Raw genomic sequence first — 72,089 nt, 5'->3', positions numbered from 1 at the left:
GTATGAGACTACCCGTTTATGCTCTGATACATCACCTTCAGGTTACCACCACCTGAAGGTGAGAAAGTCTGATATGCATAAGACGACTTTCATGATGCGTTATGGGCAGTATGAGTTTATGGTGATGGAGTTCATGGGGGTTCGGTTTTCGATCAGATTCGTATCACAATTAGGCTTCAGCATGCCAGTCGAGAAACAAATGACCGCGAGCAACGTGGACGACGACCAATGCCGATTTTTGCTTAAAAAGTGTTTCGTTTAGAAATGTTATCCACCGATATATGTTGGATCGCCCGAGAGAGGATGAGGTCTAGGGGATCCCCATCACAGTTTACGACCCTGATGGAAGAACTTCAACATGGAATTTATGTTGGTCCTAGTGCGACATTTTGAGATATAAATATGAGAATAAAGAATAAAATTGAAGACCGACATTTACGTGAAAATCCTCTAAAAATTATTAGGGTAAAAACCACGAGAAAGATGAAAAGAATACACTATAGTATTTTACAGTATACAACCACTTACTGTTTTTCTAAATATAACACACATTCTCCTACTACTGGAGAACAAGCACCTCACAAATATTATAGAACTACACATTCAAAGAAGAAGAGATGCTCGAGAGAAGAGTTGAATGAGAACTTGGGATACAAAAACTGATGAAATGAGAACCCTATTTATATGAGTTCTCCTCGTGTAAAATCCAATGTCAAAAGTACAATGTTGATGCATCCATGACAATAATTAAATGTTTCATATTCCCACCTAATTTGCCTCATCAATCCATCTAATTGTCGACATTTCTCCCAATTGAAGATTTGATTGAGAATCAAACACATCTCCACACATAATTTATATCTTGTCATTCATTGTTGCTTAAATTTATTTTAGGCCACTTGGAATCTACACCACTAAAACTTATCAATATTCACACAACTTAGTCAAAACATGAGCTATGTTATCATTTGTATATATTTTATGCATATCCACACTTCTTTTCTCTACTACTTCTCGCGCAAATTGAAATTGAACTTTAATATGTTTAGTCCTGGAATGAAAAGCTGGATTCTGCGATGTGCAAGACACTCTGACTGTCTAAAACAAAGAAATCTTTTCTTGTTTGTGTTTGATCTCCTCCAATAACATTTTAATCCATATTACATTCTTACAAGCTTGATTAGCTGTCATATATTATGCATCCATTGTAGATAACGCTAGAACTGTTTACTATTTTGGAATAAATATTACTGTTATTCTTGCCATTGTAAACATATAACCAATAGTATATTTCTTCTTATCAATATCACCTGCATAATCTGAATCGACATAGCTTCTGAGTGTAAAATTCAATCCTCCATGACATTATGCAGCATTTGAGGTATCCTTAATGTATCTAAGGATCATCTTAACAATGTTCTAATGCTCTCGTCTAAGATTCGCCATGTACCGACTAACAACTCCCAGTACTTGAGCAATATCCGGTCTTGTATATATTATGGTGAACATCAAACTTCTCACTGCAGACACTATATGGCACTGAGATATCTCTATCATCTCTCCTTCACTTCTAGGACACATCTTCGAGGATAACTTGAAGCTAACAGGAAAAGGGGCCGAGGTTGACTTATTATCTTGTATGTTGAACTGTTACAAGACTTTTTTCAAATAATTTTTCTGGAAAAACTAAATCTTTCCGTTACTCTGTCTTGGTTAACTTACATCCCCAGAATCTTATCTGCTGGTCCCAAGTCCTTCATATCAAATTATCTAGCCAACTGTTTTTACATCTAGATGTTCTAGATAATGTCAAGGTTCTATTCATCTACTCTGTCACTCAATTCTGTTCAGTTGTGTAAGTCGTCGTGAACTCTCTTTGATGCCCTCATGTTGACAAAATATATCAAATTCGTTACTATTATATTCTCCTCAATTTTCAGTTCTCAAACACTTGATTTTTTTTCCAGAATCAAGTTCAATTCGCACTTTAAAATCATTGAAAACTTGGAAAACATCTGATTTTTTCTCAGTTGGATACACCTAACATCTTGTAGATAAATCATCAATGAACAAGGAAAAGTATCTCGCTCCTCCTAGGGATAAAAACGATGCTTGCCAAACATCATAAAGAATCAGCTTCAATATGCTTTTACTTTTGACAGTGAAGTGTCAAACTTTAATCTGTATTTCAAAAAATGAGAGAGTCACTTTTGTAAGCCCTGGGAATAGCTTTCGTTCTGAGAGAATTTTCAACCATCGTTCTGACATATACTCGAGCTTTCCAATGCATGATCATTGTCATGAATATAGATCCTCCTAAGATTGATTCATACTGATCGAACCATTATCTCCGAGACTTCATGCGTCATGTCGCTCCTGAATTCATAATCCACGTGTCACAAAATTTGTGTATGCCTTCTACAAATGTTGATGTTTCGCTGAATAATTTTTCACCACCCCTGAAATACTGGCCACATTTCCTTGAGAACTCTTCTCGATACCCGTACACTCTTTCTTGAAGTGTCATTTATCAGTCACATTTAAAACAATAAATATTTTTTTTCTTACTTCTCGATTTTGATCTACTGTCGCTTTGACTCCACTGGAGTCACGGTTCATAAATCTTCCTCTTATAATCGGTAAATCATCTGCCTGCTTCAAAGCTATCAACATATCTTCCTTATTCTTGCGTCGACTTTTTTCTTTGAGAACTGCAGTTAAGACATCGTCGCTGTTTAAAAAGTCTGTGAGGATGTTGTTGGTTAAATTGATGATAAGTTGATCATATGAATGTTGTAGACTTTGAAGTAAAAGCCCTACGTTCTTTTTCCTCTATTTTATTTCTCATAGAGATGAGTTATACAAATAGAGTATTTAGGGTGTTGATATGATCGTTCATTGATGAGGATTCCATCATCCGAAGAATATAAAACTTTCTCTTTAAGAAAGTTTTATTGTGTATTGACTTGACTCCATACATATTTGTCAGAGTATCTCAAATAAGTCATCTAATAATTACTTTACAGTACTTTGTCTGTTATGATCAAGTGTAAATTGACAACAACATTATCATTTATCTCATTTCACTTTTCATCATCTGTCATTTCCCTCGATCTATCTTCAATAGACGCTAAGCAATTCTTCTTTCTTAAAACTACTTGTAGCTTTATTTTCAATAGTATAAATTTGCTCACATTGAACTTTGCTATCTGCCCGCTATTATGCCTACAAAAAATTAATAGACTGGACAAAATAATCACGCTTTAATAAAAAAAAAATCAAAAAAATCTTTTCTGATGTGGGTTACAACCATAGACCATACTCAGAATTTTAAGAAATTTTAAATCAAGGCTCTGATACTACTTGTTGGCTCAGGTATGGTATCTTCATATGTAAATATGAAAATAAAGAATAAAATTGGATATCGAGATTTATGTTTAAAACCCCAAAATAATATTTTATGATGTACAACTATTCACTATATTTTTAAATAGATCACACACTCTCTTACTACAAGAGAACAAACACCTCACAAATATTGTAAAACTACACAATCAAAGAAGAAGAAATGATCGAGAGAAGAGCTGAATGGTAACTTGGGATGCAAAAACTGATGAAAAGAGATCCCTATTTATATTAGTTTCCCTAGTGTGAAATCCCATGTCAAAAGTCTAATATTGCAGCCTCCGTGACAATAATTAAATGTTACAAATTAAATGTACTTAATTAATGCATTCAATATTTCCATCTAATTTGTCTCATCAATCCACCTAATTGTCGACAATCTAAGCATTCAGGTGGGTCGTAAAATATATGAGCTCAACAGCGGAGTGGAAGACGTTTAAAAGGAGTGAACCTTTTGGATAACAATTTGGATGTTTTGCCACAACATGTCGAACCAGCTGTGTTTCGCTCTGACTCGGAAGATCATTCCCTGAACCACGAAATTGATATCAAGGGAACCAAGAGGATAAAAGCTGCATGAAGATATAATATCCCACTGAAATATTGGAAAAGATTGCATAACCATAGAAATATCAAAAACTTGTTGTGTCTTTCATGGTCTCAAAGATCATGAATTCATATAGGTACATTTTATAAAATTTGACTCAAATAATTAGGAAAAATCTATACTAGACGAACATGATTTGTTTAATATTAATTGTATTAATCATCGTAAGTCAATAATTTGAAAGCGTTTCGCATATTCAAGTTTATATTTCAAATTTAATATATATAGGTTTGTGTGTATACGGTCGAGATCCATATTGTTGTAGTTAACTCAAGATATTAATGCTATATCGGGTGGCAAGTGTAAACTCACAGTGTAAACTTCTTTGACATACCGATCTCGATAATTTTCTGTTACAAGACAATGAAGTTCAAAGTTCAACACATTATCATGAATCATCATGTGCTTTCACAGATGCAAAAGATTTGATATCAAATTCCAACCCATCCATGTCTTCTTGTCACTAAGGGGAACAAAGTTGAGCTCAAACATTTCCCTCAAAATGGGTTGGCCCGATTCGCAGAAACCAACAATCTTGGCCACTACTTCTGCACTTTCCTTCACATGTTGCATATCGAGAGGATCGGTCCACAGTTTATTAACAAGCTGCAGTCGCCTCCTCTGTTTGCCTTCCGGTGGAATATCCCATTTCATGTACAAGATCTCTCTTTCTTCCACGGTTAATTTTGAACTCACTCTCTTTGCTAGATATTCTCTTTCTTGTTTAAGAGCCTTGATGCTGCGACGAGAAATAATTTTAATATCACAAGCTAATATGCATACTACTAGAAACGTGAGAGATGATATGCACATAATACTAAAATATGGTTAAGTTTCATTTGTGAATGAATACACCGTGATTATTGTTGCATGATGTAGACAGAGTTTATTAAAAAGTTTTGGAAAGTACCTTGATGATACTGAGCCAGCAGGGTCATCGCCTAAGAGTGCGGGGCTGGCATTACCGAGGTCATCTAGATGTTGCTCCAACCATTTCAACCGTCTAAGTTCGACTTCCATATATATCTGATCAGAAGGATCTCCTCTAAATAACAAATAAAATTGTGTGCGGTGTATGATCGAAACATGACAGACATGCCACAACATTATAATCTCTTTCTTTTGATCCTCAAACACCACGTTCCATGGAATGGATGATTGTCCAACTAATGTTTCTGTGTCATCACTTGAAGCCTCGTTAGCCTCTTCTAACTCCAACACCTAAATTATTGATACGACTTTCAGTGAAACGGGTTACAAATAAATATATCAAAAGTGAAGGTCTTAAAGAAAATTAATGAGCTAAAGCTGCACTTGAAGCAACTTTCATCTCTTACTCGGTATGTAACAAATAAAAATACTTTACTAGATTAGCGTCGACCATATTCTGAACCATCAGTCAATAACTTTTGTTAAAAGTAACATCGCAAACTATACAACCATGCATCCCTGAAGGTAATCGACCCGTAGACCACGAATTTCTAGTGACTGTGATTCACATATTTTGCATCATAAAACTTTATCACAAACATTGAAGGTAAAATCAAGCTGAATATATCTTGGCGTAATAATCACCTGGCAAACAAGAAGCTGCTTCTGATACTGTAGCTTTGCTACCCGTTCTTTCAGCTCAGTAACATAAGATTTAATGCTTTGAATGTTATCCTCAGTTGCTTTTTTAAACATTCTCTGCATTTTCTTCACATTGATTGAGCTTGAATGCTTTTGTGCAGAACATTTCCCTCTTGATGAGATGCTGCAAGTTTCTTCACTAGTAGGGGTGATGCACTTTTGCCTGGGGATTGCATCATGGACACTATTCCTCTCAGGGGCTCTGTTTTCAGTTTCATGTTCCATTGATTTGCAAGTCGAAGATCTCGCTGAGCAAGGAGATCGTATTATATTAGGCATGTTGGCTGTATTACTCAAAGTAAAAGGGAGCCCTTTTCTCTTTTTTGCAGAAGTCTTTGAGTCTGGAGTCTCCTCACCATTTGGAAGATGTGTAACTAGTTCTTCTATAAATTTCTGAACTTTTTCAAGCTTCTTTTCTAAAACTGAAATGTCACTTTCTTCGGAGTTCAATCGAGCGATTTCTTCTCTCAATGTAACCTTATCTTTTGTCTGCACCTCTGATGTGCAACTTGCTGCATGCATAACCTTTATTTCTGATAGCATCTTTGCTATTGATTCAGTAGTATCCTGACCTCCAAGCTTTTGAGAAACAACCTCCTTGTGAAGTAGTTCAAGTGCACGATTTGCCTCTTCGCCAAGTTGTCTTTGCCTCGTCTCCAGATTTCTGATTTCGTTAACCAGAACTCCTGTAGAAGTCTGTATTTTTCTTGCTTTCTTCCTAATCTTGGCTTTTGAATTGCTTTTGCTGGAAAGCGAGTCATTGTCGTTATAAGAAAGACGTTTAACCACATGACAAGAAGGCCCTTGATGCTCTGATGCCTGAAATGAACAAAGATTACTCAAAGAAATGTGTTCCCTGTTAGAGACGAAAACAAAATAGAGATGGGCTGTGGATGTCTAGGCAAATGAGCGGAAACAGCCATGATGTCTGTAAACAAATTATACGTCACCTTGAGACAAAGTTAAACTATTTAATACACACTTGTCATCCATGCATATAACATCATGAAATGAAATTATTTTTGGTTAAAAAGATATAAGTTAAACTATTTAATACACACTTGCATCTATGTATATAACATCATGAAATGAAACATTATTTTGGAATAAAAAGATCTGATGTTAGAATGAGGGAAAGAAAGCATAGCAATACACATAAATATACCTTTCGCTCTTTGTGTGAACTTCTTTCTAACTCAAGCTGAGATTGAACCTGGTCTCTCAGACGCTTCAGCTCATGAATCTCTCTCTCCATCTGTATATGTAAAATTGTCATCCAAATATGTAGAAAGATAAAGTATCATCCACTATTGAAATACAGTGAACTCCCTCCGTTAATGTCTTCTCAATTTGCTTTCTCTCCAAATGAAAGGCCATTCGACCTCCCAAACAAACCAGCTAATATTTTTTAAATGGAAGGAATGCTGATGTCTGTACCAAAGACTAAAATGATTTGATGGAAGAAACAAAGACTAAAAGATCTGATGGCAGAATGCCAAGGAAGTAGAGTTGATGGTGTGGATGGACATTTTAGTTTTTTTGTGACCTTGAAACACAAAAACTTTCACATAAAACTAGGCACATTACCAGGGAAATTTAACTGGTGAAATAGTTCAGCTTATTTAAAGAAAGTTTCAGGGTACCCCACCTGCTGTATTTTCTTTTCCTTTTCCCTCAACAAAGACCTTAAGGATGAAGAATCAGACAATTCAGGGTTTAGAAACTCTGCTTCAAGTCTGGCAACTTCTTCTTGCAAATGCTTTACTAGTTGCTTCTTTTCAACAACCTAGATGAATAAAATAACTCTCAGCTCCAAAACTCAATACACGTAAGTGCACATTTCAGTTGTTATTGCTGTAGTACTGAAGACACCATCTGATAAGCAATATGTTAAGTTGGTGATAACACTAAACTTTCGAATAGGAAATCAGTAAACCTTATTTTCGTTAAAAATAAAAAAGATGATATTGTTAAATTGTACATGCAAATCAGTACTTCAATTTATGCATCCTCCAACTGTTTTTTGCAATGGTGACGCTATGCATATTTAATAAGTTTTAGATTCTCTTATATATAAGTTAAGGAACACTGCTGACAGTATGTTTTAAGTTATCACACAACATTCTAATGTAAAGATCTAATTCATCTTTTCACTTGAAAAAGGGTTCAAAAATTAAAGAGAGAGAGAGTTGATAAACATTGTTCTGCTTAACTATGGGTTCCAATATTAACCTCACCAGAAACAAAAAATTGAATGTGGAAAGATAATGAACTTCGCATGAGATACATAGAAAAAATATGTTTTATGAGATGAGAATTTCTTCTTACCATGTTTACTCGGGCAGTATTTGTTACTTCCTTTGCACTTGTAGCAAATAAAAGTGTGTTTCTTGATTGCTCTACATGGCTCAAAGCTGGGCTCATTGTGCAAATTATTGCTGTTCGGGCGTTTCCACCTAGTGAAGTCTGCAATATCCTCGTGAGTTTAGAATCTCGGTAAGGAATGTGGTTACTTTTCTTTCCACCACTGCAAATAAACATACAAAATAGGAATATCATCAGGTTAGTTTGTATTTTAATTGAACCTCTACAAATGAATTGTGAAGCTTTTTGAGCACAAAACTAATGAGAGTTAATAAGTAAGCAGCAGAGTGCCAAGAGCCTCTGTCTCATTCTTGAACGGATTCTCCCCTTAATGAAGACGTGACTAGTTTGAATTCCCCACTGCATTGTTGTGTATTTATAAAATATACATAGTGGAGTAACAAAATTGTTGTCCCATTGACGATCATAACTTCAGGTTTAACAATATAAGGTACTTAGTTGGCAAGTGTTTTTACTGAACATGTTTGAACTTCAGTATCAGACATCATATTTGCTGTTGTCATATAATATCCAAACCTTAGCTTTCTGATGACAGTTGTCAATGTCAACAGGCTTCTGTTGATATGACTTCCTTCTTTCAGCCTTGCACCATCTGTGTTTGTTTGAGCAGCACGCTCACTACCAGCTAGATCCACAAGATTCTGTAATTGTTATTGAATTTAATACTGAACGAGCAATTATCTATGGAACAAAGATCTCAAGTGGGATAAAACAACACTAACCAAACTGGCAGAAAAAGATTTCACACTCTCTGAGTCTTCTCTGAGACTACTCTCGATGGTCTGGAAAATGAAGGTGGAAAAAAAGGCATTCATGTGTCAAAATATGCTACAGATATTTGAAAGAGGTTCTTTGCTAAACTAAGTACATAAAAGTAGAAAAAAAAATTAAATAACAGAACTAGAGAAGCAATGTTTCGATACAGCAGTAGTTAATCATTAAAACAAAGATTTTGAAAGGACTTTACGCAGTGGATGTGCTAACGGTCAGATGAACATATGGGATGTATAAAGAGAAAACAAAAAGGACATTGGGAACTATAAGTGACTGAAAACATGGATGCACAATTATGGAAAGCACGTCCTGGGAGTTCAAAATGTGCAGTGGGTATGTGAGATGAAGATTAAGCATATTTCATTAAGGAAAGAATTACATGCCTATGGCTCAGAGTCATTTACTCAGAATCATGTGATTGAAGTAGCTGAAGCTTACCATCCTAATTATCTGATGTGACCTCGAGCTTTTATCATTTAGAGCAGTTTCACCAACCTGCCTTTGAGCTGCGAGAACAAGCGACTGTCAGATGATTTATCTTGGGTAAAACATTACAATTTCTCGAAGACGCAAAAAATTGTGGAATAAAATTGTTTGGGGTAACAAAATATGCACTTCGAAATTTAAATTCTCCTCTTTATGTATTACCTTCACAAATGCTTATTAGATACCTCAAATGTTGAGCATCTTTCACCACCTCCTCAATCAACTTATCAACAATGGTTCCTCTCTGCACATATAAGAAACATTTAAGACACAAAATAAGAAAGATCAAATGAATAACATAATATTGGTGTTTTCACCTCAGGATCATCCAACAGGCGAAGTGATCCAGACTCTCTGTTCAAAAGATCTACCACAGTTTCATTATATATTTCTAAAGCAGAAAACTTGAGCACAAAATCCCTCTCTGGAGTCTGTCAAAGGCAATAAAGGGTAATATACCACATAGATTGATTAAAACAAGATTCTCAAATTATATAAATAAATAATAAATTTTCAAACCAATACATCTTACAAATTTGATGTGTTCATAAATGTCTTTGACAGCATGTTCCATCACACCCCTCATGGTGAAAGTCTTTCCACTACAAGTCTGCCCGTATGCAAAGATTGTCGCTGCACAAACATTGTAAAATAACTAATGGAAAAGGCAACAAAATTTTCAGACATACAGTCACAATTCACCATTAGTCTTTTACCATTAATTCCACTAACAGCAGACAAAGCAACATCCTTAGCACCTTCTTCATAAACTTTCCAGGTAGGGCAAGCAGGATCAAAAACTTTATCTGCAAAATAGGAAGATTTACTTTCAGTTGTTAAGAAGTGATAAGAATTAGCAGTTCAGCCACAAGTTTATGATTAGAACAAATGTAGCAAGCGTTTCTTAAAAAATTATGTAAAAAATAGTTCATCTACCAAATGTGTAAGATCCAGCATGCCGCTCGTGGTATAGATTCTTTGAAGCAATGGTATTTTCATCAGTAATGTCCCATGCAATGAGGTCATAAGAGGCTTGTTCTTTTGAACTCAATGGCCGCATTCGAACTGTCACTAAAATATTCTCCACCCTCACTTTTGTACTGCCAGGGGTGCATAGTGGCATCCTCCTGATCTTTGATGACGGTGTCACTGATGATCCTAATGTCATCTTCATCAAACCGAAGCTCTCCTACCAAAATTAATCTCTAAAGAAAAATAAAAATGATTATAAAATAGCCAGGTACTTATCGCAAAATTCACTTGAAGCGTATATTTTCGTGGGCCAGGAAATTCGTCTTTTTACTGATAGACAACAAATACAAAATTAACCAATTGGTTAAGATTCACTACATAGCAGATACCTCATATCCGTGATCGTAAATAATAAATCCTGGGGCGCAAAGAGTTAAAATTCAAAGAAGTGCGCCAAAATGAGATTACAATTTTTTCAATAGAAGATAATCATCAGGAAAATAACAATAACCGAACTGTCTCTAAGCCAGAAGATCAAATTAACAGAAAAAAAAATATAACACTCACAACATACCAAATGGTTCTTCTGAAGCAGATAAATACACGAAGCAGAACAACAATCTCTAAACTTCAAAGAAATAAAATAGGTGAAATTTTTTGAATATACATGTAATTTTTCAGAAATTAATCATGCACTTACCTTAAAAAAAACCCGAACTTCTTGAAAATCACCTGCAAGATTGACCGCTGTTTGCCAAGATTCTGGAACAATGTTCGATAAAATCAGTTTCTGTGTACTTTACATTCCTTTCAAATTTTAAACAAGCACGAGAATTTGTTGATTTTCAGGAGAATTCCATCGAAAGAGCTCCTGAAATGAGAGGGGTTTCTGTATTTCTTTCCTTTTTCTTCTTTTTGAAATTTGGGAAGATGAATCGAAAACGGCTAGTTTTTAGTGGGATTAAATGTTGCCGTTTCACCTGAAGAGTAATTTGAAATGTGGACCTACTGGGCTTTATTGTAAACGTCAACCCAAATCTATTTTGGTTTAGCCCAATTAGTTTTTTAGGAAAGCCCACGGCCTTGTAGGCTGTTTGGTTATATACTAGTAAAAGATGCACATGCAATTATTATTATTTTTAATTTGATTAAATAATACTAAATGATTAACACGAAATTATTTTCGATTTAGAAAAATTGTTCGATTTAAAAAGGAAGTTTTGTTTTGATTTTTTATATTTAAAATATGGAGTGACTTGAAAAGGTTTTTAGTAGAGTAAGAAGGGTAATTATGGAATTAAGTATTTGTGTCCTCAAAGGTAGTTATTCTAAAGACCCTCACACTTAATATAATAGTATAGTATATATATATATATATATATATATATATATATATATATATATATATATATTTGTCACTTTCATTAGATGATTGTCACCTAAATGATGTATACAAAAGTAAATACAGTTGGTGGACAAAATATCAAAATTGTATATTCATTATATGAGTGTCATCTCAACGATGGACACATAAATGAGCAGAATATCAATATATATACATGTGTGTATATATAATATATATATATATATATACACATTTTCCCTTTTTTCTTATACAATGTCCATACCATTTATATTGGTCGAGCAATGGTAATAAAATGTGACTGATTTTTTTTTTTTAATATTGGAAAACGAATTGTTTGAATAGAAGGATATGATTTAATTGAGGTTTCAAAACAAATATTTGTTAAAATAGTTTTAAGAAGCGTCTTTTACAAAATAAACTTGGTAATCATTACTTTTCCTTTTGTCAATCACTGTCTTAAAAAAAAAGTGCAATAGAGGAAATCAGTACTATTTAGTAACAAATATATTGCATTTGTTATTTATTAAAATATTTTTTTATTATTGCATTCATTATTGGGTTATTTTTTGTTATATCTTATGTGAATCGACAGAGAAAAAGAATCAGATAATTTTTATCACATTACAAATTATCTTATTTCAATTTACGATATGCTAAGCTTTTATATTACATTAACACATGCATCGCGAGTCTACAAATTTTAATAAATTATATCTTTTGGACCAAATTCGATGCTAGTGTTAACCAAATCAAAGAAGCCCCTTTGCCTACCATACGGGGACAAGCAAATCCTTAGTCTGCAGTTAATTTATATGTCACCCACATGCCATCTGATTTTGGTACATGAACCTAGCTAATTTCTTTGTATTCATGTCAAATATATAATCTAATTAAAATTTAGTAACATTTTCACTAACTACAGTAAATTGACACATATCAACATAATATATATACACACACATATATATAGTTTTGATATCATGCACACCTACCGTACACACCTATGTGAGTACCGATGAGGTGTCATTCACTCCTTGGATGCGCAATTTTTTTATATTTCATCACATCCAATGGGTGAGTGACACCTCATCGGTGCTCACATAGTGTGCACGGTAGGTGTGTAATATATCAAAACTATATATATATATATATATATATATATATATATATATATATATATATATATATATATATATATGTAAATACTTTTATATCTTATTAACTCGTACACACCTATATATATATTGTACACACATATATAGTGTGCATATATATTGTTGCCCAGTATAATTCAAATATCTGCATAATGGTATGTTATTGTCCATTTTGAGTATAAGGCTTCATAATTTTGTTTTCAGACTTTACTCGAAAGACCTCATAATAATGTATAAGATACTTTTATATCTTATTAACTCGTGATATTCATAATATATTTGGTTTTATTCTCAACATATAAGATCGATCAAAATAATTTTAGACGTAAATAATCAGGAAGAAAAATATTAATTAAATATCCCAATTTTACAAATAAGCACTTAAAAATCAATTATAAACATTTTTTTAATATTAAATACGGAGTGATATGATTGAAAAAGGGTTGCATATAAACTTAGTTATTCATTGTATTATTCTCACATGGGAGCAAAATTATGCTATACAAATTTCAATATTTTATAGGGTATATACTTTAATAGTATAGGCTACAAATCTTATCTCATAAATCAGTCAGTCACCCCATGAAATATGTTGCCACACATGTCACTACTACTATAGGAATAACATGGAGCAATCATAGTCTTGGCTGCACAACCATATATTTTTTTATTTTTAATTAATTTTTTGGCAATAAAATACACCAAAATTTTAAAATATAATAATTTTGTTGATTGCTAAACAAAATTTTAAAAAAATTCATATAATAATTTAAATTTATTTAATGAAACCAACCAGTTTCTAGTACCATGTTATGTTTCCAACTTCTCCACTTTCACACAAACCATCAAATTCTAGAAAAGAGAATTGTTTTTTGTCCTCCATGTAAATCTGTACGATTTTGGTCTATTATGTTATAAAATTAAATTTTAATCGTGTATCTTTCATTTATTAATCACTTTGGTATCTTCTTTTTTTTTTGTAATTTAAGTCGTTTCTCATTGAGAGTGTTTACGTGTGGTATTGGACATGTTGGTGCAATGCAGAAAAATATTTAAAATTACCAAAATAAATGATAGTAGTTTAGTCTAACTAAATTTATAAAGAGACAAACATAAATAACGAAAAATATAATTTTTCCAACTCAAACTTCGAGTGTATATTAACCTATGTAGAATTTTAGTAGCAATAACTTTTTTTTTTTATTATTAATTAATATGTAGTTCGATTTTAATATGTCAACAATGCCTAACGCCACCCCCGCATTCCGTTGAAAGTCACACAAAATGTGCAAGGAAAAAACTTGTATTTTTTCGCATAGAAAACAAATTTTAACTAATCAAATGACCTAAACTATATTTAAGCCGATTTATAGAACGAGTTGGGTCTATACTGCACCAAGAGATCTACTCTCGATTTTTATTTGTATGAGATGATCGATCGATCATTACACCGAGAGTAAAATTAGATAGTTTTTTCCTCTCAAATGATGCTCATTTCTCGACATTTAGCGATGCAGTAAATCAAGTTGATCATTGGCGACTTAATATTATTTTATCGACGATTGACTTAGATATATTTAGAAAAATAAATTATAAAATTTATTTAAACATTTATTTATTTATTATTATTAGGAATAACTGGATCTGCTCCTGAATTTATATATAATATATATTTGATGGATCGTTTTTCTCAATATATAAGGGGATTCACATCGAACATGGAACAAGTATGAGTTCAATTTCGCATTAATTATCTTGGCATATATGAATGTTCGAAACATGCGTAGTCCGTATTTTTCTCTAATGTTCTAGAAATCGGCTTAGGAGGCTGCCAAGGCGTTAAGCCGCCAAAAATAAATGGACAAAAACTTGTGTGATAAGGTCTCACAGGTCGTATTTTGTGAGACGAATATCTTATTTGAGTCATCAATGAAAAAATATTACTTTTTATGTTAAGAGTATTACTTTTTATTGTGAATATCGGTAATGTTGACCTGTCTCACAGATAAAGATTTGTGAGACCGTTTCACAAGAGACCTACTCAAATAAATGCTAGTCTACCCATCTATGCGGGTAGAGCCTTTAAGTTTTTTTTTTTTGAGGTTTTTTATTTTGGTTATTTTTAAAAAAAAAAATCTTTTAATTTAAATTACAAGTCCAATTTAAAAAATTAAAGATACTTTTTATAAGTCCTAAACCAAATTCTAACAAGAAATATATTTTGTCGATTATATTTGTCATATTTGTGAGAACTTAAATTTCCAGCAGCTAAAAATGTTTCAGTAGCTACCAAAATTTCAGCAGCAACTCATATTTCAGAAGTTGGTATTTTTTCAGAAGCCATATATTTTTCCAGCAGACATGTATTTTCCAGCAGACAGAATCCAGCAGCAGAATAGCGAGAAAGCAGCAGCAGCAGCAGAAGAGCGAATTCCAGCAGCAGAAGAACGAGATTCCAGCAGACAGTTACTGATTATGCTTAGGACTTGTAACTGAAGCATTTATCATGGAATTAAGGCGGTAATGGCACATAATGGCCATTAAGTGGGAGGCTAATAGTCAGAATCTTGCCTATAAATAACACTCTCATATCTCTGAATTGGTGTTACACAAATCTGAGATTATCACTTGAATTTTTCGAGCTAAGGGAGGGTGCTTATTTTCGAGCAGTAGAAGCCAATAGCAAGAACGAGCATATTCCAGACTTCTACCGAAACCTTATTGCAAATTACGGTAAGTGGGCTTATATATAAATATCTTTAAATCCGTTTGATAATTCTGTTTTAAAGTTCAGTTTCTGTATGTTTGATTTCTGATTTTGAAGCACTGAAACTCTCTAGTGAACTAATGGTAGGAATATATATTCTAAACATTTCTGAATTCTGATTCTGATTCTGGCCTCACCCCTTAGAGGAGAGAACATATAGGGGACTGATATCAGCTTAGCCATTAAATTCACTAACGTGTTCTGTGCTTACTAATTCTGATTTATGTTCTGCAACTTCTGAATTCTGATTACTGTTCTGAAATTACGAGTTCTCTGTATATTATCGTATTACTGTTTCTGTTGAAAACGATTTCGAAAACTGGGAGTTATTCCCGCCCTCGCATACTGAGTGACAATCATATCACTCACCCACCAAACTCATCTCAGATAAGAACGAAGAGTTGATAGAAGAAGAGGAGCAACGTCAGTTTTGGGGCTGGTGATGAAGATCGTTGTTCTTAGTTCTGATTTATGTTTTATATTCCGCTGCATCTGTTCAGACGTTGTAATTTTATTGTTTTACATTTTTGCTGTAAAACATTTGTCATTGAGTTGTAACAGACAATGATTAGTATGAATAAAAGACTGGTTTATGAAATTCTGTACTTTTGAGGCTTGTTGTTTTCGAATGTAAATTTGAGAGCAACACCGGTGTCAACTAGGGCTGTAAACGAATCGAATCTAATCGAATTTTATGAAATTTTCAATATTCGAGTTCGAGCTCGAATTCGAATAAACATATTCGAAGCTCGATTCAAAACTCGAATTTTATTATTTTCGATTCGAACTCGATTCGAACTGAGGCTCGAGTTTGAATTCGATTCGAACTCGAATAATATTATATATATTATAAAATATTATATATATTATATATATATACGTAATATAATATTATATATAATATTCTATATATATATATATATATACGTAATAATATATATATATATAATAATATTTTATTTATTTTTTAAATATAATGCTAAAGTTCGCGAAAAGTTCGCGAATAATCGGACAATATAATTTTAGCTCGAATTCGATTCGAAAAAAATTCGAACATGTTCGAGTTCGGCTCGAATTCGATAATTTCGAATTCGAACCAAATATTATTCGAACCGGCTCGAAAAGTTCGTGAACGTGTTCGATTCGTTTACACCTCTAGTGTCAACCAACCCCCTTTCTCGGGGCGTGACAATATTACACCAAACTTCATCATTATCAGCGATTTAGAATGAAAAAACTTCACGATAATTATTTTTCACTCAAAAATGAGGATGATCACAATGATGATATTTAATTTAAACAATGATACAATATCTTAAAATAAAAATTAATTTAAAAATAGTAATATATAACGTTACAAAAATTTTTATAAAAATTAATTTTATAAAAACGTCGCTTCAATGAAATGAACATGAAATGGTATAATCACATCAAGTCTCCATTATTTGGGTCAAAATTGCAATTTTGATCCCTCTGGTTTATGATAGACATATCGATAGATCCTTTGATTTATAAACTTTATAATTTCCTTTCAAAAAAAAATAAAATAAAATAAACTTTATAATTTTTTTGGTTCAGAACGATTTTGGCCCCAGACTATACAAACAAAATATGTAATTATCCCGAGTCCAAAAATGTCCAATTTTTGGTGTAAGTTGTAGCTAGTTATGTACGTTTAGTTGATGCTTATCATAGATCAATCTGGGTCAAGTACTTGATACTGCAAAGTCTGCCCATACCGATCAAACCAGACGACACGCGTTAGGAGATTACGATAGTGTTTGCGAGAGTTTATTTTAAATGTTTTTAAATTTTTAGTCCATGAAATATTTATATTGTACATAGAAACTGAGAAATACTTAAAATACGCTTGGAGGGCTCCATAAAATAGAAGCCTGATACAGCTTTTCTTTAAGTAATTTTAATTAGTTATTTATTTATTTAAACGTATATTTGCAAATATGTTAATGAATTTTAAATAAATATTTTTTGGAATCAAATTATTATTATGAACAAAATTGTAAGCAACATTTTTATAAAAACATTCCTAGAGTAAAATTTGAAATAAATAAGTGGAAAATTTGCATTTTTTGTTATGTGTGTGTGTTTATTTTTATTTTGGTTATCTATGTTATCAAATTTCAATTTTAAGCATTTATCTTTCTATTTTTGGAAATTCTATTTATTTTCATTAGAAATGTTGACATGACACGACACGACACGTGTCATTATCCGACTCAAGATGCAAAACTATTTGCAAAAATTGCGATTTTAGTTTTTTTTTTCGCGGGTTTTGGTATATCTACGTTGTAAAGTTTCAAATATAGTTATGTGATTTATAATTTTTGGCAAATTTAGTATTTTTTTTTCTATCGAGAATATCGATTTAACACTGCATATTAGTGCCACATTAGTTCTACACCAGCTAGCGTCATGTCAAAAAAATTGAATAAAAATTTCAACAACAGAGAACAAAGATAACATACTGAGATCGACATTTGACCATATGAATAACAAAAAACTACTATGCCAAAAATCACTTTTTACTTCAGATAATATCTGAAGTAATAGGGTACTTAAGTGCCGAAGTATATGGACGTGAAGTAATAGATGTACCTTTTACTTCGCATAATACCCGAAGTTGTAGTATTGAAAATACCGAAGTCTTTTGGTCGGTTTTGGGAGAAAAACCGGTCCAGAATTGGACCCGTGTCGAGTAATAAATGTGTTTTACTTCATCGATTATAGTGAATAATGAAGTAGTATATCATATAACTTCCTCTTAATTATTATTTAGCGACGGAATTCATGTTCAAAACCGTCGCTATTTTGCGACGGAATTCATGTTCAAACCGTCGCTATTTTGCGACAGAAGTAAAGTTAAATACCGTCGCTCATGTGCGACAGAATTTATAAAAAAACCGTCGCTACTTAGCGACGGGGTTCATATGAGTTCCGTCGCTAATATGTTAGGTAAATTAAAAAAAATTAATAAATCTGTGTTATGAATTGGTGCGGTAAAATATAAAAAATTTAATAAATCTGTGTTATGAATTGGTGCAATCGTGTAAAAGATAAAAATTTTAAGTATGTTAAAATGGTAAAATTATGTAAGAAATAAAAATTTTAAGTGTTGTGAAATTGTAAAATCGTGTAAGTGATAAAAATTTTAAGTGTTGTGAAGTTGTAAAATTGTGTAAGTGAGAAAAAATTTTAATTGTTGTGAAATGAAGTGGAATAAATTGGAGAGAATTTGTATGTATTTATAGAGAGTGGTGGAAGAAAATAGAGGGAAAAATAGGCGGGATTGAATTTTTTTGAAAATGGCGACGGTTTTAGTAAAAACCGTCGCAACATTTTAAATCGGCGACGGTTAAAAAGGAGGGAAATATATCCGGGTGGAATTTTTTGAAAATGACGACGGTGTTCTTTTAACCGTCGCCAAATTTATAATCGGCGACGGTTGACTTTAACCTGTCGCTACTTTAGCGACGGTCAAATAACAACCGTCGCTAAATATAGCGACAGTTTTTAAAAAACAGTCGCTAGTTTTAAATATGCGACGGTTTTTATTTGACCGTCGCTAAAATTAGCGACGGTTTAAATTAAACCGTCGCCGATTTAAAATTTGGCGACGGTTTAAAAAATCCGTCGCATGTTTAATCTTTTTAGCCGTATTTTCATTATTTTTTACTTCATCAAAATTGATATGCCGAAGTAAAATATATAAAAAAATACAGTGAAGCCCGTGTTTTTAAACATCCGAAGTAAAATATATTATTTTACTTCGCTTGTGTTATTAATGAAGTTATTGGTAATATATTACTTCGTAATTTATTTTTGCCGAAGTAACGCCTGGCGAAGTAAAATGTCATTTTTCACATAGTGAACGCAAAGAGACAAATATAAATGACAAAAAAATGCAATTTTCTCATACTATTTGTACAAGGACTTTTGCTTCTCAAAATACGAATATAATTAGGATCGTGGGTCGTAAAATGGAGAAATATGATCAGAGCTGTGATTTCAACTTGCCAAGGTCTCTTTTGTTTTTTCATGCCAAGTTCATCTTCCTCTGCACTCTGGCATGTCCTGTCCTTTTTGTTATGCACCCACTTCATATCTGTATATTTCGTTAACAATAAGTACCTAAATGGATTGTGATGCATCAACAAGAATCGAAAACATTGTTGGATATAATTATAAGATATGCTTTAGTGGAAGGACATAACAATGTTGACCACAAAGTTATGAAGCTTAACTATAAGTTGCGGAATGGGAAATTTATATATAGTCATTCACGGCTGACTTTTTTTTTTACTACATGGTGCTTATGAAATATGACGACTGTTTTCGACTATACAATAACTTGCTTTTTACATAGTAGTACTATAAACAATAATATCTGTGGATTTTAGGTGTTCGCGATCTCTCTTCAATGAAACTTTGAATTTCTATCAATCTAGTTTGATGCAATTGAATGATTATATGTAAATACATAGTTTTTCAAGAATTGTGATGCAAAATTGTCCATAGATTCAATTTTTGAATATGATTGAGCTTGATACATGAAATTGTTATCCACATTACCAATTTACATAAGTCCTATGATCCATTTGAACATAATCCAATGGTTTTGATTATGTCATATGCCTTGTGTAATGTCTCTATCTCACATGGATTAAAGGAAGATAATGAATTGGTTAATGATATATTATAATGGACTCTTATAGTAATTTGGTTTAACAACTTTCGTAAATCAAGGATAGATGCGAAATACATACTATAGAAACACATTGTGCCAGCACATTTGCATTGGACTAGGCCTAAGGAATGGCAAAATTGTTTCAGGGACGATCACCAATAGAAACACCGAGTAATAAGTTTTAAGCATGACAAAGTATTATATCCACGAGAGTCAACTCAAGATTCTTCTAGGTGAATCGTAGAGTCAAATCGCAACGAATATGACACATTCTAAACAAGAGGTAATTTTGTTGTATTGGTGGAAAATCGATAAAAACTATGTAATTCGTCATGCGAAATCATTAATAATTTGACTGAAAACTTAAGCGGAAGTGTACGTGAAGTCATTATTCTGAATTCTTTAGAACGTGTCTTGATTTTTCAGATCTACGCGCTCTTTTCTAAAAAGAATATTTTAACTTCTCTTCTAAAATATTTTCTTAATGGATGAGAGAATAGGAAACTTGATAACATGTATCCGGAGACCATAACCCATATATAAATAATGTTTATCATTATGTTCTGATATTTCTGTTTTAGTCTATCATAAAAACAAGAATTAGACTTATGTCTCTACACATTAAAAGCCTACAACATATTAGATATATTAAAGCTCAATAGTCAAAACTTTAGTCACTCAATATAATTTTGAGTTTAACTTAATAGACAACCCACAACGCATAATTATTCACAAATAAGCTCATATAAGTAAAATCGATCCAACGATTTCCTACTTTGGCTATATTTGTAACCTTATAATTATGATTGTGAAAATAACTTTAAGAGCTAAAAAATGTTGTCATTCCGAAATGTATTTATAACAAATCTGGTCCATCAGTCACATCAAAATAGGATCAAAGTAGTCTTCGCTACACTCACGATAACAAGACCCATCAATGGTCACATATGTCAACACAATTGAATGACATTGATTATGAAGTGGATGTGTAGCATAAAAATTTCATGTAATGTGAGCATAAAATGCCTATTCTAATTGGTTCTCCCTTAACCTTATTGAGATCAAACTTTAAATCATAATTAGAGTGTGATTTAACTTGAAATTTATATCTACGGAAAATAAACTTACATAATTATAATGAAAATATCGACAACTGAAAAGCATTTAAAATAACAAACTCCCACTAAAACTAAATTTCATCACTTGACATAACACACATACGAGCAATGTGCTCATGAAAATGTTTAGGTGATAGTTCCTTAGTAAGCGGATCTGCAACAAGGGAGTTTGTACCGATGCTCAATAGACAACTTTCCACTCTGAAATCTTTCTTTAACAACCATGAACTTGATGCCAATATGTGTTGACTTCGTCGAGCTCCTATTGTTATTGTAATATGCAACTGTTAATTTATTGTCATAATGTATTTTCGATTGCTTTTCAATTCCATCAATGATGTGCAATCCTGTGACAAAATTTTGCAGCCATATTATATGATTCGATGCCTCATAACAAGCTAAAAACTCATCTGTCATGGAGGAAAATGTTATAAGAGACTGTTTATATAACGACCCATTACAGGCCCAGTGGACCGCCCACACGGCCCACTGCCCCGATCGACCCAAGGCTATCCCGATCTTGGGCTCCCTCAAAGGGGCCTTTTCCCTCACGGGCTTTCCATAGGCGTCGTACGAGTTACTCATATGATCTACCACTCCCTACCAAGGGGTTTCTTTCGCCTCCCCAAGACTCGATCCCATGACCTATATGATAAGTACATTGATATCAAGAATCCTGGTACCAGTACGACGCCTATGAAAGCCCGTGAGGGAAAAGACCCCTTTGAGGGAGCCCAAGATCGGGATAGCCTTGGGTCGATCGGGGCAGTGGGCCGTATAGGCGGTCCACTGGGCCTGTAATGGGTCGTTGCAGTTTAGCACTCTTCCAGGAAATAGAACCTCCAACAAGGAGATAGATGTAGCCCGACGTAGATTTCATAATATCCTGGCATCCAGCAAAATCAGAGTCAGTTATACCCAATGATCTCAAGCTGATCCAACCTCCCATATATGAGCATGTAATCTTTTGTTTTTGTATGTACTATAAAAATATTTTGACTGCTTCCAATGTTCTACTCCAGATTATTTATATATCGTCCCAACATTTATATCACATGCGCAATATCTGGACGTGTACAAACCTGAACATACATCAGACTCCTTACTGCAGATGCATAGGAAATCTTCTGCATTTTCTTTTCATAAAAATCATTCTTGGGGCATTTTTTGGGACTAATTTGTCTCCCTTGGTCACATGGGTATCCATTAGTTTACGTTTTTGCATCACATATCGCTTGAGAACTTTTTCGATATAGTTTTTCTGTGATAATCCAAGAATATGTTGAGAATGATCCAGATATATCTAGATACCTAATACAAAAGATGCATCACCAAGATCTTTCTATCAAAATTCTTAGCTACAAATCTCTTGGTGTCATGTAACAACTTTATATCGTTGTCGGTGAACATAATGTCAATAACATATAAAAATAGAAAAAAATACTTACTCCCACTAAACCTATGTTATACACAATCATTGAACAAATTCATCTCAAAATCAAACGAGTGATCACTTGATGAAATTTAAAATACTATTGTCAAGATGCCTACTTGAACCCATAAATTAATTTCTTTAATTTTCAAACCATATAAATCGTTTCATCAATGTCACCATTTAAAAACATAGTCTTTACATTCATCTGATGGAGCTCAAAATCGAAATGTGCCACCAAAGACAACCCTTAAAGAGTCTTTTGAAGAAATCGAAAAGAAATTCTCTTTATAATCAATGTCTCCTTTCTGTGTAAAACCTTTAGAGACAAGACAAACCTCATATATTTTGACATTACTGTTCAAATCCTATTGGTTTTAGATATCCATTTGCAACCAATGAGCTTCATGTCTTTAGGCAATGTGACAAGATCTCATACATCATTGTCCTCCATACACTTTATCTCCTCATTCATGACTTCATTCTGCTTTTGAGACTTAGAACTTTTTATGGCTTAACGGAAGTTATGGCTTAACGGAAGTTGATAGGATCATCTTATATCAGTCCAATGTCTGCCTTATATTCTTGAAGAAATACAATGTAATCATCTGACATTTCATTTGTCTGCTCTCTAGTGGATCTCCTTAATGACATAGGTTCTGGAGGTGCTTGAGTTTGTTCACTGAAATGGGAGGATCTCCAATGTCTTCATGTATTGTGTCTTGGTCAAAGTGAGGAATGTGATCATGATCAATGTCCAAGACACATGTGAGAATATTTACATATTCTTAAAGACAATATCATTTACTTTATCTCCTCTGACCTGATTCAAAAATCGACTTACTTGTGGTATAATAACCCTATGAATCTTTCAGAGTATCCAATAAAATAACAACTGACCACCCTTGAGTCCAGTTTCTTTTCATTGGGTTTATAAGGTCTTGCCTTACCTGCACGTCTTCAAATTTGTATATGCTTAAGTACTACGTTTTTTTCCTGCCCAAAATTCATAAAAGGTTTTGGTTGCTGCTTTAGTTGGAACTCTGTTAAGTATAAATGTTTCGGTCTTTAAGGGCTCTCCCTAGAGTGATTCTGGTAAGAAAATTAACTAATCATACTCTTCACCAGGCCTTTAAGCGTTCTGTTTGGTCTTTCAGCAACACAATTCAAAATTGACGAACCCGGAATAGTGTAATGTGGGGCATACACTGCATTCCTCTATGAATCTAGCAAAATGTCATGAATGTTTTTAACCTAATATCTATCACAGTATTCATCATCACGGTCAATCTAAAACTTTTAATCTTTATGATATGTTGATTTTCAACTTCAAATTTATAATTTTTGAACACATCCAATGATTGTGCTTTTTCATAAATGAGATAAATGAAGTCTTATCTGAAAAATCGTCTTTTATTGTTGATTATTCCAAGAAGCCGAAGGGAATGATCTACAAATTTCAGTATGTATAAGTTCTAAGACGCTTGAACTCTTATTGGCTTCAAATCTCATTTTATGTGTTTTTTTTCCCTTGATACAATTAACACAATTATTAAAATCTGTGTAATCAAAATGCTCGATAATTTCTTCGAACACAAGTCTTATTATTCTCTTTCCAGAGATATGACCCAATATCTTGTGTCATAGCACTGTTGAATTCTCACTGCCTGATTTTTTTTTAGTGTCTCTAATTGTTTGCAAAGATTCATTAAATAAAGTAACATTCAAAGAATAAATATTATCATATCCTAATAAAGAATCAGAACCAACCAATTTTCAATCATGAAACAAACTGAATATTCTGTTTCCTAATGAACAAGAATAACCAGCTTTGTCCAATACATAAATAAAAATCAAATTCCATATAAAATATGGTACAACAAATGTTTCAAAAAGATCCAAATATAATTCAGTCTTTAACAATAATCTAAATTTATCTATTGCCTCAAATTCAATTTTAGTTTTGTCACCAACATCGATGAATCTTTGGCATCACTTGGTTTTGTCAATTCAGAAAATCCTACATAGACACACTGATGTGAGTTGTTGCACCAAAATCTATAAGAAGCATATCTTTCTTAGCATTCCAAGTGTCATAATTTGTCCATTGCTTCTTTATATGTTCATCATTTCCACATAAGAAATAACCATAACTTGATAATCACTAGAATTCTTCTATTGTTTCTTAGGAGGATGTGTATCTGCAGCTTCCATATCCTTCATTTTCTTTCCTTTATCTTTCAAGGTAGATGCATAATAAATAATTTGAGTTTTATCTTGCTTCAACATTTCCTCTTTCTGAACACAGTGCGAGATGAGCTCATTCAGAGGCCAAATCTATTTCTGATAGTTATAGCTCACATTGAACTGGTTAAAATGAGGAGGGAAATATATTAAAACCAGATGCATCAGCAAGTCCTCAGAAAGGTCAAGTTTCAGTGATTTCAACTTTGAAGCAATATGAAACATTTCCATAATGTACTCCCCTATATTGCCCTTACCTCTGCACCTCATTGAAATGAGGCTTGCCAAGAGTGGACCAATTTCATAATTTTCACTCTTAGCAAACATTTTTTTGAGGTCCTGAAGAAAAGCCTTAGCAGTAGTAATGTCACTAGACATCGTGCTCCTGAATGTTTCTGGAATTAACCTCTTCATAATCATCATATACACGCGATTCGACTCTCCAATGTAAACTTCATAAACATGATAACGAGCACTCCATTAATGTTTTATCTTTGGACGAAAGATTAATTTGTAAGTGATATTTTTACGCAACAGTCAACCATTGTTAGTAACTATCATGCCAAATAACAACATTCTTTGAGACCGGTTTATTATTCACATGAAAACTGAACAACTATAAAATGTTTACCACTATTAGTGCATATGTAATTATATTAAATATTAACTTTCTTTTGGAACGATCAATATTCTTATAAATCACATATATCAAAATCTTTTTGTATTTCAAAATAAAATTAAATTCCATAAAAATGTCACTTTGGCTACATTTTATTTCAATAAATCTATTTTAAAATACATATAATCTTATCATTATTTGAATAATTGAATATTTAAGTTTAAACCGTGTAGACCTGAACCAAATTATTTTTACTATTCATGTGATGGGGATCCCTGATATCGCGGCCCATCGCACATGCTACTATCCAGAACGTCTTGGCGCTCCAAAAGCATGCCCCTGCGCACTTGCGTCTATCCTAGACAATCCCGGGCAAGCGAGGAGCCCCAAAAAGGTGCCCATGCGTGCCTACGTCTATCTGTGCGCTCTGGGTCGATTTTGGAGAACATTTTTAACCCAAATTTTTGATTTCCTCTAAAATATTTTTTTTGAACAAAAAAATGGATGGAAAGTCGAAGTTTTATATCGAATTTTTAAAATTTTCATCAAAATCTTTTTACCAAAACTGAAACTTTAAAATATTTGTTTCCAACTAAAATATTTTCGAGATCTAAAAGTCATATCAAACAATTTTCAAACAAATTTTTTTTGCGTGATCTGGATCAAACAATATCTAAAACCTTAAACAAATCTCATAACGTGTCTTGATCTTCTATATCTACGCGTTCTTTTCCTTGAGAGAATATTTTAATTTTCTTTTCTGAACTAATTTTTAACGAAAGAGATAATAGAGAACGTGATAACGCGCAATATGAGGACCACGACTCATATATATAGATAATGTCTATCATTATCTTTGATATTTCTGTTTTAGTTCATCATAAAAACATAAATTACATTTATTTTTCTACACATCGAAGGTTCACAACCTATTATATATATTAAAGCTCAATAGCCAAAACTTTAAGCGATTACTTTAATTTTGGACTTAACTTAGTAGACAACTCATAACAGATTATTTTTTACTTATAAACATATATAAATAAAATTGATACAACATTGATACCCTTACCCTCTTTTGGTATTAGAGAATGAAGTTTGAATCAATTAGAAATAGTTTATAATAACTCTCGTAATAATTTGAGTTAATTGTTTTTAAAACTTATTTTGCAATAATTGTTTACACTAAGGGTGTCAATTCGGGTGAGTTGAGTGGGTTGAATCTGATTGAGCAAAATTAGAAATAGTTTATAATAACTCTCGTAATAATTTGAGTTAATTGTTTTTAAAACTTATTCTGCAATAATGTTTACACTAAGGGTGTCAATTCGGGTGAGTTGGGTGGGTTGAATATGATTGAGCAATAGTATTATTCAAAAATTACTCAACCCAAACCCGAGCCAACCCTAAAACTCTCAACCATAACCAGAACCCGAATCAACCCGTTCAACCCGATTTTGAATTTTTTAAAAAGAACATTAAATAATTTTTTAAAAATAATAATTATATTTTAATTTAAACATATAATAACAAAATATCCCACATATATATGATTTAAATTTGAAAATCTAATTGTAGAAAAATAAAATATATTTGCTAAATCAAATAAACAATTGTTTAAAAAATAAAAAATGTTCAAGATAAATATTAAGTTATGAAAATCTATGATATAAATATACAATAAATATTTTTTCGAACATATAATATATAAAAATGTAAGAAATATTTATTAATTATTTTTTAAAAAAATAAAATTTTCGGGTCAATCCGGTTGACCCGAACCCAACCCGATCATTTTTTCGGGTCAGCTATAGGGTTCAACCCGATCTGACCCGAACTCAAAAACCTTAAACTCAAATCTGATTTCTTTCGGGTTGAACCGTGTCGAGTTGAAGGGTCGTATCTGATTTTGACACCTCTAATTCACGCAGACCTAGACCCGCGACATGACACTTGCATGTCATTAATTTGATCTAGTCACACCTTTGGTGGCCTCTGGCCAACAATCAACCCCGTAGCATGTCATGCCATACTAATGGTGATTGGATCACTTTAATTTCAAGTCATCCAAGTCTATTCAAGTGACTTAGTTTCTCATTCATCAAAATTGGTTCAGAAAAATTAAATATGCAGAAATTATATACGTATGGCCTAGATTTTGTTCCATCTTCTTTTCATTTTTATTGAACAGAAACTACTTAAACTATTGATCAAAATCGGATCCTACCTGAATTATTTTAATACCACTTTCAAGTATTTCATTCATAATGATAGTATTATATCTATGCATCAATGTATTTAAACAAGAGGGATTTATAAAAGGGATTTAAAATAAGAAATTGATATTTACACTCCATTTTGTGTTATATACACTCTACTTCGTGTGTGAAATATGTGTCAAATTTATTCACAAATAGAATATAAGTAACAAAAAAATTGAGTGTAACTATCAAATCCCTTTAAAATAATACCGAAAGCATTCTAATTATTTACGTGCACAGAAATTATGTGCATGATGTAATCCACCCTCAGTATTAACAAGAAAACATCTCCATTGAATTTTACCTTTTTAATTTAATGGGCGTAAAAACATAGTTTTTTTTTTTTTTGCATAGTTTATTTACATACACTAATCCCCACCTTTATAATTGAGAAGATTACATTTTTTGTTATGTGACTGACATGTTTTTTATTCGATTATGTTATTTACGGTCTCATGACACTAATTTGCATTTTTTTCGATTTTAGTTCTTTTTCATCAGAATGATGATTTGTCACGGGAAAATTATCACGTAACGATGGAGATTGCCAACATGTGCGATGCTATGTATGCACTCCTGTGAAAAAGGATAAATTTTAAAAAGAGTAGAAGTTAATTAATCAAGACTACGAATTGGTCGATAACATGATCAAAAATGAAAAACGTGTAAGTTACATGACCGAAAATGTGAGCGCTCGTGCTCCTGGATAATTTTTAATTATCAAACAACCATGATTATTGTAAGGCCATGGGCCTGCCACTTATGGGCCCTGCAATCTAGCGCAATTGGTATCAGGTTTCAATGATCCATGTACTTAGTCTGGAGGTCATGAGATCAAAACCTGGGGAGACACAACTCAATTGTTACCAGGTTTCGATGATCCATGTACTTAGCCTGAAGGTCATGAGATCGAAACCTGAGGAGGCACAGACTTCCCTGCCAAGCGAGAGGAGTCCTGTGAGTAAATGCAAGTTAGGCCGGGTCCAAGGACTGTGATTGCATGACCCATAAGTGGCTGGTCCAAGACCTTACATAAATCATAATCTCCTCTTATAATTCTTTTTTTTTTTTAGATTTTTTTTACTTTTCCGGGGAAAAATTATCAATCAGGCTCTCTGATAGAGCTCGATCCATGAAATTGGTAAAAAAATTTCCCAAGAAAAAAAAAATACCCTCAATAAATGTGTGGGTTGATAGGGAAAAAAACCTTCTGCGTACTATTAATTTAAAGCCAACAAGAGCATGAATGATATATAATTTCAGACGAGTCTGCCGTGTGAGACTGGCGCACATGTTATGCTCTAACATTCATATACAACATTTATTTGTTAGATGTACCATCGCTTTAGTATTTAATGCAATCCAAGAATTTTGCATTAAAAAGGCTTCGATCCAAATTCCTCCTAACCGCAGCTTCTTTTGCGGCTTCTGCCCCCCTAACCACACCAGACCAACACCCTGAGTCGGAGCTGTGAGCATCATTACACGTCTACATTACATCGGAAAAGATACAAAATTTGCTATAGAAAATTAATGAGTTAAATTATAGATACATGTTTAAATTTTTTGTTTTTGAACCTGTGTCATAAATTATTCTGAAATTAAGTTGTGTTTGGATCGATAGATCTATATTTTTCTTTTACTTGTTTGAGCAGACGAAATTCGTTGCGGCCAAACTGTTCACAGTTCGATACCATTGATCAGGCATATTTAAATTCCAACGATACAACTTAATATATGACCACTTTTTTAACATTAAAATAGCAAAATGCGTCATACGATTTGGCTTAATTTTATATATATAAGTTTTTAAACTTTGGAAAAAAAATTGTCTATTTATGCACATTTTATGTTTTCAAATATATTATTTATTATATTACATTAATATTTATAAAATATGACAATATTTTGATTTGATTGTGCGATTAAACTGATTTGATCGATTGAATTATTTAAAAAAAAAGAGTAGATCTCTTGTGAGACAGTCTTACGAATCTTTATCTGTGAGACGAGTCAACTCTATCGATATTTACAATAAAAGTAATATTCTTAGCATAAAAAGTGATATTTTTTTTCTTAGATGTCCCAAATAAAATATTTGTCTCATAAAATACGACACGTAAGATGTCTCACACATTTCAAGAGTGTCACACAACAAACCCTTTTTCATTTCGACCACTATTTATTTATTTACATTTATTTACAAAAAATAAATAAATAAAATGTGGAGCCCATCTGCTCCAGCCAAATCAACGCCCGCGGCCCCTTTATATACCAATCACCCTCTTCTTCAACGAACCCACAAATATCCCACCAATGGCCAAAGGAGGAAAGCTCACCAAGATCAAGTCCGTCCTCAAGAAGATGCAGTCCTTCAAGCTCGGCCGTTCCAACTCTAGCTCCATCGCCGCCGCCAATTCTTCCGACGACGACGACACCCCAAAGGACCTCCACGCGGTCTACGTCGGGAAGTCGCGGAGGCGCTACCTGATAACCTCAGACGTCATGGAGAACCCTCTCTTCCGCGAGCTCGTCGAGCGGCGGGGCTCCGATGGCGATCTCGCGTCGTTCACCGTGGGATGTGAGGTGGTGCTGTTCGAGCACCTACTCTGGATGCTGGAGAACGCCGACCCTCAGGCGGAGTCTCTGGGCGAGCTAGTGGAGTTCTACGCCTGCTGACGGCGCGGCGGTGTACATTTTGTATGAATTTACATTTTTGTCCTCGTTTGGTTAATTAAAATGTGAGTGATTAAATTAGCGGTGTGGATTTATTATACACTGTGGAAAAGAGTTAATTCACGGCGAGGATTAACCGGCTAACCCATTTTACACTGCTAATGTTCTTATTAATTCAGAAAAATAGCCAAATCGCGCTCTCTGTATTTCAAATAATCTACATTGTACTTCGTATTGTTATTTGTTATTCGAAAATCATTGTCACAGTTTCTTCGTACTTTGATCTATCGAATTATCATTATTTCGGGATATACTTGATCAGTGTTCTAAAAATCGATAGGTTGTCTAATGTTCATCTATATATAAACAAAAACATGTGTGAAATGATATCACAGATCGTATTTTGTGAGACATATATCTTATTTGGGTCTCCATGCAAAAGTATTACTTTTTATGCTAAGAGTATTACTTTTTATTGTGAATATCGATAGGATTAACAAATCTCACAGATAAAAATTCGTGAGATCGTCTCACAATATAAATAGGCAGTCACCTGGAAAATTTGCACACAAATGGAATCTAAAAGTGTAGTAATTTTGAACTAAAAAGGGGAAGAAAAGACAGGTGTTTGGGGGGGTGGGAGGGGGTTGTCACGGTTAGTCTCATCCTCGCACGTCGAGGACTCTTTTTTTACAGTCTTATTTTAAAATCAATGGATTAGCTGTAAAGGCGAGCATGTTTACCAAATCTTTAAAGGCTTCGGTTTATGAAATCCTATAAAGTTTGTTATGTAACCACTAAAATATTCGGAAGGCTTGATGTGATGGGATTATAATTGTTAGGATGTCAAAATCTTACATGACCCGACAACATGATTTCATTCGACTCGAAAAAATCAAAGTTTTAGTTGTTAGACGGGTTATATTGGGTTGAACTCGATATCCGACTAAAAAATAATCGTGTTAATTTAGATTGACTTGAAAATTGTAATTTTTTTAAAATAAAATATAATTAATAAATATTACTTATATTTTTATATATTGTATATTTAGAAAAAAATTATTATACATTTATATCATAAATTTTTATTATTTAATATTTATTTTCTATTTTTTAATATTTGTTTACTTAATTTAGTAAATATATTTTTAATCTTTTATGATTTGACTTTAAATTTCAAATTTAATAATATATAAGAGATTTGTTAATATGTGTTTAAATTAAATATTATTTGATTTTATTTAATAATTTTTAAAACAAATTTAAAAAATGAAAATCGTGTTGAGTCGGGTCGGTTTTGGGTTCGGGTTGGGAGTTATTGGTTTGGTTCGAATTCAAGTCGAACGACTTTTTGATATCATCATGCATCAACCTAATTCGAACCCACTCGAATGGACATCTTATTGATCAATTATCTATCATAATATAATGAGAAAACATTATAATATGTTTTAAACACCAATTCATGTGTAATCTATATTAATATGATCTTATTTCTAAGAATAGTAATTCTCACTTGAGATCGATCGATCTATATTTAGAGTAAAAAAATAAAATTTTTGATATGTAAATTAAAATTTATTTTTTTAGGAGATTCGTCTCACAAAAATGATAAATAAGACGATTTTATATGAATTTTTGTGTTATGAGAAAGTTGATTTTAAAAGACTAATATTAGTTCACAGTTCAGCTACGAAGAAAACTCTGAATGTTCTGTGCATGCGTTAGTTTATTTTTGATTTTTTTACTATTTGTTTCAAAATTGGTTGGCGAAAAAGATATATAATTTATAAATTGTGTTTGGATTGAGTCTTTTAAATAATAAAAATTCATAACTGTCAATACATTTTTGGTTTGTATATTTTTAAAGAGACTCCCAAACCCCCATGCTATCAATTCAGCATTAATTATCATTAGTGGATCGACGCACGTGTTATGTATTTGTGTAATTTTTTTTTATAATTCATTTGATTTATATTTAAATGATGATCAAAATGTAATTATAAGAAACAGTGAAGAACTATACTGTAAATTTAAAAAATACATAGAAAAAAAAGATGGAAAAAATATCAAAGTAGAAATTGAACATACAACTTGATGTTCTATCCACTGAGCTATGAGTGGGTCTCATGTGAGACCGTCTCACGAGTCATAATCTGTGAGATAGGTCAACCCTACCCATATTCACAATAAAAAGTAATACACTTAGCATAAAAAGTAATATTTTTTAATGGATGACCCAAATAAGAGATCCGTCTCACAAATACGACCCGTGAGACCGTTTCACACAAGTTTTTGTCCTAAGCTATATGTGACTTGCATTAAATTAACATTTTATTAATTAATATATATATATATATATAATTTTATTAAAACATATAATGATACCAAAAATTATTTACTTTAAACATATAATAATTTTATTAGTATATTTCAGTTCGTCGCAGTGGTACATCGTGCTAGGGTACTACTGGTTGTTCCGTTGTATCCTGGGAAACAGACGTCCGAGTTCATCCTCGAAGCACATCCCGGAGGGAACGAATCTATTTTAAGAACACTGTATTTCATACAGGCCTCGGTTTACTTTATTTTCAGCATTGTCCTACTATTTTGTTCACCTTATTACATCGCTGGTTTTAGTGCACATTTCGGTTTGTCCGTATATATATTTACAACAGCGGCCACAAACCTCCATATTTTGCGAAGATAAAGAAATCGATACATGACTTAAAAAGTAATAATGAACGGACACATTGATTCCAACGTGTGAATATATTAGTGATATATAGAAATTAATGAAGCACAAATTTGAAGTCTCATACAAGACAACACGCAGCATTACACAAACGACAAATTTAGGAAGCGTAAAACAAACAATAACTTATAATTAATTACTTCCTAAACTTAATTAAGTGACGGAGGAAATCATAAGTTGTTAGAAGATTAGATTCCTAAGTAGGCAAATACAATGCAACTTTATTCTTAATCAATTCTTAAACTTCACTTAAGCCAGCCATAATTTGGAGCTATCTGTTAAGCCTAAATTTAAAATTTTAAAAGATTCATTCACTTTTTATTTTATTCTTCAGTCGGGTAAAAGACAAAATTTTGCACGGTACGAACATCAAATTATAAAAATAAATAATAGTAATAATTATTATTTTTTTAAAAAAATTTGGGTAGCATAATTTGATTTGATTTTTTTTTTTTTTGGAAAATAAGTATTTAAATTGCTACATTTTATTTTATTGGGATGACAGTCTACACTTGCCCTTCAATTTATATAATAATAACATGATTTTCTAATTAATCATTGATTTCATAAATTTATAATCGTAGTGTTCTTCTATATTTTTTAAGACAATCATATTCCATAATTGATCTTTTAACAAACTCAAATATGTTATTTTTTTTAATAAAATTAAAAGGTGTTGTATTTACTATTCATCTATATTGCTTAGTTATATGTTTGAAGATTGAATTCATTATCTTTTGTTTTTTATTTTTATTTTTTTTAAAAAAACCACGTAATCACTCGAAAACCGACCGAAACTATGCTTTAAGTTTTAATTAAAAACCATGACTTACAAAAATCTCTTTGAAAAGAAAGAAGTAGAGAATGAACAATATGAGTACAATTATATCATAAAAATTCTTATGCAAAAAGTTTTTTTGTTTGTTTAAGATAATATATTTGAAGATATCAATCAACAGGAACATAATATTTCATTAAAGAGGTGTTCATTCATCTATAGTCAGATAAAAGCCATCAAAAGACACTATTTAGATGCAAATTATCATTAAAACTCACAATTTTTCGTAAACAGACTCCTAGAAGTCTCTCTCACGGCCCTGGAAATTCCAGGGTACATATAGAGGTGGTTAGGCGCCTATGGGAGACGCCTAGGTGCTTCTTCTGCGTCGTGGATTGTTCCATGCTACACATGGGGCACCCTTTCCTGGTGCATTCCCTAGTGGATGAAACAATCTTTTGAGTTTTCTTTTATCTTTATTTCTTAATTTATATTCATTAATCCTTAAACATTCAAGCAAATAATATAACTCAAATATTTTAAATCATATAACATTTCAAACTTCAGCTTTCGATTCATCTCTCAATAATAATATTACCTTTATAAATCATTGAACAAGTAGTATTATCTTTGGTACCAGTCATAACGTTGCTATGTGAGAACAAGAATGAAGTATTTTCATTTGTTGTAAATTATCCTTAGGTGAAATTAATGGACAATAGAGGGTTAGTTAAATATTTAATTAATTATGCAAATTTATTCTATTTTTCTTTTTATTTTTGAGCGATTAACTAATTTATAACACAAATTAAAATAAATTCTAAAAAAATGTGGTTTTTATGACACTAATGATTGGGTTGGTGAAGATTCTTTGGTGATTAACTGGATTGGTTTGTTATTTAGACAGAGCCTTTAATTACGCTTTTTGAACAATCTTTTATAATAATAATTAGGTTTGTCGAGTAGTCGCATTTTGGTAAAGATTACCTGGAACGCGTTTGTTCCGAGATGCGATTCCCTACCTTTAACTCGTTATTTAATTAAATGAATTCTCCTTGCAAAATGACAATGAAAGTTGGTAGAATCAAATTAACTATTTATTTTTAAGCATAAATCTTTAAATTTATGATAAGTTATTTTTGTATACTCTTTCAACAGTTGAGCATATGATTGGTGGTAACTGATTTTTTAAAAAAAATATATAGTTAATAATAACAATACAACTTGAATCTTTCAAACTACACAGTAATTAGAGCCGCCAAAACAATTTAGGACTGCGCCGCTACATAAAATAGATGGCTACGTTACCAATTTCTCGAGCCATCAACACGACACGAAGGACTGTGACAATACTAATAATAACCTAATAACCATGTTTTCTTCGTTTTTTTTTATCAAATTCATTTTATCCATCATATTATGATCAAGTAGCATTAAATTTTAGAAAGTACACTCACATACCTCTTGGGCTAACAATCTTTATTTAAAACATAATCGATTTAATCCAAAATTGTCTTTTGCATAACTCAAAAAGCCCCACATTCAAAGGATCCTTTAGGCATAAAGTGAAATAATTCTTAATTAATTTATCTGATACGAAAAATAATACCAAATATAATAGTATTTTATCACAGTATATTACGTTTTCTTATTTGTTATTTTTATCAACAATTTACTAATCATTAAATAATATCATCTTTCGATCATATTTACAACTTGTTCTTTGATTTGATCAATTTTCCAAATAACCATACTCCCGCAAGAAAAATAATTTTAATTTCCAACTAGTCATACTACATCCTTCTCAAAAAAATGAATTAGACACGTATATACATGTACTTATTAAGATAATAGACTTGAGTTTAACTTCGCCCCGTAAACTAGCTGAAGAATAGATTTTTTGTATGCCCTCAATCTAATTTTTGTATAAAAATTGATTTAATTTTTAAAAATATGTTCACAAAAAATGACTATAAATACAAAATAGGTCTCAGTGTCATGGTGTAACACCATGATTTTACTCTTTGAGTAGATCTTTTGTGAGACGGTCTCACCTATTTTTATTTATGAGACAACTTAATCTTACTGATATTCACAATAAAAAGTAGTACTTTTAGCATAAAAAAACAAAACTTTTTTTGTGGATGACCGAAATAAGAGATCCGTCTCACAAAATACGACCCGTGAGTCTGTCTCACACAAGTTTTTGCCTTACTCTTTTATGCCCGTCATATTATGTATATTTTTCAAATTTTTTTGTGAATTTCTTTAGTTTCTTTAATACAAATTCTTTATTTTTCACACTTTTTTTTATATATATATATATTTCTTAATTTCAAATTAAAATTTTATGTTTAGCCAACGAGGACAAAAGAAACAGGGTCCGGCCCACAGGGGTGTGAAGGACAGCAGTGGGCTCGTGGATTGTGAACTGAGAGACCAAATTGCTGAATCAAAATTAATGCGGCCCTCAGAAAAAGCTGACCCCTACTTCCTCCTGCAGTCAAAAACATCATCAGTACACCAGTCCGATAACTCAGATTGCATCAATTGTAAAGTCGATGCTGGGTGTGGGGGCACTGCCCCCACACCATATCAAGGGCCCAAAATTCACTTCATGGGGAGGGGAGAAAATAAAAAATAAAAAAAAATGGGCCAGAATTTTTTCTGGCCCTTGGATCTACCCCTGCAGGCAGTGCCTGCAGGGGTAGGGTCGAATTTTCCCATCAATTTCAAGATTTACGGTTAATGAGACACTACACTGAAAAATTATCGGTCATTTCAAATCCAATGATTATAATTGACCCAAATATGTGAATCTACTACGCTCCACTGTATACCAAAAAAGAAACATTTGATCCAATTGTGACCATTGAATCTATCTTGAAGGCAGTTCCTTTAACGAGAATAAGTTTTTCATTATTCAAGATAACATCGTACAATAATCGATCATCTAGAAATGAGGGTGGATCATGCCAAATAGATGGATTTAAGTGTAAACTACATTTTCTAGCTAGCAGATGAGCTAACTCATTTGTCTATCTTCGAAGCAAAGAAATAGAAAAATGACTCTCCTGTCTTATCAGTTCTCCACATCTTCCAATTATATCTCAAACTCTAGTCATATACATACACTTTAACTGCATCAGCCACTGGTTTCGAAGACGAATCTTTATAAGCTCATCTCTGTAACCCACTTAATAGCTTCTAAATACCCCATAGCTTCTCCTTCTCGGACACTCGGCAAACCTTCTGTTAATGCAGTTCTAGCGGCCAAAAACTGCTCTTTATCATCGCGAATAACCATGCCAAAACCTACTAATCTCTGATCCTTGAAGAATGCTGAATCAAAATTAGAGGTGGTAATTTCCAGTTAACTTCGTCTCATGTTGGTTTTGAGCATTAGTTTAGGAGCGTGCTTTAGCTTCAATCCTCTCACATATAAATGAATAACCACGTATAGTAGCTTGAGCAACATGCATAATAGAAGCATTCCACAATTTACTATTCCTCTGTTTTCATACATTTCACAATATTATAGCAATCTTACAAGTATGGTTTCATTTGACACAGAAAATACTTTGAACACAAAATTTGAGAAACTTTCTGAAGTATTTGACAATTTATCATCAAGTTTAGAATATCAGCATGTGCCCCAACACATATTTACAAGTTATAAAAGTATGCCAATTATGTTCTATGTCCTGATCACATATAACACATGACAGAGGAACAAAAATCCTTGTGTGATCTGCATACATGGTCTTAATAGAGAAAACACCACACATGAATAAAAAATACCAAAGTTCGACAAGGTTTCCTAAAATTTTTCTCCTCATCGGATAATCTTTTGTTCTCGATTCTAGAGTACCGTTTTCTCGCACCTAAGACGCATCAAAAAGTTATTTTTTTTTTAATTTTCGACGTTTAAAACGTTCTTTTAGTATCGTATGATTTATAACATTCATAGGGTTATTAGATCTATTTATCTTTGTGTATTTAACGTCTGCTCTGAATATTCCGATTTTTAAGCAGATATAACACTTCTTGTAATTCTCTACAAATAGATCTACCATTTGATCGTCTAATCATGTCTACGATTGAAGAATAAATTCCTTGCTTAGATCAAACTAGAGTTCTTAAACAATTTTGCATCGAGACTGGACACTAAAAATTTCATAAATCCTCATGGAAGTGGTAGTTCAATTTTTCATGCGAAAAATTGAAGTTAGCTATTAGTTAAGTTTGAGCTCACTGTCTAATAATTTTTTTTTTTTTTTTTTTTTTTGCACTAAATCAGACACCACAAGTGAATCAAAAACACAAAAGTTTGACAAAGTTTCCCCGAATTTTTCTGCTCCTCAGATATAAATTAGTCCTCGAAGCATCATAGAAACTCGCGGATTCGAAACATTTTGGTATATGGATTATTCAGTCAGTGACTTATTGAATAAGAATCTTGACATACACATTCATATCATTACAATTGATGTGTTAATTCGAAGATCTATCCACCACATATCTCAACGATAGCGACCACAAATTCTCATTAAAACAAAAAAAAAACTTATAGTTTCCACCCGCACCAATCCCTGTGTACATAAAAGTCACATTAGTGTAGTCCACTAACCAACTGAATTGACAAGATTGAGTCAGTAGGGGTACTGAAATGACAAGAGACGCAAGCTGATAGAAATTGTTCTTCATAATGACATATTGAATCTAACTTAGAAAACTTACCATTATTACAATATTATTAAAAAAATATGCGAATTAAAATAGATTCTAAAATTATATTGACTAATATATGTATGCAAGTTTGTTGGTTAATTTAATCGAGTACTTAATTATATTATATATTATTAAATGGATCACAAAAGTATATATCATGTAGAGTTAGCATGAAAATGTATGGAACAAATTTCACAAATTATCGTATGATACAATGAAAATTACGCAAACCAAAGGGCTTTTTTTTTTTCCTTCTTATTAGTACTTTTTAAATTCAAAGGTCTATTTCTTGTAAGGATCGGAGACGGCCCTAGGATGAGTAGTCGAATTTGGATGGATACATTTTAGCTTTTTGAATGACAAAGAAAATACAAGATTTCCTGACCAAGCAATGAAAGTTAAGGACAGGTTATACTTGTACCCATGAGGTGTTCATTATTCGAATATAATTGGAAGGCAAGAATTTGTGTGAGACGGTCTTATAAGTCGGATTTTGTGAGACGAATCTCTTATTTTGGTCATCCATTAAAAAGTATTGTTTTTTATGCTAAGATTATTACTTTCTATTGTGAATATCGGTAGGGTTGATCTGTCTCACAGATAAAAATTCGTGAGACCGTCTCACAAGAGATCTACTCTAATTGAAAAAACCGGCCGAAATAAAAATTTAGTTTCTTTTGGATCGGTTTTGGATATATATTTTTGCAAATTTTGATTTTTCGGCTCGTTTTTTTGTGACAAAAAACCGAACTGACCGGAATTTCGGTTAAATTATAGTTTAGTTCATGGGTTTACAGTTTGATATATTTTACCATTAAATCTGCAGCAGAACCATCGGTTTGTTGCGTGAATTATCAAATTTAGTTATATTTTGATTTAAACTTGTTAGATTTAATTACCGATTTTAGGCTTAACGTTTGATTTTTCCTTGAACCCAGTAGCTTTCGGTGCCTTTATTTGTATAGCAGAAGCCTTTGAAGTTTGAACAAAAGAAATATATATTTTGTATTATACATTATTCATCAAACCAATATATTATACATTATTCATCAAACCAAACAAACTGAACCTTATAAACCGGTCTATCATAATACAAAACAAAACCGAACTGAACTAAACTTTTCGGATTATTACATATTTCATAAACTAAAAGACCGAACCAAAGTTGGACAAAATAAAACCGGACCGACCCATGAACACTTTTACATACACGCAACGATGAAATACAAAAATATCAGACAAAGTAACATGTTCCCCGGCTTTCTGTTTGTTTTCTACCTTCATCATAGTCACTCAAAAAGAAAAAAAAAACTTCCCCTACGTCGAACTTACTTAACTGTCGACACCCCGTATGGGTTCGGGTAATAATTAGGTCAGACACATACGTAGTAAAAAAGAAACTGACCAAAAACGAAATAGAATAAAGTGAAATGGAATGTATACATGCATTAAACTCCAACAATGCATAACCAAGAAACATGACATGTGATGAAATAGTCCTAGTGCACAATCTATGGGCTCTTTTTCTCACTCTCTGAGAAATAAAAGACTGTGAATCGAGTACAAAAATGGAGTCAAAAAGTAAGCTGTTGATCAAATGAAGAGAAAGAGAAGACACATAACGAACACAACACAGTGTGATGCCAAATGACATGTGATCTCTCCGTCTGTTTCGGGATATCCATATTTTTTTGGCAAAAACTTGTGTGAGACGCTCTCACGGGTCGTATTTTATGAGACATATGTATTATTTTTTATTGTGAATATCGGTAAGATTGACCCGTCTCATAGATAAAGATTTTTGAGATCGTCTCACAGATAAAGATTCGTGAGTTCGTTTCACAAGAGACCTAATCTATTTTTTTTTAATTCTTATCATATGTCGATAACAAATTATTTCATGTCTAGATCATTCTATATGACAATGTTATTTTTCGTGATGGATTTTGTGGAATGTGTATATGATTTAGTTATTTTGCACAAATAGTTAAATTCACTAGAGGATTATTTTGGATTTATTGATCGATACATCCCATCCATCTACCATAGTTTCGTCCTCAAATTTGTAATATATTTATCCTTCCATTTTCATTATTTGGTGTTAAAACTTTGGATAGTTGAAGTGTTTATGTAAATGTTTCAGAAAATGTAGCAAGAAATAGTGTAGATGATTTTATGTAGTCCGGCAGCGAAATAAATATCCATCTTCAATTCGTCTTCTCACGAAAATTTTGAAAGCTGGTAACTTTTGTAACGATTTAATTCAATGCTACGTTTATTGAACTCATCCTATCAGAAAGAACTTGTCCCAGCAGAAGAAGTTTCAATTTGCTTTCGTGTCTTCTCTTTTATCGAAGTGAGAGTATCCAATTTGAAGTCATATATAGCACAAGTGAAAATGATAAAAAGGTGAACTCCTCCATTTCCCAAGATCAGCAAACAACTTGGCTCATGTATAAATCTTTATATTTATATATTAACACATCTACGCATGCACATACACTATATTCATAGACATATTATTTAAAATCAAATAATCATTATTTAATTTCTTTAATTAACTTATTAGTTAATTAATTTTAAACCCCTCTATAACATAATTGTGAACTCATGATACCTCGATCAACGATCTGACAGCGTCGAAGTATCAAGGATACAAATTTTGTTCATATAATGAAAATAAAAAAATTCGAAGATCAAAATTTCCACTGATCCATTTTTGGCAGCTGCTAGTTTTGTAAACTCATTTGCCAAAATAGGTATTTCCACTCTTCTTACTCAATTACCAGTTAACTTCCATTTATTTCATCATATGAAATCCATTTATAAACTCATTTATAATTATGTTTGATCTACATCAAACTACAGTCGCCAAAATCAACTCTTTGAACTTTGACTATCTCAACGAGAACACAAAATTCTATACTTGTGTGACTTGTAATGGTTCAGGGATACAACTAACTATGAGTTCATATCTCCATGTGATTCAGAATAATATTTATACTTATTCGGGCTTATCCTTATTAGCCGCGCCATATTCTTTTCATCAACACCTTGATCAAGAATGTCTGAACTCATTTTTGATTGCATCCATCAGATCGTGGTAAGAACTTCTAGTAGCATCACCCTATGATCCTCTAGGTATCGCTGATAGTGCTTGCAAGAACCTTAAGTTATGGTTAGAGTACAATATGATCCTTTCAACTCATATATCTCGATCGATTCTGTAACCATTGGAATATTGAGAGTTGCATATGAATTCAACAATGATATGTTGTATTTTTGAGTAATAATAGTGACATAGTATGTTCAATTGAGGAAATACCTTTCCAAAATGCACGTGTTTTCTCTGATTAGAGATTCTTTGCATTATTAACTCATCAGATCACATATGATCCATGACTACAATGTATTTGTTCCCACGTATATCGAAACTACATCTAACCTCGCTACCTAATGACCCTCAATGGAGTTGGCAAAAAGATCAAAATAAATGAGAGTACGTGGAACCTCAACGTTGTCTAGGGCAAAGGTCTAATGGTGTACAATCATTATTGCATATTATTCCACTCGATAAATGATAACTACTTGAACAGTCCGATGGATAATTTTTGATGCATCATCAAATAATCATTCATCTTTATGAATGAACATCTCCATGCCCTTACCAGTGAAATATGATGTTTATATCACTTATTCTAGTATCAAGCTCAAGCGACCTTTATCTTAATTTTAAGCGGCTGATTCGACTAGGAACTTAGTTAAAATATATGGTACACTTTCCTAATGATTTTCATGATCTTATATTGAGAAGCATATCTCATGATATGTTGCATTATTTTCTACCCGCAAGTTACGGTATAAATTCTAGTACTCGGTTAAGAACATATATAGTTCTCACAGGGAGTATAATTTAATAATATGTTGACTACCATAATTAAAATAGTCAACTTCTATTCAAGCATAACTAATTCAAACACACAACGCTTTAAAATCAATGGGACAAGGAATCTAGAGGTGCTATTTCACTTGATCTTCAATATATTGAATTATCATCAACTTTTATATTCATAAGTTCAACCCGTTTACTACTACCCAGAATTCTCAAATATTCCTGCTCCATTTCCTAAGTGATATGTAGGAACAATTATCTAACACTGGTTTCAATATCCCTATTAAATCGCAAACATTAAATAATTTCAATAGTACTACAGTTCTTTTAATGGGTTTGGTGGAGTTATAGGCCTCCCGAGCACTATAAATACCAACAATATTTTTTCCTCTGGTCCTATTCAAAATGTCATCTCCCAAGTGATAGATCTCAAATAAATATGACAATCCAATTAGTGATGAAGTAATTGAAAGCAATAAAATCCGAAAATATGAATAACACAAGAAGAAATTTTCGCATATAACAATCAACCATTCATAAATAAAGATTCAAAAAAGCTACATCATCCTATAGATTAAAAAAATTAGTTCATAACGGGAAAACGACAAAAAAATTCATGTTTTTCGACATCGCCAAAATAACTAAGAGATTGTAGTGAGAGAAAAAAAGAACACTCGAATCTAAATATGTGACTCCATCCTGGATGATGCGGTCTTCGTCTTCGAGTTTCTTCCGTCTTTTGTTTTGCTTCACGCCTCCTCTCTCAGCCCTCTTTTATGTGTTGTTCTTGCCTTTTTTTTCTTTTTTCCTTTTTTTTTCCGAACTCTAGGGTTTCCGTCCTTTTATACACGTGTGTACACTGAAGTTGTATTTATGCATGCCTCATGCGCGCGGCTGCACGAGAAGTGGCGCCATTGCGCACATGCTTGTAGAACTTTTTTGTGAAATCTTGGTACTGCCATAGCACATGCAGATGCGCACGTCCTTCTGTCAACCTTGGCGTGATGTTGATGCACTGTACACCATTTGATCCCTTCCAGTATTGACATTCAAACCAACTCATAAATGCATAATTTCGTTCTAAACTAACATGATATCTATTATATATCCAAAAACTTTATCTATGCAACTTGCATGAACATACATATAAATTAGATATCATAATTGGATAAAACCTTAAATATTATTCAAATAAATATCGTTTTTACATTAGAGTTAATAAAGTCTAAGACACAAGTTGGTTCGTTGGACACCTACTCTAACAGTTTGCTCGAACTAGCATCGACCAAGGCTCTGCCTAGGTCCACCATCGGAGAGGATCTCGAAGGGGAGTTCCTCCGTATTTAGTTATATTTTTCGGTCTTGGGTAGCTAAACAACAAAAAAAACAAAGAGTTAACTGAGATAAATAGCAAGTGCAGTGTAGAGAGCCCTAACGTTTTAAGAGCGCTAATATAACTTGCCTTATAGAGTGGAAAACAAAAGAAAAGATATCCAAAAACAAATAAGAATTCACTTTCAAAGAGATCGCACCAGTGCAAGTGATTTTATGTTTATGGATGCTATTCCTTTGTGTTTGAAAATGGTTGTAAACTATCACCTGATGAATGATGAAGCAATGTATTAATCCTCTGAAAAGTCATGGGAATAAATTGAGACCAAATGTAGCAAATCCCTATTTTACTCGAGTTTGGAACAATCATTCCTATTTTGAAAATTGTATAGATTAGCTTACCCTATATCCTAGGGTATTTGCCTAAGCCCTATATTCTGCCATGCATGTTGTCTAGTATGAGATGTCCGCCTTGGTGTTTAATTTTTTAATATTATTGTTTTCCATTTTTTTGCATTTTGCATTTAAATCACAATGAAGTCCATATATATACAGATGAAATGCTACATTATGGAAGTTGAGGGTTTAAACTTACTTAATTTTGATGACATAATCTTCTTCTCTTTTAGGTGTACACAATTATCTTTATTGATATGTATATATCTCTAGAACTTTTACAAAAAATATACGAAATATCTCTATGTATGTGCACGTGACATGTGAACTCTAACAAATACATATATGTTTGTACGTGCATGAGCATGTACGTTCACGATTATGTACGTAGAGAATAAAACATTATGTATGGACTACTTGTTAACTCAAAAGAGTAGGTTTATTCAATTACCATACATTCTAACTTTGGCTACATCCTCCCAGTCTCCCAAAAAATGTCATATTGAAAGCCACATGCCTAATTTTCATAAGTTGGAAGCTTTTCCGATGATAAGGAGATGGATTGTTAGAGAGCAATAATTTTACGCAACTCTAAATATTAAAATATATCATCATCATCAGATATAAATTTTGGTAAAAGTGACGGACATGTACAACTACAATGATGTTGGCATTGTGATTGGAAATTTTATACTGGCCTGGCCTCAGTGACTAGGTACCATACAAGTTTTGAGTGATATCGATCCATGATTCTTGGCCCGATTATTAACACAAACAGCCCACTATATACAATTATGGCCCGATGCCCACTACATAGTACATACTATATATATTTACTATTTATTAAAGTTAAACCCCATTTAATAACTAATTTTGATACGGTGGTGAAGTCTTTATATAATTCTCAAATTTCAATTTTTTTAAAAGAAATAATTTTAATTTTTTTTTTTTTCTGAAAAACTACTTTAAAATCTAATTATTATATGAAACACACGCATCATATGTGTCACAACACTGTATATTCAAATAAAAAAGAAGGCTTGTAGAGCTAACCAACATTTATTTTATTAATTTTCATTTAAAAATTTATTTATTTTTCCATGGGATTTTGTCGATTATCGACCTATTACAAGAATCGAGTGACATTTTATTACTTAATAAAATGGAATAAATAAAACAAGAAATATTAATTTGTGTGAGTCAATGAGATTCTTAATCATTCTTCCTTTTCTGCGTAGTCTTGGCTGTTATAAGGGCTAAAAGCCTCAGCAATCCAGTTGCTCTTCCTCCATGCTTTCCATCCCATTTCTTCACAAATCTCATCTGTATGATTGATGCTGAAAGTTGATATGCAGCTTCTCTTGTAGAATCGAGTAGTCCTCTTCATGATATCTATCTCCTCCATCGTGTCCAAGAGCATTTTTTCGACACTCGGGAGTTTGAATTTGTTGTCCACGAGCCTCGACAGCCATTTGCAGCGTATCTCGGCCGTGTGGAGATTTGAGACGCTCTCGAAGTAGCCGACAAACGGCATGCTGGGGATAAGCGGATTGATCGTTCCTCTAAAAACGAAACAAAAGTTCGAGTTGATGAGAGACGAGTCAACCAAAAAAAATAGTTTCATAGTACTTTAATGAAATAGCGAATTTGTAGTACTTGTATAAGGGCATCATGCCGGAAGGAAACTCGAGCAAACTTCGGATTAATGGATCAGGGATCATGGCGTTCAGCTTCTGCTTTCCATCGAAACCCGTTGCAAGAACCACGACGTCCGCCTCCAGTCTGCTTCCATCGTCGAGCTCGACTCCTCCTTCCCAAAAACCCCACTTTGAAGTTCTTTTGAAGTCGATCTTCCCTTTGTCTGCCTCAACGAAGAAATTTTCAGGCAAGATAGGCATTTGGCACGACGCGTAATCTTCCTCGAAAGGATGATCGGGCTTCAGTCCATACTTCTCTAACGGAAGAATCCATGTCAAGTATGATTCAATAATCTTTGACATAATTTTTCTCTATGAAAACCATGAAAAAAAAAATGTTAAGTTCTCCCTCCACTAGAACGCTAAGATTTGAAAAATAACATATATGTAGAATGTTACCACAGGAGAGAGTGCGGTGCAAACAAGGGACCTAAAGAATCCTTGATTGGGTCTTTCATGGAGGAATTGTGCAGCCCTTGTGGAATAGAACATGGAAAATGGCAAACCCCATACTGAATAATGGGGAACTGTCCAACGCAGGGTCCTTATAACCATGGTGCAAGTTTGGCCTTCTGGTCCTGTATATTTAATACACACGACAACATATCAAATATCGTTAAAATCATCGTCTAAGTTGTCCTGTTTCGGATTTTGGTCCCATAAATCATCGGTGAACTTTACCATAGATTTGCGGGACGAATACCGAATTTCGACTACTTCGAGGACTAGAATCCAAAACAGATCAACCTGGGTATTTCATAAAATTTCATGCAAAAAGCTTGTCTAAAGATGGAGAGAAAACGTATTATATGTAATGGAATTTCTTGAAATTTATGTAGAATGGAGAAATTGTTATTCAAAGGTTGAACTAATTTTGAGTTGACGGAATATTTCTTGAATTACTTGACTGAATAATTTATTGAATAAATTGCTTATAAAACAAATATATTGGAAGGTTGACTTATCTGTCAACCACGCTATCAAGAAAATTAACTTTAGAAGCGGAGAAAAATATTATTAATATTTGATAATAAGAAATAGTCAAGGGGTTAAAGAAGGTGAAAATGAAATATCACTTTTTTTAGGTGGCAAACCCTTAAAATATTTTGCTTTTGAAAGTCACATTAATTTTCTTGAAAAACCTTATGCATGAGCTATAAAAATGTATTTTAATCGGGCTGTCTCTTCTAGCTTCACTATATCGCACTCATGAAGCATCGTTAGCATCAGCTATAAATCCTAAAAGAAGCGCGCCCACATGGCAAGCGAGCGCGCGTGTGTATATATATACATATATAGTATTGTATAAAATTATACCTTGATTCTCTAGAGCACATTCATATGCCAAATCAATGGCAGATTTCTTGTATCCAAATATTACCACCTTCTTCCCTTTAAGCAATTGAGTTGTTTCCTCTTGGTTCATCTTGCAGTAATCAAGAGTGTGCAGAACTTTCCCTTTGAATACCTCAGGTCCTTTGTTTTGTGGGAATTTCGGTATCATTGGGATATCGCCATATTTCCCGGCGCATATCACCACACACTCGAACGTACGCCACTACGAATCGAAATAAATATAAGGGTTTAGATATTATTTATTTTAAAATGAAATATGAAATAAAATTAAAATTCTCGTTGATAGAAATATATATAATGTGGGGACGTAAAAGTTTTACATGCATGCAATTTTAATTTTATAAATTCATTTATTTATTTTCCAGTTTTTAGGGATATTAATACTTCGAAACAATTAACAAAATTCGTCGAAAAATAAATAATTTTAAAATATTCATTTTACATTAAAATGATCGAATTTAGGGCTAAATATGAGTAAATATTTTACAATTCCAATCATTATTTTAATTATTTTGTTCCTATATATTGAAAAAAAATCATTCAAACAGTTGAGCTTGAATTTGAAATAATTTGTTTTAAGCAGCAAAGTAAATTAAATTAAATTTGTGGGAACTTAATAAAATGAGATTTCAAACTAAAATTAAAATCTGATAATTATTTGACTCGCAATGAGACAATTAAACATATTGTCATAATAATACCCAAGAAATTCCAATGAAACAAAAAACCCAAGAAATTCACCAACCTGAATTGTCTCCGATCCGCTTGTTTGGACTCCGACTTCCCAAACAGGCTGACCGGACAGTAAACTCCCGTATTCATCAGATTTCCGGCGCTCGCCGATGAACCGAATCTCGACCACCTTGGAGTTGAATTCCACGAACTTCAGCACATCAAAATGCGTTGCATATTGATGCACATACTCCAATATCTCTATATTAGAAGGGAAACTGGAGTTATCCCTTTCAGGCCACGGGAAATCCGAGAACTCGTAGTCACACCGAGGGGTCTGCAGCTTGGTGGTACGGAAAGCGCAATGCTTCCAAACCCCACCGATGCAGTCGGTGGCTTCGAACACCACCGGGTTGTGCTTCCGGAGTTGCTTCGCTGCGGCGATGCCGCTGATGCCGCCTCCGATAATGGCGATCTTAGATGGATTTTCCATGAAATTATTATGCTTGTTTAGCTTGTGAAGAAGAAGGTATTTATTATTCTAAAAAATGGTGAGTTCTGAAGGTGGAGGATACAAGTATTTATAGTGAGATTTGCATGGGATGGGAGGTCTTGTTTGATAGCACGTGAGCACACCTTGGGGGGGGGGGGGGGGGGGGGGGGGGTGTGTGTGTGTGTGTGTGTGTGGTTATGCGGAGGAAGATGGTAGGAGTACTTGATAAATTTTGTTGAAAATTATAATTTTTTGTGTATTTTAAGATAATAAAATTATTTATATAAAATATATTAGAATTTTTAATAAAGGAAAGCTCAAAAAAGGCTTAATTAGTTTGATAATGGTATATAATATAGGCCCAATATTTATCAAATATAAAAATTTTATTTATATATATGTGCGTGTTCGTATGAGCTCTCCTAGACACCCACCGTGAGCACATATGTGAGTATCATTGACGTGACATCTTCCTATTTAATATACAGTTTATCACATTTAATAGACGAATTGAACGTTATATATATATATATATATATATATATAAACACACACACAAGAAAATTCTGGTCAAAGTCATGTACATATGGTACCTTCGTTTTATTTTAGTTCTGGAAAACCATGAGTTAATCTTTGACAAGAAAACCACTAAATTCTTGGAAATTTTAGTGTGATTTTGGGGCAAAATTGAATATGATTATCAAATTCTTTTTATGTTAAATAAAATAATTATTGATTTTTTAATATCAAAGGCACGTATACGCTTTTTTTTTACAAATATTAATGTTATAAGTTAAACATGAATAATGGGGAAAATAATATATAAAAATTAATTACATAGAAGTTGTTATTTTTACCTGTTGTGATCCCACATTTTTTCATTTATTTTAATTAAATAATTTAGTGGAAACATATATAAAAGGAAATTATATGACTATGATGTCGAAGTTTCGTTCTATTTGCAGTTCGTTTGTCTGGAAGTTGCTCAACTGGTGTGAATCTCCATTTACTATTTATTATATATGTCATATAAATCATTATCCATTTTATTTAATTAATTGATAATATTTAATTTCGAATACAGTTAATTAATTAATTTATATGGGCCCTTTGAGCAAAGTTGGGAATTGAATTTATTAGGGGAATATAAAAATAAGGGAAAATAGCAATTGTTGCTGTTATGTAAATTGCCTTAGATTAGATAATTTTGATAATATATTAATTAAAACTAACTTCACTTCAATCGATTTTCCTCTGAAATGGTAACATGATGTTAGACACGTCAATAATATCCGACATCGTCGTTTCTTTTGATGTTTGATATAAACGATCAAAATCAGTATTAATTAATCGATCGTGATTTGCTCCACCCGACCTAAACTATGCTGTAGGATCGAGTGCTTACCGCTTTACCAAAAGCTATAGCTAGTGGTAATGGTGCAACTCAAATCTTTTAAACCGCACAGCAGCACAAGCACCATGGTTCGATCGCTCTACCAAGTAAGGACAATTATTGCACCCAACATATGCTAACCTAATCCTTTTTTAAATATTTTGTTTTTCTAGATTTTTGCTAATTCCAAATTAATTCTTTTTCTAGAAAGAAAAGATTGGATTGCATGATATTTTTTTCCTAAAACACGTAAATTAGTATTGTTATTTGTGTATATTTATTTATAACCTCGATTGATTGCTTTTTTATTTGTAAAAAATAAAATCGATTTTAATTCTTAGATATACTATAGTGAAAATTTTAATATTAAAATTTCTAAAAAGGGTAAATTTTAATATTTTTTATTCAAGAAAATACTATGCCAACTAAGCAAAAACACACACAAATCTTCAAGAAATAGCAATGTGCGTGAATCTTTCCTCCTCGTGTTCATTTGACTTTAGCTTTTCACGCAGCACATTTCAGATTTTATTGAATTGGAAGCATCCAAGAAAATATTATGAATTTTCAAAGGAAATCAAATATTTTTAAAATAATAATTTATTAATTTGCTAACAATTTCCTCAAAAACAAAAAAAAAAATATGAAAATGCAAGTGTCACGCAAACCGTGTATCTCAAAATTATTACCCCTGATGTCAAGATTTTCTCTTACATATTATATATGTTATGGAAAAATTTCAAGATATTTAATTAAATTCCAAGAAATTTATGTATGTTGAACAATATAAGATGATGTTGATAGTTGCCATTAAATAAAACAATGTTTTATTTATTAGTTATAATTAATTTACCAAGTGTATATCCGGCAAGTAATTTATGGTTAGCATTTATTAAAAATGAAATTATGATAACTAGTCAAGCATTTGTTATTTTCTCACCACAAGACATATATTATGCGAGGGTATTTTGTATTTAAAGTATTTCAGAAGAAGAACGAGAATCTTCCGTGGGCTCTAAATATCGTCACGTAATCATACACTATGTGAAGTAATATGCATAAAAAATTTTCCTTCTACTACATAATAATATAATACATATACGATAAAATAGTGAGTCAACACACTATTTAAAGCAATGTATCAGAGACAGTATAATAATTACACACGACACAACTCGAATATAATAAGTTATATTGTTTCTATCTAATATAAACTAAAGAACTTCTTTGACTAGACACATCTAGTTCTTCATCTCTATCATATCTCAGCAGTAATCATGTTACATGTCCAACAGAAACTATCACGGAAGGGTGATCATATACAACAAATATTATCCTAATACATAATATTTATATTAACAACTCAAGATATAATGAAATCATAACATGAATACTCTTTTCGCTTTTTTTTGGACTACTATTGGTATCACAACCAATAATATCAACAAATGTTGCTATCCTACTATTGCAACATGTCGTTCCCCTACTACTGTGACAAACAACAATACATCACTCATCTATTACTGTGATAAATAACGATATCACTGACTAAAAACGCTCAGTCAACAATAATAAAAAATAACAAATATAATATCAAATCATCTAGTCCCGTTGATTTACCATTGTTCAACTCAATAGTCTTTATCGATACTAAACAATAACAACATATGTTCATACGTAAATACGTACATGATAATCGAGTATATATAAAATCTCGTTATTTCTTTGATCCCGAGGCTTGTGATGTATCTAAATAATTCAACAAAAAATATCAGATCATTGTCACTGTATCAACACAATCATAACAATCTCAATATACAACATAAAATAGCCCAACAAAAATTAATTCAACAAAAATACAAAACATCATTATAATTCTCATCGTTTAACAATTAATATTCTGGTGCATTTGGTTCATTATTTTCAAATAATAAGCTATATAAAAACATTTGCTAAACTCGAGTATATAAAAAATCTAGCTATTTCTTTGATCTTGAGATTTGTGATGTATCTAAATAATTCAATAAAAATTATCATATCATTGTCACTATATCAACACAATCATAATAAATATATAACATCAAATAGCCCAACAACAATAATTCAACAAAAATATAAAACTTTATTATAATTCTCATCGTTTAATAATTAATATTCTGGTGCATTTAGTTCACAACACTAAAATCAAATACATCCTAAATAATTAATTTCAAATAATAAATTATATCAAAACATTTGTTAAACTAAGAAAACTCAACATCAAAAAATAACATATACATTGTAGACTTCAAATATATAGTTTTATTTAATAACAATCGAAAAACAACGCTCCACCGATATATACGTTTGGACCAGTCAAATAATCAAATTTTGCCAAAACTTAAAACATGAAACTTGAATATATCTTTGACTTTTTCACGTCATCTCCAAATTTCAAATAATTTAGACTTCATATGACCAAGATATATCATATCTCATTATTTTAACATCGTTAATCATTTAGTAATTTCATATTACTAAATCAACAAATTGTTATATTTACTTCATGATATTACATTTCTATCCCCTTAAATTAATTTCGACCCTGACATTAAGTAACAACAACAATAACATGCGTAAATAAAGTTATGTCATACCATAATAATAAGTAGGGGTAGTGATGCAAACCTGGTTATGCATGAAAGGAAAACACGAACTAGACCCGGTCATGCCTCATTTCACTAAACAACAAAAATTCTAGAACTTTCGATTGTTATCTTTGAAACCAACATGATATTTACTCCTAAGCAACGTTATTTAGTGACAAATAACACAAATAAAAACAGTTGCTCTTAAGGGAACTTTCAAAGTACTCGTTTTGGACAATCCTAGTGATGAAAAATCGAAAAATACCACAAAGTATGAAAATTTTATGATTTTGATTTTAGAAACATACAAAGGTGTAAAAAAACAAATCTTTTTGGAGAGAAAAATATTCTCAAATATATGATAAAATCAATTATAATATGTTCTAATAACGTTTACAACTTTTGTTATATATAAGAAAGAAAATAATTCATGTAAAACTCGCAAGCTAGGGTTTCCTTCTTAAAATCTACATCGAGGCGCACATGTGCATGATGAAATCACGCTGGTGCGTAGAACATTCTGTCAATGCATCCTTGTCCACCATTGTGTGAGTGGCCGGGCGTTGTGCTCGCGCGGGTGCACGTTGTGCTCAATTTTTCTCCCGGGCCCGTGGATGCGCATTTGTGTTGAGCAGTTGCACGCCAGCTGCTATTTTCTAGGATCAATTTGCACTTTAATGCTTGGTCACTCTATACGATTTCACTAAGTGCTACCTTGAACTCCTTTAATCGTTTGGATATGCTTGATGTTCATCTTCAATCACCATCAAGCTTGTAGGTTTAAGAAAACAATGTCTCTTGAAATTCCTTCCAAATATTCGCACGTAACTCCCTATCAGATTCATATCATATTCCCCTTCTCATGGTACCTGGTAATGCAAACCTGGTTATGCATGAAAGGCAAACACAAACTAGACCTAATCGCATCCTCAATTCAATGAACAACAAGAATTCTCATAACCCTAGATATTTATCTTTGAAAAAAACAACGCGATATTCGCCCTTAAACGATGTGGTTTAGTAACAATTAACAAAAATAACAACAATTGATTTGTAGAGAACCTTCAAAGAACTCGTATTTGAAAATTCTCGTGAAGAACAAACGACAGACGCCACAAAATATGAAACTTTGATAAATTTGATTTTAGAAACACAGGTATAAGCAAAGCCAAAGTTTTTTGGAGAGAAATATTCTCAAATATATGATAAACTCAATAATAATCTATTCTACTAATGTTTACTTTTTTATATATAAGAAAGACAATAATTCATATAAATCTTGCAAGTTAAGACTTCTTTACTAAAATCCGTTTCGGGGCGTGCAACTGCGAGCTGAAATCGCGTTGTAGATTCCGTCAGTGCTCAATTCTTCTCCCGAGCGTGCTGCTACGCATTCTGTTCCATGATTGCGTGACATCTGATGTTCTCCTAGGTCAATTTTTAGTAGAATGCTTGGTCACTCGATACAATTTCACTAAGTGCTCCCTTGAACTCCTTTTATCACTGAGTATATTAGATGTTTCATTTTCAATCACTATCAAGCTTGTCTGTTCGAGACAACAAAGCCTTTTGAAATTCCTTCCAACTATATATTCGAACGTATTTTCGGGTCAGATTCATATCATATTCTCATTCTTCAAAAAGGTTTGTCATCAAATCTTTTGCTATCGACACAAAAACAAAGCAAGTTAGTGATAAAAAAAACACTATATTATCAACATGCTTATATTTCAACTCTAGCTTGTAGGCTCCATCATCCTCTTGCTCCATCAATACTAGGAAATCTAAATGTGTGGTGGCCTTAGCCATAACTTCATCTATTATGCAATATGACAATAAAAAATTACACCAAATGATAATAATAAAACTTCATTAAGCATAATGAAAATCAAATTTCTTTCTTTCTTAGGCCTAGTTAACACCGCAAAAAATTTCATGCTAGTGTACGATCCTTGCTTACTAATACAAATAAGAACAATTGATCTTAAGAGAACGTTCAAAGAACTTGTCCACTTCTCGTGAAGAACAATCGACAAACACCACAAAATATGAAACTTTGATAATTATGATTTTAGGAACACAAAAAAGTGTAGACAAAGCCAAAAAATTTTGGAGAGAAAAATATTCTCAAATATATGATAAACTCACTAATAATATGTTCTTATAATGTTTACAACTTTCGTTTTTTATAAGAAATGTAATAATTCATGTAAATCTCGTAAGTCGGGATTTTCTTCTCAAAAAAAGCGTGACGACTCCTAGGTGCGCATTGAAATCGCACTGATGTGCAGAAGATTCTGTCAGTCATCCCTTGTCCAGCCTTGTGCGCACGTGGGTGTGCCTTGTGCTTGTGTCGGTGCACGTTGTGCACAATTTTTCTCCTGGGCGCACGACTGTATGTTTGTGTTGAGCGGTTGCACACCAGCTGCTGTTCTCCCTGGTCAAGTTGCAATAAAATTCTTGGTCACTCGATACTATTTCACTAAGTGCTCCTCTCCCTTGAACTCCTATAATAGCTTGAATATACTTGATGTTTCATCTTCAACCACCATCAAGCTTTTATGTTTGGGACAATAAAGCCTCATTGAAATTCTTTCCAAATATTCGTATGTGATGGCCGGTCAGATTCATATGAGGTAGAGCTCCCTCAAATTCTGCTCTATATCCCAAGTGGCCTCTTCGACACCTCTATGCACTTACTGAACCTTTACCATTGGTATAAGCATATTACGAAGCTTCCGTTCATATCGATCCAAAATACAATTGTTCTCTCAATATAAGATACATCAGATCTAACTGAATTTCAGAAATCTCTAACACATGTGAAGGATTTGGCTACTTCGACAAAATCGACATATGAAATACATCATGAATACCATATAAATATGGAGGTAGAGTCAATCGATAACTCAAATGCATATCTGCTGTAATATCTCATACGGACCGACATACATCGGTGCCAACTTCCATTTCATACCGATTCATATTTTCCCACAAAAATGATAAACTTTAAAATATACTCTATCAACATGCTAAATCTCTAAGGGTCTTCGTCTTTTATTTGCATATGCGGCCTGTCTATCATGAGCTGCTTTCAATCATTGTTGTATCACTTTTCCTTTCTATTCCATCTCATGAATCATCTCAAGACTAGTAACTGCAGCTCAATCAACATCATCCCAATATAATGGAGAGCTACAACATATTCCGTACAATGTCTCAAATGGAGTCATATGAATACTACTCTGATAACTATTATTATACGCAAACTCCACCAATAGAATAAATGATGTCAAAATAGATTTAAAATTCATAACATATGCACACAACATATTCTCTAGCTATTGAATAGTATGCTCAGTCTGACCATCTATCTGGGGATTATAAGTCATATTCAATCTCAACTTTATCCCCATCGCAATCTTCAATATTTCCAAAAAATGAGAAGTCAATCGAGGTTCTCTATCAGAAATAATAGACATTGGAATCATATGCAATCGTACCATGTCTTGCACATGTCGATGTGCATCGTCAAGTACGTACTAGTTATGATATAGGTTATAAACCAAATAGCATCAACACTCCTAGTGCTCCTTGGCAATTGAGTCACAAATCCATCGATATGTACTCTCATTTCCAAGTCGGCACTTCTAAACTCCTCAACTCACCTCCTAGCCTTTTCCTCTCAGCTTTGATATGTTGACAATTGAGATATCGACATACAAAATCAATCACACCATGTTTTATTCCCTTCCACCAAACCTGAGAGGATCCTTATACATCTTCTTGCCACCAAGGTGAATAGAATACTGACTACAAAGTGCACATTACAATAGGCCCATGCGCAACCCATATGTATCAGGAGCTACCCATCTATCATTCATTCTTAAACTACCATCATCAGCCACTCTAAAACTAGTATCTTGTTTACGAGAAACCAATTATATATCAGGTTCAGTTAATAAAGTAGATACATGGATATGAGCCATCAAGATATCAAAATCATATCCCAAAGAACAACAAGACATCATCATAGCTGATAAATGGCTCACATCCTCAACATTACAACTCACTTTGTGACTCATACATCAGCTTTAAGATTGGCTCGACCAAGATGATATTCAATCTCATAATCATAATTTTTCAACAAAACTCTGTCTGCATAAAAAAAATTATCAAAATCTTATTATATGTATAAATCGTAAATGAGGTATCATATAAATAGCGTTGTCATATGTCATACAGATGCCACCAAATATTATCGACGTGAATGGAAAAAGTGCAAGTTGTTGCATTAAGCGCAATTTTTTGTCGATTACATAACCAAAATCTTATATAAACCAATTTATACTAGCAATTTTACCTTGACCCCTTTATGTATCGCAATATTTATACAATATGATCTTGTCATTATTTATTATGGAAAATATAGCTAAACTAATTAGTCTCAATTAAACATAATATTTTAACTTATTTGAGCTTCTAATCATATTTTAAATTAGTTTACTTCTGATTCTAATCAAACACAATTATTTTCCAGGGGAATTCGCATGAAATTGCTAAATAGAAATTCAATCGAAATGAATATTAACATATTTAATTTTACTAAATATTATTTGAACTTTACTTCGTAATATAAACATTTTGACTTGTGGTTCGAAGTCAAAACGGTAATTTGAGAAATTTGAGAGGGTGTTGACTTGTCAATTAGTAAAGTCTTACATAGAAGCAATACTAATGTGTATTGGAAAATTCATACAATCGAGAAATTGTGACCAACATTTACAAATATTATTTAAATTGAGAATATATATATATATATATATATATATATATATATATATATATATATATATATATATATAATATATATGTATATGTATATATGTATGTATATATATATTATATGCCAAGTCGTCTAAAGAACACATGTTTTAGTTATATGGTCCAATGTTCACATGAAATTAAGGAGAATCGATTTTTGCAAATTAAAATTTATTTTTTTGAAATTTTGGCGAGATGATATGTTGCAACCGGGTCTCGAATCCGAGAATTAGTCATAAACTTGATACCTTAATATCAGACGAGCTTTACAAGTCAAGACGAGTTTAATTTAATTTTGATGTAGAACAAATCTGGTTCTCTATAAAATCTAATATGAAAAATATACGAAAAATAAGAGTCAAGACACAAATAAAATTTTCTTACATGAGGATAGGTATTAAAGGAAAAATTATTAGTTGTCACATATTTTGCGGTACGTGTTAGTCACATAAAGTACTTTCAAAGTTCAAAGTAAAAGTATACAAATCAACAAAAGAACAAAAAGAAAATGCAAATATTTTTTGACCATCTATATATACTAAAATGTTTAAAATTTAATTAATTAACACTATGATTCTTAATTAACGAGAATCGTCTCCACACCATTGACCTTTTGTTCAATCTTATAAGATCTTACCACTAAAATATTTTGGATTATATTTTATATATATATGACCAATTCTCTATGAAAATAATCAATCCAAGTTGTTATATGAGCCAACTCTAACTCATCATAAACGTATCAAGAATCTAGTCAGGTATCTCGAGAAAATAGTTTTTTTTTTTGGTTTAGTAACTTGTTCAATTTTTGTTTGGCCCATTAAGTTTTTAAAGTTTGATTTTGATACATTACTTTTTAATTTTTGACTGTTTTGAACAATCACTAAAAAATGCTAACATGACACTAAAAATTGTTGATGTGGCATGGAGAGATGCTGATGTAAAATCGAAAAATTACCGAGTTGTTAGAGGCCAAGTCAGAAATTAAATAAAAATGACCAAAAATTAAATGTGTACAAAAAATTCGACAACTTAATGAATCAAAACCCAAAATTACACAAGTTAATAAGCCAAAAATTGATCTCGTTAGGTATTATATTAACAATGGGAAAGTTAGGATTTTTATTTTGTTTTGGATTTTAGTCCAGTAGTTTTAGATTTTAGTTAGTAAATTGTCAAATTTTAGTTTTCGTCCAACACTTATTTGATATCAATACCCCCTACATGACTTATGTGACAAAAATTAAAAAAAAAATATATTACATATATTAAAATCTGTAGGACCGAGTGCTTACCGCTTTATCAAAAGCTATAGCTAGTGGTAATGGTGCAACTCAAATCTTTTAACCCGCACAGCAGCTCAAGCACCACGGTTCGATCGCTCTACCAAGCAGGGACAATTATTAGGTTTCTTTCTTAATTTATTTTTTCTCCACTTTTTGCTTAGATTGATTTTATCGCGTGTAACCTGAGTTTTTATTTGCATCCTATAAGTCACGCAAGAGAGAATCAATATAAAATAAACAATATTTGATGTGTTTATTGACTTCAATCAAAAAATAAACTAAAACATAAAAAAAAATCAACTTTACTCAGATAAAAAACAAAACTTTAACAAGTTATAAAATTAAAATTCAAACCAAGTCAATTTCCATGACTAAAATTTAACTTTACAATACATTAAGAGAATATGAATATGAGAAAAGATTAACTAGTTACATCAATCAAGAATAAAGTTAATCAATAAATACACTTATTTCTAAATAATAAACAAATACCCTCACAATTGGTCGTTGTATTAATTATTAATTATAAAAATATTAATTAATAATAAAAATATGAAATATAATTTATGACTAGAAATTTTTTTAGTTCACACAATGTGGAAGCAAGAATTACCAAAGAAAACATTTAACATGTGATAGAGGTCCAACTCGTCAAAAACCCCACTTTTCTTTTTGGGACATTTAACGTGAGAGAAGTCCAACGTAAGTCAAAACCGAATGCCCATTGTTTTTATTTTTCTTTTATTTTTTATTTTTGGATTTTTCTACCTCTAGCTATAATAAATTCAAAATTTATTTTTGGATTTTTCTCATGATAACTTTATTTTTTCATCCCAATATACTCAAAATGTAGATTTTTACATATGATCGGTTTAAACAGATCTCTCGGAACAGATTTTTTATTTTTCCCGTTCGTATTCGACGCATAGATATTTATGTTAATATCTAGAAACAATTTTCCAGTGGAGACTAATTTATAACTAAAGGTATTTAAAAAATATTTCTTTTTATGTTTGTAAGTAAAAGATCATTTACGGTTGGAATTGAAATTGAAAATGGAGTTTTTCTGGAAAATTGGTCATAAAATTTGATCGTCAAATTAACATATTAGGACAATAGAGCATGAGTCAGTTTGGCCCTTTTGAATGGTTATTGACAAAAAAGATTTTATTCAAATATTTATAGTAAAAATCTGGTTTGTTAAAGGTCTATGTTTGACTAGATTAATGGCCACAGATTTCTTCTCAAACGACTACATTTTAAGAAAATTTCATTATTCTATCCGTCTCAGATTCAAATTTTGAAAATATCTTAATTTATGAACTGTAAAATAATCTTGCATAGTTTACAAATTACGATTTTTTGACCTTTTTCTCCATCTCAATCTCAATCTGTGTAAGTATATGTCTGGACGCATGAGGTTGAAAAGTCTTTACGACACTCTAAGTATTATTGAATAAAAATTATAGGAAAACTGAAATTTATCTTAAACTGGGACCTTGTCGGTTAATTTCATCTTATCCATATGGGTATTGTCCCCATGATAGGATTGATGATCAAGATTTGTCCATGCATATGTAGGACCCACTTTTTTTAAAATTGTATGTGTGGCAAGATCTTGCCCATTGAAATGAAGTGAGGGTAGTGCTCACATAGGTAGGACCGTAGGATCTCATTAACCGACTTTGTCAAAGGAGGAACTACGCGAATGGCAAGCTCTAGCAGTTGAATTAGACATCTTACGCTTGTCTCGTCTTAACTTCGAGATCTTGGAGATTTTATGTTGTAAATGGATGAGTCGGGTTATTTGGCTAAGAGCTTGGGGAGCTCGACTAGAGAAGGTTGGTCCAATGTAGGATACTATATACTGAACTGAGGAACGTAGTTGTAAAATATATATAGTTCATTAAGTGAACTGATGATGAAAAATTAGGATTATATAATTTTGGCAATTAAAATTATGTAATTGAAGAAATTAAAATTTTGGTTATGTAACTTACATTTTTACCATTTTTCGTCATGATTTTTATCAATTTACTTTTTTAGTCCACTTATTTGAACTTTTTATTTTAAACATTTAATATCGGAATATTGAGGTGTTGTTGGAAAATGAAGATGTGCACTGGAAGATGTTGTAGCGCCGAACATTGCTGACTTGTTTAATTTCACGTTAGTATTACGATGATAATTACTAAAATTGAAAAAATTGAGTGCAAGATTGTTGACTTATATTGTAAATTCGATATACATGACAAAAAATGAAAAACATACATGTTATATGACAAAAATGTAATTTCCTCTATCTTATTTAACAAAACTGATTTCACATTAAAAAAATTTGAAAAAATTCATTCTTTTTTTTCTTAAAATAGAATTAATTGAATTTACATATGCCGTAAGTAGGCATTTAACTCAAGTGTTATGATAGGTTTGTGATTCCTTAAAGTATTTTTAATGAGTGGATTGACAATTGATAAATTTATTTTTGATCTAAACTGATCAGTCGAATAACTTTATAATAAAGTATGAGAATAAATCGAAGAATGAAAATAATAAAGATTGTATGTATGTCAGAACTGATAATAAGAAAAAAAAACACTAATTTATTTGTGGAAGTTCGATGACCAAATCTCTTGATGTCTTTTTCTTTTTTTTTATTTTGTTTCTGGATGGTTCTACACTTCTACTAGAAGACTTTTGATTTATATGATTATGTTGTGCAAACCCGTTCAATTCAAGTCATACTCTCAATCAATTTGGACGATAATTACTAACCGACCTACTACCAATCTACCAGACGACAAGATTGTAGATCAGGTCGCTTCTACAATTCGTTATTTTCATTTCTTAGGTCGAACCATGATGAAGATTTGAGTTGCACATGGATTCTTGATGATTTGATATAGTTGTTGAAGTCGTGCTGTTATGCTCAAATGTGCTCTTTGGTTGAGCAGATATGCCTATGAAGTCTGAGTATGTATGTGGTTGCATCTCTTCTTGAGAGGATGTACATCCATGGAAATTCGAGAATGATGATGCATTCTGATAATTACCCAAATGCTATTGAAACTGAGATCAAATCACAAAACGATACAAAAAATGACTCAAATACTCATTGAAGCGAACTTGTTTTAGATTTAATTTAGGTTCTATAGTCAAAATATATTGTTTCAATATCTAGTTTTATGTATCTAATTTGTTGAGATTAACAAGAAAAATCAAACAAAATTTCAGAAAATAATAGAACACAAAGACAAAGATTTAGTTGGTTCGGATTGAAATCGATCTTACGCCCAAGGATCTGGGAACACTCAATTGAATCCACTAAACAAATGAGTTATACAAGGTTACAATTCTCACAAAGCCGCACCACCAATATCTCAAAACAAATCTATACACATATGCCAAGTTTGTATATAGTTCTCTGTATCCCTCGATTCCCCAATCCCAGAGTCCAGGATCTTAAAGAGAAAGAAGAGAATGGATGATACTTTGATCTGTTTTTCAGAGAATATCCACGAAGAAGAAGAAGAAGGTAATTCTTTAGTTAACCGGCCTTAACCATCTCATCCCTATTTTAATCTGTTGGCTTCCACGATTAGATGTCACAGTCGTTGGATGATCAACTTATATCCATAGTTAATCTAAAGCCCTTCGATTAACATAATGAGTCAAAATAAGTCTTCACAATTCTCCCATTTTTGGCTCATTTAAGTGGTTCCAAAAGAAGTTCCACGATTCAAGACCGGCAATCACTCCACCATGTTGAGTAGGCCCAAAGCATTCTTGAGCTTGTTCACTGTAATAATTTTTGTTAGCTTATCTGCAGGGTTAACCTTTATGTTGATCTTTTTGACACTAACTAGTTCCCTTGAGATGATTTCCCTCACAAAGTGTAGCCTCACATCGATGTGCTCTGTTCTTTCATGAAATTCAACATTCTTAGAAAGGTGAATTGAACTTTGTGAATCACATAAGACTGTAGTAGATTTATGTTCATATCCCAATTCAGTAACAAAGCCCTTAATCCACAAGGCTTCCTTTACAGCTTCCGCGTGAGAGATATATTAAGTTTCGGTTGTTGAAAAGGCTACCACATGTTGTAAACTTGATTTTCAGCTTACAACATTCCCTCCAACCGTAAAAACATACCCAGATAATGACCTTTTTTTAATCAAGATCAACAGCATAATCTTTGTCACAATATCCTATGATTCCACTGGTTGATTGTTGAGATCCAGAGTAAACCAATTTCAGCTTATTGGTTTCTTTTAAGTATCTTAGCAACCACTTCACAACCTGCCAATGTTCCCTACTTGGATTGCTTATGAACCTGCTAATTAAACCCAATCCATAGGAAGTATCTGGTCTTGTTGGTATCATAGAGTACATAATGCTTCCTACAACATTTTAATATGGTACAGCTTTCATGTGAGCATGTTCTAATTCAGTATCATCATCCTTGATACACTTTAGATTGAAGTGTGTACCGATAGGAATGTTTACACTCTTAGCATCTTTCATACAAAAAATATACAGTAGTTTACTGATATATCCTTCTTGAGATAAGCTCGAGGTTCTTAGAGCTCTGTACCTGATAATGTCCATACCTAAGAGGCACTTAGCTGGCCCAAGATCCTTCATGTCAAATTCAGAGTTGAGGAGGTTCTTTATTCTCTGTATTTCCTTCAAATCTTTACAAGCAATGAGCATGTCATCTACATAGATTCGTAGATATATGTATGACTTATCTGGAAGTTTAGAGCATTGCTCTCAAATTTTGATCTATGGAACCTTTTGTTTTGCATAAAGTCATCAAACCGCCTATACCACTGCCTAGAAAATTGCTTGAGTCCATAAAAAGATCTTTGTAATAAGCAGACTTTTCCAGCCATATTTTGTTTTACACAACTCTAAGTTGTGACATTAGAATCTCCTCTTCTAACTTGCCATGTAAAAAGGCGATCTTGACGTTCAATTGCGCTAATTCAAAGTCAAAAGTGGAAGTGATCGAGAGTAAAATTCTGATTGAGGTGTGCTTTACTACAGGGAAAAAACTTCATGATAGTCCATGCCTGCAACTTGGGAAAAACCTTTTGCCACTAATCTGGCCTTAAATCTAGCTGCTTCTACCCCTGGAATACCTGGTTTCCTTTTGAATACCCACTCACAACCAATGACCCTTTGGCCTTTAGGTCTATCAACAAGGGTCAAAGTGTGATTTCTATGCAATGACTTGAGCTCCTCATTCATGGCTTTCTTCCATTTTGGCTAGGGATGTAAACGAACCAAACCGTTTGTGAGATATTCGAAGCTCGATTCGATAAAAGCTCGTTTGAGCTCGTTTAATAAAGCTCGTTAAGATAAACAAACCGAACTCAAGCTTTACAGTATTCGGCTCGTTAGCTCGTGAACATGTTCGTTGGTAAGTTCATGAGAAATCTTTTAGATGAAAAAATAATAGTTTTGATATTTGATTTATTGATTTTGCATATTATTTATGAAATATATAGAAAAAACTATTAAATTTATTTATTATAATAAATTTACAAATTTTAATAAGAATAATATATTTTTTTTAAAATATATAATTTAATTTTAATTAATTTAATGAAAATTTAAATTTATAATTCATATTTATTAAGCTTGTTTATGCTCGATAAAGGCTTGAATAAGCTCGTGAGCCATGCATATAGTTGTTAAATAAAGCTCGAGCTCGGCTCGATTATAAACGAACCAAGTTCAAACATTCAAGAGTTCGGCTCGACTCCACTCGATTACATCCTTAATTTTGGCCAATCCTTGCTCATTTTTTCTTCATTATAGCTAGTTGGTTCCTCAAGATCAAGTGGATCAGCCACATTCAAAGCAAATGCAATAAAATCTACATTTGCAAATCTTTGTGGTGGTCTTATCTGTCTTCTAATACGATCTCTTGACAGAACATAACCATCTAGCTGTTGAGTATTATCATTATCAATATGAACTTCCTCATCATCCTGGACTTCTTGATCATTGATGCGAGGATCTGATTGAGCCTGATTTTGACATATATCATAGGTGTTTTCAGACTGAGAATGAGTACCTCCACCATAATTTTTGTTTCCTGCATTTTCTGCTTCAGAGTTTTCATCCAAGTTTTGAGGGTTCACCTGATTTTGCAATTTCTGCTCTGTCAATTTCTAAAATGTTCATGTTAGTTTTATGAAACTCATTTTCATTAAAAATTATATCTCTACTTATTACACACTTGAGATCATCTAATAGCCATACTTTGTAACCTTTAACTCCACTAGGATATCCAAGAAATATTATTTTTTTTGCTCTAAGATTGAGTTTACCTTGGCTAACATGAACATATACTACACAGCCAAAAATTCTAATGTGATCATAATTAGGTTTTACAGTAGACCATTTCAATTCATGACCAAGAAACTCTATGAAAAAGATAGAGACCTATTTATTAAGTAACAAGCTGTCAAAATTTATTTGTCAAACCACTTTCACTTAACATGCATCTAACTTTGTCCATAATGGTTTTATTCATACGTTCTGCCGCACCATTTTGTTGTGGTGTGTATGTACATGTTCTATGTCTAACAATTCCAGATTTTGCACAAAAATTGTCAAATCGTTGATTACAGGATTCTAGCCCATTATTCGTCCTTAATCTCTTTATTTTATTCCCTATTTGATTTTCAATCAAGGTTTTCCATTCAAAAATTTTGTTAAATGCTTCATCCTTTGTTTTCAGAAAATAAATCTATAATTTTCTGGAGTAATCATTAATCAAGGAAATGAAATATTGAGATTTAGAAAGTGAAAGAGGTACCTTAGATGAGCCCCATAAATCTGAATGGATGTAATCAAGAGTTGATTTTGTATTGTGAGTTGTTGTGTTGAACTTCAGTCTATGAGCCTTTCCCAACACATAGTTCTCACAAAATTCTAGATTGTTAATCTGTTTTGACTCCAGAAGACCTTGCATGCTCAGCTCATGAACTCATTTTAGACTCATATACCCGAGTCTCTTGAGCCACAAGTTGTTTTATCCTTAGCAGGTACCATGACATTTGTTTCTGAAGTGATGGTGCTACCTTGCAAGACATACTACCCTAGCTTCAAGTTTCCTTTCATGCACCAAGGATCCTTTTGCGACTTTCAATACACAGTCTTGTGCCTTATAAGATCAGTCCTTTGATTAGCCTTTCTTTGAGGGCAATTTCTTCTAAAATGACCTTCTTTCTTACAGGTCCAGCAGGTCCTTTTGGTTCTTGACCTTGATCTGGGTCGAGGTCTTTGCTTGTTACCATAGTTTTTTCTTTCAGCTGATCTAAATCTCACATTTAAGCCTTCACCAGCGGGTTTATATTGTTTTCCTGCAGCCCTAAGATCAATTCCTTTGAGTAGGCATCACTTGTGACTTCTTCAAGGGTGAGAGTGTCTCTCTCATACTTCAAAGTGTTGCTTAATTGATCATACTGCTTCGGCAAGGAATTCAACAAGAAAATGGCCTGATCTTATTCATCAGTTGTTACTTATATGTTCTCTAGATCAGAGAGTAACTTGGTGAATTCATCAATGTTTCATCTATGTAATTGTTCTCATCCATCTGGATTCCATAGAAGCGTTGTTTCAAGTAAATTCTATTGGGAAGTGCCTTCGTCATATATAATTGCTCCAATTTAGTCCACATCTCACAAGCAAATTTCTCTTTCACCACTTTTATGAGAATTTGATCGCTTAAACTCAAGACAATTGTATTTCTAGCTTTCTTAAGAATCTCACTTTTGTTCTGTATTGTGTCGGGCATCTTTGATTCACCATTTAGAGCCTCATCAAGCCCTAAGTTTCCCACGTGTGCAATCATTTTCTCCATCCACGGACTGAAGTCGTTTCTGCCATCAAATTTCTCCACCTCAAATCTTGATGTCGACATATTGAAGATTTGCCCCAGTGGCTAGTAGACTATCCACAAGAAATCAACTCAAGACTTCGGTCATGCACAAGATCAAATAGCTTCTGAACAGCTCAATCAAGATCCTTCAATAATGAATGAACATGGCTCTGATACCAGTTTGTTGAGATTAACAAGAAAACTCAAACGAAATTGCAGAAAATAATAGAACACAATGACACGGATTTAGTTGGTTCGGATTGAGAACAATCCTACATCCAAGGGTCTGGGAACAACCGATTGAATCTACTAAAGAAATGAGTTATACAATATTACAATTCTCACAAAGCCACACCACCAGGCTCTCAATACAAATTTATACACGTATACCAAGTTTGTATAGTGCTTTGTCTCTCTTGCTTCCCCAATTCCAGAATCAAGGATCTTAAAGAGAAAGAAAAGAATGGATGATACTTTGCTCGTTTTTCAGAGAATATCCACGAAGAAGAAGAATAAGGCAATTCTCTAGTTAACCGGCCTTAACCAACTCATCCATATTTTAATCTCTTGGCTTCCAAGAGTACATGTCACAGCCGTTGGATGATCAAATTATAGCCATAAGCAATCTAAGCCCTTCGATTAACATAATGAATGAAAATAAGTCTTCACAAAATTAAATGAAATTAAAATTTTTAAAATATGAATTGTTCATCTAACTATTCTATATAATGTTTCATAATATAGATAAAATAATGTGTTATTGAGTGGAGCTAGAAATTAGATTAAGGAGGGTGAATTTTTTTTAAAAAATAATTATTTCTAGAAAATATAAAAGTTGATAATAAGTACTATTATGTTTCTGAACAAAATCGTAATTATAAAAAATTTATTTAGTACAATAAAAAATAAAACTTTAGTTCTGAAATAAATTGTCTAGACAAATGAGTTATATAATATAATACAAAAGTTATTGACGTTTTATCCTTGACATGTTATTCAAGTTTGAATAAAAAAATTAATATTTTAATAATTGCAATTCAATTGAAAATATAAAAATTAGAGTAAAAAATTTATATATAAAATCACAAATTATTTATTATTATTTATTATGCTTAACTATTAAATTGTGTTCAACTTTTTATAATTTCAAATTCGTGAAGAATTTAAAAATAACATCAATGAGAGAATATATTTGGAAACAAATGAGATAAATAAATGATAAGTGCGTAAATTGATTTAAGATTTATATTGTGTTTTTATCTATTTGTTTTATTTATTTATTATTCTTGTAATTATAAAAATGAAAATATTGTTATTAAGGTGTAATTTAATTATTTAAATAAAAACTATTTCGCGTTAAATATTTCAGTGGTTGAACTTAAAGATATGAGAGAAATAAAATTCTATTTTTTTTTTTGAAAAAAATATCATTTGGACATGAACAAAAGAACTACTATATTTTCAAAGAATGAGTAATTTTCAATCTAAAAATATCAAATAAAAATTGAAATAATATATTGTATATCAGACTATATAGGAACGAGAATGACTCGAACCGGAATAATTGGACCCATTCACAGCTACTTTAATTGGGCTAAAATAATGGATAACTGGACTGGAACTCAATTGGGCCGATTCCAAAAAGGTAACTTATGTTAATATGTATGTATATTGAATTTTGATATAAAAATTAATTTTTATTTAGTATTTTTTTTATGTGGATTATAAGTTAGGCAAAAAATTGTGTGAAACGGTCTCACGGATCGTATTTGTGAGACGGATCTTTTATTTGGGTCATCCATGAAAGAATATTACTTTTTATGCTAAGAGTATTACTTTTTATTTTGAATATGGATAGGGTTGACCCGTCTCACAGATTAAGATCCGTGAGACGGTCTCACATGAGACCCACTCTTATAGTTATGTTGAAATATTTTTTATCACCTAATTTTATATTGGAGCTTTCATTTTACACAAAAACTCGTGTGAGACGGTTTCGTGAGTCGATTTTGTGAGACAAATCTTCTTTCGGTCACTCATTAAAAAATAGTACTTTTTATATTAAAAATATAATTTTTTATTGTAAATATATATACTGTTGACCTGAATAAAAGTACTAAGTCATATTTAGCTATATATTGATAAAGAAAGGGATGGTCTGCCATACTTTCAATAAATCAAACTATCAATAATTTCCCAGAATTATAAAACCTGGATTTAAAGTAATAATGTATATATTTATCGAGTTTGCAACATTTCGATCAAATCATCAAGTATTGAACAAAATTTTCAAAATTATTGCAAATTTTCTAGAACTAGGAAGTCTAAGACGTTCCGTAAAAGAAGCGAGCGCGCCCGAGTGCTAGTTCTGGATGTTGCTAGGAGCTGATTTCGGGCGAACGTTTCTTGACGAAGCCATGGCCTTGGACGGACGTCGAAATTGAAGTCCACGGCGTCGCGCCAACAAAGTCCAAGATGTTATGCTCATGGCCTAAGACGTTCAGACGTGCTCAAAACCAAGAAGTTGCTGGAATTTAGTTTTGGACATTGGCAAAAGAAGTACATGAATTTCTGTACAAGGATTTGAAATTTTATAGAGGGATATTTATCTTTTGTATAAATTATTTAAACAATGAAAATACATTTAAATATACAGATTTCATATTCTTATAAAATTGTTTGTATCGAGTGTTTGACACTCATTTTCATTCACTCTAGTGAGCTAGTCTTGTTCTTCATTTGTATACTACGTGAACATGTAAATCTTTGTAACTATAAAGAACATTTATCTTTGTAAGGTAAGTGCGATTTTTTGTGGCTATCCTCCTTGCCTTTAAGGCCAAGAGATATTCGAGAAAGAGTAGGTTTTTTGTGAGATGGTCTCACGAATCTTTATCTGTGAGACGGATTAATCATACAGATATTCCCAATAAAAAGTAATACTCTTAGCATAAAAAGTAATATTTTTTCATGAATGACCTAAATAAGAGATATGTCTTATAAAATACGATCATAAGTTTTTGCTTTCAAGAAAAGTGTACGGCTAAATTGAAGCCCTCACGACCAATATTCAAGTAGTTATAACTTATATTCAAGAAGAGAAGACGTATGAGTTATCGTTGAACATCTAATATAGTCTTGTTTCTTAATTTTTTTATTTACATTCTTCTTTTACATTATTACTTAGTTTTTATTTTTGAATAAACTCAAAACAAGTTTTTCATAGCACATAATCTATAAATTTTGCATCATTCTCCAAAAACAGCACAAGCAATAGGAATTCAGGAATCACTCAGTTGGCTTAAAAGGGATGCACATTCCGAATCTGATGCTTAATTCATAGAGTGGATCTCATGTGAGACAGTCTCACAGATTTTAATCTGTGATACGGGTCAACCCTACCGATATTCACAATAAAATGTAATATTTTTTTATGGATGATCCAAATAAAAGATATTTCTCACAAATATAACCCGTGAAACCGTCTCACACATGTTTTTGCCTAATTCATAGTTGATACCATAAAAAAATTGGTTGCTTGGATGTATTTTTTGTTGGATAGATTTCTAATTCACCTCTCCTTAAATTATATAGATAAGTAAATAGTATGGCATCTCAGGCCTCGGCTATCTCTATTTATACTTTCTCCTTTCTTTTGTTGTCCTCGTTTTTTTCTTTTCTTTTCTTTTTTGCTCTTCTGTATACTCTACAATTTTGAATACTCTCTTTTTCCTACCCAATTTTTAAAAATTTGTTTAATAAACCCGGAGATATCAAAAGAAAAAAGAGCGAGTCTTCATAAAACAATTGTCACTACTTATGAACTGAGCCTGAGTGATCTATCCATGATCAGGACGAAGCTTGGTTGAAACTAAGTAGAACGACTAGGATAGATTAGAAATCCATCCTCTATACTTCGAATATCTCCTCAAATCAAATCTCTCCCTCCGAATAAAATTATTTCAATAACCAAATTGTTAATGCAAACATAATATTTGAACTATCTGTCGAATTAAAATATTTAAATTATATGGTTGTCACGTGATATCGTATCTTTTAATAAAACCGTCAGTGCTTGATTCACGAGATCATTGTCCCACAATTTATTTATTTTGGCCCGCCTTGAATTTTTCTCTAAAAACTTCATTATTTTCACATGAATTGGAATGAGAAAAATGGCACAATTATTTCTTCGCCTAACTTGCTTTCTTTTTTCTTTTTCTTATGTAGGAGAAAATAGCTTACCCATCACTTTTTGGGACAAAAATTTGTGTGAGACGGTCTCACGGGTCGTATTTTGTAAGACGGATATCTTATTTGGTCATCCATAAAAAAAATATTACTTTTTATGCTAAAAGTATTAATTTTTATTGTGAATATCGGTAGGATTGACCCGTCTCACAGATAAAAATTCATGAGACCGTCTCACAAAAGACATACACCACTTTTTGGTACAAGTTTCAAAACAGAAAGCAATTACTACAAAATTATTTCAGATGCCATTATCCCAAATTTCCCTCCTTCAAAAAAAAAAAAAAAAAAAAAAAGAGAAGAGAAAAATACACTAAAATAGAGAAAAATATCTTGAATTTGGATCCAATAATGTCAAAGAAGTGGGGACCTTGGCTTGACCACACCTCTACCTCTGCAACTCCCACATGTCTTGCTGTACATTATTATCATTTAAAGTGAGGACCTGGGCTTGATAATAATTGTATATTATTTTATATATAAACAAAAAAAAGTTGGGACCTTCCTTTTTTTAACAATACGTTATTTATTTAATTAAAAAAACAGAGGTCAATAAATTTAATTTATTTAAATAATTTAATACATAAATATCTTTAAATAATGAATATATAATACTAATTAAATAATTAATTATTCAAAATTGTTATCTATGGTGTTTTTTAAAAAAATTAAATTAATATTTAAGTTAGTTTGGAAATGATTAAATTAAGTGTATAATACAAAACTGGAAAAAAACTTTCCTTTTTAGGAAAAAGTCAATTAAACAGCACGTCTCAGGAAAAGAAAAATCTCTCGGTTGGATTTGACGCCAAAATGGCGCCCCGTTGGAGTTGCTCCTTGATATAAATTTAGGCAAAAATTTGTGTGAGACGGTCTCACGGATCGTATTGTGAGATAGATCTTTATTTAGATAATTAATGAAAAAGTATTACTTTTTATGCTAAGAGTATTACTTTTTATTGTGAATATGAGTAGGGTTGATCCGTCTCACAGGTTGGGATCCGTGAGACGATCTCACGTGAGACCTACACATAAATTTATTTATTTATTTAATAAAGATGCCACCATAACAAATAACACTTTTGGCTGGTATTGCGCATGGTTTC

At 32.2% G+C, this 72,089-nt stretch overlaps 3 protein-coding genes across 3 annotated transcripts; 1 reads left to right on the top strand and 2 right to left on the bottom strand.

Annotated features, from left to right (window-relative positions):
* Positions 1-4,327: 4,327 nt before the first annotated feature.
* Positions 4,328-10,693, bottom strand: LOC140818561 (kinesin-like protein NACK2). The gene is made up of 14 exons (XM_073178560.1): positions 10,226-10,693; positions 10,006-10,095; positions 9,822-9,922; positions 9,607-9,720; positions 9,452-9,533; positions 9,242-9,309; positions 8,752-8,811; positions 8,546-8,670; positions 7,973-8,171; positions 7,293-7,430; positions 6,810-6,899; positions 5,588-6,463; positions 4,923-5,233; positions 4,328-4,751 (listed from the first exon to the last, which is right to left on the bottom strand). The coding sequence occupies exons 1-14, from the start codon at positions 10,461-10,463 to the stop codon at positions 4,421-4,423; spliced, it is 2,823 nt and encodes a 940-aa protein (XP_073034661.1). The 5' UTR covers positions 10,464-10,693; the 3' UTR covers positions 4,328-4,420.
* A 19,514-nt stretch (positions 10,694-30,207) lies between these two features.
* Positions 30,208-30,739, top strand: LOC140818231 (auxin-responsive protein SAUR76-like). The gene has a single exon (XM_073178132.1). The coding sequence runs from the start codon at positions 30,244-30,246 to the stop codon at positions 30,604-30,606; it is 363 nt and encodes a 120-aa protein (XP_073034233.1). The 5' UTR covers positions 30,208-30,243; the 3' UTR covers positions 30,607-30,739.
* Positions 30,740-45,538: 14,799 nt separating this feature from the next.
* Positions 45,539-48,736, bottom strand: LOC140818494 (probable flavin-containing monooxygenase 1). The gene is made up of 5 exons (XM_073178462.1): positions 48,286-48,736; positions 47,502-47,742; positions 46,584-46,762; positions 46,144-46,496; positions 45,539-46,049 (listed from the first exon to the last, which is right to left on the bottom strand). The coding sequence occupies exons 1-5, from the start codon at positions 48,703-48,705 to the stop codon at positions 45,704-45,706; spliced, it is 1,539 nt and encodes a 512-aa protein (XP_073034563.1). The 5' UTR covers positions 48,706-48,736; the 3' UTR covers positions 45,539-45,703.
* Positions 48,737-72,089: the final 23,353 nt, after the last annotated feature.

The sequence above is a fragment of the Primulina eburnea genome, chromosome 17, assembly GCF_022965805.1.
Source record: "Primulina eburnea isolate SZY01 chromosome 17, ASM2296580v1, whole genome shotgun sequence".
NCBI lineage: Eukaryota > Viridiplantae > Streptophyta > Magnoliopsida > Lamiales > Gesneriaceae > Primulina > Primulina eburnea.
Note: the sequence above shows the minus strand (reverse complement) of the source record. Positions and strands in the feature narration are given on the sequence as shown.

Excerpts from the sequence above, each read along its gene's own strand:
- LOC140818561 (XM_073178560.1), bottom strand. The coding sequence starts at position 10,463 with ATGAAGATGACATTAGGATCATCAGTGACACCGTCATCAAAGATCAGG. Across the intron at positions 6,900-7,292 it reads AGGAAAAGAAAATACAGCAG|ATGGAGAGAGAGATTCATGA; the intron begins GTGGGGTACCCT and ends TTACATATACAG. Across the intron at positions 4,752-4,922 it reads GCTGGCTCAGTATCATCAAG|CATCAAGGCTCTTAAACAAG; the intron begins GTACTTTCCAAA and ends TTCTCGTCGCAG.
- LOC140818231 (XM_073178132.1), top strand. The coding sequence starts at position 30,244 with ATGGCCAAAGGAGGAAAGCTCACCAAGATCAAGTCCGTCCTCAAGAAG.
- LOC140818494 (XM_073178462.1), bottom strand. The coding sequence starts at position 48,705 with ATGGAAAATCCATCTAAGATCGCCATTATCGGAGGCGGCATCAGCGGC. Across the intron at positions 46,763-47,501 it reads ATGTGCTCTAGAGAATCAAG|GACCAGAAGGCCAAACTTGC; the intron begins GTATAATTTTAT and ends TTAAATATACAG. Across the intron at positions 46,497-46,583 it reads GCACCGCACTCTCTCCTGTG|AGAAAAATTATGTCAAAGAT; the intron begins GTAACATTCTAC and ends TGGTTTTCATAG.